At 41.4% G+C, this 72,089-nt stretch overlaps 3 protein-coding genes across 4 annotated transcripts; 2 read left to right on the forward strand and 1 right to left on the reverse strand.

The window, feature by feature from the left end:
- The first annotated feature begins 16,287 nt into the window (after positions 1-16,287).
- Positions 16,288-18,255, forward strand: LOC148863701 (uncharacterized). 2 transcript variants are annotated; one of them, XR_016109125.1, is made up of 6 exons: positions 16,288-16,573; positions 16,659-16,762; positions 16,885-17,010; positions 17,103-17,371; positions 17,611-17,841; positions 17,935-18,255. XR_016109125.1 is itself a non-coding variant. In XM_088974946.1 (5 exons), the coding sequence occupies exons 1-5, from the start codon at positions 16,465-16,467 to the stop codon at positions 17,762-17,764; spliced, it is 762 nt and encodes a 253-aa protein (XP_088831072.1). In that variant the 5' UTR covers positions 16,324-16,464; the 3' UTR covers positions 17,765-18,255. The 2 variants fall into 2 exon arrangements, 1 of the variants encoding a protein (XP_088831072.1); XM_088974946.1 differs by having other exon boundaries at positions 16,324-16,573; positions 17,611-18,255.
- Positions 18,256-38,123: 19,868 nt separating this feature from the next.
- LOC148863702 (nicotinamide adenine dinucleotide transporter 1, chloroplastic-like) lies at positions 38,124-59,829 on the forward strand. Its single transcript, XM_088977221.1, has 9 exons — positions 38,124-39,079; positions 39,423-39,518; positions 48,279-48,385; positions 51,410-51,458; positions 51,602-51,714; positions 58,648-58,742; positions 58,927-59,015; positions 59,100-59,194; positions 59,312-59,829. Exons 1-9 carry the CDS (start codon positions 39,007-39,009, stop codon positions 59,690-59,692), a joined length of 1,098 nt encoding a protein of 365 aa, XP_088833347.1. The 5' UTR covers positions 38,124-39,006; the 3' UTR covers positions 59,693-59,829.
- Positions 59,830-64,997: 5,168 nt separating this feature from the next.
- LOC148863703 (50S ribosomal-like protein) lies at positions 64,998-66,028 on the reverse strand. The gene has a single exon (XM_088974279.1). The coding sequence runs from the start codon at positions 65,701-65,703 to the stop codon at positions 65,227-65,229; it is 477 nt and encodes a 158-aa protein (XP_088830405.1). The 5' UTR covers positions 65,704-66,028; the 3' UTR covers positions 64,998-65,226.
- Positions 66,029-72,089: the final 6,061 nt, after the last annotated feature.

The raw sequence follows: 72,089 nt of genomic DNA on the forward strand, positions 1-72,089 counted from the left end.
GGTTTGGAATGGGAATCGAAATGGGGCTATTCCAATTCTAACAGTTTGGTTGAGTGGAATTGAAATGCTAGAATAGTATTTCCCCATTTGAGGGAATAGCCATTCTCTACCCCTCCCTTAGAAATAAAATCTCATTCCTGTTGATTTTAATTCTTGTTCTCATTCCTGTCTAAACCAAACAAACTATGGGAATGAATCATTTCAATTCCAATTCTAAAGAATTTCAATTGATGTCAATTCCCATTTCCTAGGCTAAAAACTTTACAAACGCTATAATAATTTGATGCTACTCGTTAAACCAAACAAATATGGCTATCAATTTATATAATAAATTTTTTAAATAGAAATAAATATAGAAAAAATACATATCTGTGATATTTTTATTAATACAATTTAAAAAAACAAGTTTAATAAAAAAGAATGATTTTTATTGATGATGAAAATGAAATGCGTAATCCAAATCTAACCAAAAATGAAATTATTTTCCTATTTAGTAGAGAACAATAGTTTATTTGTTGGGTCAAATCTGTTAACCTTTTATATCATAATTAAATAATAAAATTTAATAAAATATAAAAAACACAAAAATAAAAAATACATAAATTTGATAAAAAAACATTTGGGCACATGTATTATATTGTATATTTATCATGTAAAATAAAAGTAAGTGTACATAACAATATTATTTTTACACACATAGAAATAAAAAAATATAGGAAAATTTAAATGCATATATAACTCCATATTTACACTGCTAAAAAATATAAATAAGATTGTGGAACTTTCTTTTGACTAAAATATCAATTTTTTAATTTAATCACTATTTAATTGTGATGTTTAAAATGTAGTTTGAATTACAAATTTCACCCCATTCAATTCCCTCTCTTTAAATCTTACATTTATTTTGATAAAAGAACAAAAATAATATACACTAAGAAGATGAAATATTACAAAAATAAAAGTCCAGCCAAATGGATAGATTTGTCAATGATACCCGAAACTTTGCAGCCCAATTTGAGGTGCTTACGTAATTAGATTCAAATTTTACAATTTATATCCAATTAATAGTGAAAAGTAAAAATACATGATTTTTTTTAGAAATTTTTGGATGCATTAATCCTACCATTATCATCATATAGAATTGCCACGTGAAAAGCACATGCACACTTATTAGTCTAATTAAAAATAAGTAATGAATCATAACTAAATTAGGCAAAGATATTCAACCTGGCTTACTTAATAGAACTATACAAATTTGTCAAATCCTATATATAAAGGCTTTGGCTCTAATTGGCTCCAGGTTTAAGGATGTCTGGAATTTGTGGATTACAACAACCTGAGATTTCCAAAACGTGTGGCTCAGGCTGTCCATGATTCCATCTACGGAAAAATCTGATAAAAGTTCTTCACATTTGACAATTATGTACCCTGGCCCCTTAACGAAGCATAAACCCTAATGTTCTACCAAACGGGCCATTCTTGGCCCTGGTTTGATGGGAGATTACATTAGTGGCCTCACAGCATATCTCAGTCGTGTATAGGAAACATCTTCTAATGACAAGCATGGGAGATCAGAGATGTTCCCAGTGCATGCTTAGATATGCATGTGGAGTGCGCTCTATGAGGTGCGCTCTTGGGGTCAGCCTATCCAACATTTTCTATCTTGTTATTTTGACATTTGGTGTCCACGATTTACAGCCTATGACTACAGTCAAATTTTTTTCACACACATATCATCCTAATTGATGAAGGAAGATTTGGCTCGACCTCTTTATTATGAGACACGTGGCAGAAACGACAGCTCGGCAAAAGGGGTCAAGCCTAGGCGGGAACAAGGGGACACACTTCGCCGAACTAACCCACCTTGTAACAGCTCGGGATAGACTTCGCCAAACTGACCACCTTGTAATAGCTCGGGGTAGACTTCGCCGAATTGCCGCCTTGTAACAGCTCGGGATACATTTCGTCGAACTGACCACCTTGTAACAGCTCGGGGTAGACTTCGCCGAATTGCCGCCTTGTAACAGCTCGGGATACATTTCGCCGAACTGACCCACCTTGTAATAGCTCGGGGTAGACTTCGCCGAATTGCCGCCTTGTAACAGCTCGGGATACATTTCGCCGAACTGACCCACCTTGTAACAGCTCGGGGTAGACTTCGCCGAACTGCCACCTTGTAACAGCTCGGGACACACTTCGCCGAACTGACCCACCTTGTTACAGTTCGGGATACCTCCGAGCTCAAGACCGCCTCGCTCAGCACTTCGCATCATCTTCTAGGCACCAAAGCCAAACAAGTCGTACCATGCCTGGCACCAGGGAAGTCCGTGCCCGAGGGCGCCACGCCTGACTGACTTGGGATCTGATGTTTTGGCAACAGCACTCTAAACGGCCACCTGCCACCGCCACTGACGCCGCCATCTCCAGTTAGACGGTTAGGCAGTGACGGTTCTGTCTCAGCAGAAGGGACGACGACCGAGTTGACAAGCGCAAGGGTAATCATACCCGATCTGACAAGGGCCTCGGGACGAGTACGCGAAGTGACTATAAGAGCCCCCTGCCCCCCGACAACGGATGTATGCAAACTTTGCGCTATCTGGTATTACCTTGCTTTTGAAAGATTCTAACTTGAGCTTCGGAGCCTCTACACCGGGTTCCCCCCGGAGCTTTCCCTTCTCTCCCGTTTTAGGATCCCTGCTACCCCGTTCGAAAGCAAGGCAGCGGACAGCTAAGACCAGCCGGATCGCACTCCATCAATTGGCGCCGTCTGTGGGAAAACGCTTCAAAAAGCCTCCCTCCAAACTTCGATACCCCCTTTCTTCTTCAAAAATCCCAACACTCATGGCCTCCTCCAGCAACACCGGACGCGGCACGGAGACAAACGCCATCGGGGAGCAACTTCATGTCCCCGTAGTGTGCGTTGGACAGTTCACCATCCCCCTTTCGGCGGATGGGATCCCCATCCTGAACACGCCACAAGCAGTGGCACCCGTAAACCATCCTACCACAAACGTCCCCTTTCCTCTCCCCGTTGAGACAACTTTCACTGAACCAACTGCTGTCCCCCTGGCAGCTAGCCAAGACCGGTTGGAGGACCTGGTGCAGTGCATGCGGGCAATGCAAGCCCAAATGCAACAGTTCCAGCAACACCAGCTTCACCAGCACCAAGTGCTGCACAACATCTCCCAGTATCACTACCAACAGTAGTTCCCCCAACTGCCACTGAACCAACCACTACTTCCACCTCGCCACCCCGCTTCGAGGCCGGTCAAGGCCTCCCCGCAGGATGGGTGCCCCCGCCAGGCGAAGGCCTCCCGGCCCCAAAACCACCCCAACAGCCAGGCCTCATCCCCAGGCCAAAGAGAGAGAAATGTCATCCCCGCCTCGCAACCCGCGGGTGGGTCAGGAACCTCGCCCGCGAGGTTGGCACCCCAGCGCTCCAAGCCCGAGCTCCCACTCACCGAAAATCGATTCAGCGCCCTGGCGGCGGACTACCAGCACTCCGGGCCCATCGAGCTCGGTAACACGGAGGCCAGCAGCGCCAGCACAAGGCCCGCTCAACGGCGAAGGCGCCGGCGAAGTCGCCAGACCGCCACCCGCGCCTTGTCGGAAGTCAGAGGCAAAGCCACGAGCTCGGACGAGGTAGGGGCTACCCCGGCTCTCTCCGTTCCTTCCCCCCTCTCATCGGAACTCCTGGCGGTCCCCTTACCCAGAGACTTCAAACTCCCACCTCTGGACAAGTACGACGGGTCCTTCGACCCCAACGACCACGTTGACGCCTTTCAGTCGCAAATGCACCTTGCCAGGGCTAGCGAATCGTGCATGTGCGTGGCCTTTACCACCACCCTCAGGGGGGTAGCCCGCACTTGGTACAGGAACCTGGCCCCCGGGTCGATAAAGTGTTGGGCCCAGTTCGTGCAAGTCTTCACCACACACTTCATCACCAGCCGACGGTGCCCCATAACAGAGGAAAGCATCTTCGGAGTGGTCCAAAGAGAAGGAGAGTCTATTCGGGGCTACATCAAGCGGTTCAACGAGGCATGCTTGCAAATACCACGGTTGGACCCCGTAGTGCAGCTCGCGGCGGCCAAAAGAGGGGTGACGCACAAAGAGTTCAAATGGCACATGGTGGCCAACCAGCCCGCGACCGTGGCCGAATTCCTCTAACTCGCGGATAAGTTCATGAGGACTGAGGAAGAGATCAACCAACGAACCAAAGGCGGGAACGAGAAAAGAAAGAGAGAATGCGAGCTCTCCAACCCGGTGAGTAGAAAAAACCTGACCCGGGAGCCGAAGCCGAACCAGTCCTTCCGGGCCCCTTTAGCAGTTCAGACGGACTACACGCCATTGAACACGAGGCGGACAGAGATCTTAATGACGATCAAAGACGCTCCGTACGTTAAGTGGCCACCTCGCCTGAAGGGAAATCCGAACGATAGAAATAACCTCCGGGACGAGATAGAGGGACTCATCTGTCGCGGATACTTGAGAAATTTTGTACAGCACAACAATAACAATAAAGCAGGTCGGCAAGGGGAGCAAGAAAAGGATGCACCCGAGTCTAGCACCAGACCTGCCGAACCGTTGCAGAAGCAGCCTCCGGAAGAGAGGCCAGTTCGGGGAACCATCCATGTAATAGTGGGAGGATCCGTAGTAGCGGGGTGTACCTCGGCAGCAGCCCGGACTTCAGTTCGCGAAGTGGCCCTCAAAGAAAGGAACCCCCCAAAGAGGCCAAAGACCGAAGAGCCAATCTTTTTCACGGAGGACGACGCGCGAGGAGTCCACTACCCCCATGATGACGTGCTTGTCATTAAGCTAAGGATCAGCGATTTCGAGGTCAGGCGCGTACTCGTAGATTCGGGCAGCTCAGCGGACATCCTCTTCAAATCGGCATTTGACCAGCTGTAGTTAAAGAGGAGCGAGCTGAAGCCCGCGAACACTCCCATGGTAGGTTTCAGCGGAGAGGAAGTTAGGCCCCTCGGGAAAATAACTGTCCCTGTGGAAGTCGGCACATGGCCTTGTGCGGTCAGACTCAACCATGATTTCCTGGTAGTCGCGACCCCCTCCCCATACAATGCCATAATAGGGCGGCCGATCACGCATGTCCTACGGGCGGCGGTCTCCACCTACTATTTGGCCATGAAGTTCCCTACGAACTTCGGAATAGGGGTAGCGCGGGGTGACCAGCTCGAGTCCCGCAAGTGCTACGTTGCCGCCCTAAAGGGAAAAACCAAGGCGGTCGACGACCACGAGCTGGAGCGGCCGGCGGAGCAAGGTGAGGGGTGAACTTCGCCCACGGAGGAAACAGTCGCAATCCAGGCTTCAGCTACGGACCCAGCTCGCACACTAAGCATCGGAGCTTCCATCAAAGATCCCCTACGAGCCGAACTGGTAAGTTTTTTACTCCAAAATTTCGATATTTTTGCCTGGTCCGCGGCCGACATGCCCGACATTAGCCCCGGACTGATAACTCACAAACTTAATACTGACCCTGTAGTCAGACCCGTTAGACAGAAGAAACGCAACTTAGCCCAAGAACGCTGGAGAGCGGTCGACGAGGAGGTTGAGAAGCTCCTCGCAGCAAACCTCATAAGGGAAGTCCACTACCCGAGCTGGGTGGCCAACCCGGTGTTGGTAAAAAAGGCAAGCAGCAAGTGGCGCATGTGCGTCGACTATACCGACCTGAACCGAGCTTGCCCGAAAGATTGCTTCCCCCTCCCCATAATTGACCGCCTAGTGAACGTGACCTCGGGAAACGAGTTGCTAAGCTTCCTGGACGCCTACTCGGGCTACAATCAAGTTAGGATGGACCCATCCGATGAGGAAAAAACCAGCTTCATTACCGAGTTCGGCCTGTATTGCTACAAAGTCATGCCCTTCGGACTAAAAAACGCCGGGGCAACTTTCCAAAGACTTGTAAATAAGCTATTTCGGCCCCTGATTGGTACGAAGATAGAATGCTATGTAGATGACATGGTCGTCAAAACTCAGTTTTCACAAGTTAAAACAAGACTTAGATTCTGTTTTCCAAATCCTGCGACACTTAACATGAAGTTGAATCCCAACAAGTGTGTCTTCGGCGTCACCTCGGGCAAGTTCCTAGGCTACATTGTCAATCAGCGCGATATTGAGGCCAACCCGGACAAAATAAAAGCCATTCTAGATATGAAACCACCTCGGAAAGTAAAAGAGGTCCAGAGGCTAAACGGCCGCATAGCCGCTCTAAGCCGCTTCTTATCTAAGTCAGCAGACCGCTGCCTACCCTTTTTCAAGGCAGTCAAAGGCAAAGGGTTCGAATGGACCCAGGACTTCCAGTTCGCGTTCGACGAACTAAAAGGTTACCTTGCTAGTGTGCCAACCTTAGCCCGGCCCGAGGTGGGTGAGGTCTTACAACTGTACCTCTCAGCCAGCGGCGAGGCAGTCAGTTCGATACTAATAAAGGAAACAGACCGGGTCCAATGACCCATATATTATGTTAGTAAAATTTTGCAGGGAGCAGAGGCAAGGTACCCGGAGATAGAAAAACTAGCATACGCCCTAGTAATAGCAGCTCAGAAACTCCGCCCGTACTTCCAGGCTCATACAGTCATCGTCCTAACTGACAAACCTCTCAGACAAGTTTTACTCAAACCCGAAGTCTCCGGTCGACTGACGAAATGGGCCATCGAACTCAGTGAGTACGATCTCCAGTACAAACCGAGAACCCGCTATCAAGGCCCAAGCTTTGGCAGATTTTATCGCCGAGTGCACTTCCAGCCACGAAGTCCCACAGGTCGAGCCCGAGGTCCCCATTTGCGGCGAACCCGGAGCTCCTGAGCCCATAGAGTTCGAACCCCGTGAAGTAGCATTCAGTGTGGCATCTCTCCTGATCAGGTGAAGAGCGAATTGGGATGAGGAGCCCTGGATCCTTCACGTGGATGGTTCGTCGAACCGGCAGGGCAGCGGAGCTGGAATAGTCTTGTGCGGCCCGAGCGGCACAAAAGTAGAGTACGCGCTACGCTTTGAGTTCGCGGCATCCAACAACGAGGCAGAGTACGAAGCGCTGATCGCCGGGCTGGACCTAGCATGAAAGGTTAAGGCAAAACACTTGGTCATCTGCAGCGATTCTCAGCTCGTGGTAAACCAAGTTACCGGCGAATACAAAGCACGTGATCTCTCCATGATCGCATATTTGGCCAAAGTAAAAGAAGACCTGCTCAACTTCCGGTCACACATCATCAGGCAAATACCGAGGTCCGAAAACACTAAGGCCGACGCCCTGTCCTGGTTAGCCAGCACGAGTCACAACAATATGAGAACTGTGTACATAGAGGACTTACCTCGGCCTGGTATTCTCGGGGGGACAAAGGAGGTCGCTCCCATCTTAGAAGCAGAGCCAAACTGGATCGATCCACTCGCGAGCTTCCTGATAGACGGAACCCTCCCTGTAGAACGCAATGCCGCCAAAAGGGTGCAGCGCCATGCGGCCAAATATGTCATAATAGACAAACGGTTATACCAACGGTCGTACACGCTCCCCTATTTTTGGTGCCTGCGACCTACCGAAGCTGAGTTTGTACTCCGCGACACTCATGAAGGCCTGTGCGGTGGACACCTGGGGGGCAGAGCACTCGCCCAAAAGGCACTTCGACAAGGATACTACTGGCCAACGATGAAGGCAGAAGCTATCGAGCTCGTCAGAAAATGCGACAAGTGTCAGAAGCACGCTAACATCCACCATCAACCTGCCTCCGACCTCAAATACCTCGCCAGCCTGTGGCCCTTTGCACAATGGGGCATCGACCTCCTTGGGCCATTCCCACCAGCAACAGGCGGAAGAAAACTCTTAGTTGTTGCGGTGGATTATTTTACGAAGTGGATAGAAGCCGAACCTCTGGCAACTGTTACGGCCCGAAACATACAGAACTTCTTTTGGAAGAACATAGTATGTCGGTTCGGATTACCTCGGGTTCTAATTTCCAACAACGGAAAACAGATCGAGGATATCAAGTTCCAAGAGTGGTGCCAGGACATGGGGATTCGGCAAAATTTCACGTCAATCGCGCACCCACAGGCAAACGGTCAGACGGAAGTAATGAACAGAGCCATCCTGCGCGGATTGAAAGCACGTCTGGATCGAGCTAAGGGATTGTGGGCCGAAGAGCTACCAAGTGTCTTATGGGCTCACCGAACGACCGAAAAAGCAGCCACGGGAGAAACCCCCTTCAACCTCACCTACGGCACTGAAGCGGTGATCCCGGCGGAAATCGAAATACCAACGTTGCGATTAGAAACATACGACGATCGGACGAACGGAGACGAGTTACACACCAACCTCGACCTACTGGACGAGGTAAGGGACCTCGCGCACATCCGAACAGCGGCATACCAGCTGCAGGTAGCTCGCTACTACAATAGCAGAGTAAAGCGACGAAGCTTCCGAGTCGGCGACCTGGTCCTCCGGAAAATTATGGTGCCCGAACCCGGCGTCGACAAGCTTGGACCTAATTGGGAAGGGCCCTATAAAGTAAAAACAGCGCTCGGGGGCGCATATGAACTCGAAACCTTGGAAGGCAAACGAGTACCACGAACGTGGAACATCGTGAACTTGAGGCGATACTACCTATAAACCACCTAGCGAAGTGGACGAAATCAGGCCATGTGCCACAAGGCAAGCCGAGGAACTTCAGCACATTATCAGCTCGGAAAAAATCAGTTCGCGGCATAAAAGACCACGGAAATTTAAAAACCCGGCAAAGAAACAGCTCAGGGAAGATGAGCAAGGGGAAAAAGACACTCCATTGCAAGAAAAAGTACACTGGCAAAAAAAAAATTACATGCCCGGAGCCACTTCTTCGCCATCGGAAGGCACTTCAACAACACCCGAAGGCCCTGCCTCTCCTTCAGAGTTCGGTTCGCCATCGGCAGCATTGGCCATCTCCTGAGTTATGCGCGAAGTGGTTATGGCACTTACATCGAGGTTAGGGTATGTATTCCGGATCATCCACCGGATCAACTTGAACCCCCTCCTGTAAGAGTCCACCATCAGATCGTCAAAACGCGGGGAGGCAAAGTAGTCTTCAACTGCCTTCTTTTTGGCGTCTTTAATGCCTTGGGAGAAAATCTGTGTTCTCTCCCTAATGTCCTCCTGAAGATACTCGACTTGATGCTGCAAATCCAACTTCAAGTCCGCCATGTGCTTGACAACTACCCCCATGGCCTCGGCGTCACGCTGAGACCTCGCCTGTTTGGCCATCGCGACGCGAGCAGCCTTTTCAGCAGCGTAAGCAGCCGCCTCAGCAGCCCGGGTATTTGCCTCTACAGCACAGAAGGCTTCTTCAGCAGCATGAGCAGCAGCCTCAGCAGCTCGCGCCTGTCGCGAGCTCCTCTCCACTTGGGCCGCCAAGGCATGAATCGAAGAATTCACCTACCAAAAGAAACAAGTGAGCAAAAAGACAACAGAAGCAACGGAATTAAAAAAAAAAAGAATCTCACTTACCACCATGGCATGTGTACGGCGCGACAAGCGACCTGATTCAAGGGAAGATCGGTCCACGCCGCGACCTCCTCGGGGAAAGTAGCGTCCCTACTCTTTTGAAGAGCGTAGTTCGGCATCAACACGCTCCTAAACTCCCCTTGAGCTCCCGAGCCTGAGGGCCCAGCCCGCGTATGAGCAGACCCGGAGTGAGGAGCACTTGAGTACGCAGGAGCGCCCGTATGAATGGTTTCAACGAAAGGCGCCTCGGCAGTCTCGTGCACTGGTGGAGTCACTTCGGGCTCCCTGGGCAGATCCTCTGTCGTATGGTCTGGGGCTTGGGGCTCCTCATCCAGGGGCAGCTCGTTACGAGTTCGCTTGGCGACCCGCTTCCTCCTCTTCATACCTTGGAACAAACGCCCGCCGCGAGTTCTCTCCGCATCCATCACACCTGCAGAACGAGTTCGACATCAGAAAAAATGAAGGAACAGAGCAAGCAAGAAACTGCATAGCCAGAAACCTACCTGAACTCAGGCCGGCACTTTAAGCCTTGCCGTGCCCACTGCTGGAGACCCTTCACCGTCTCTTTATCAAGAGTTATGCCCGAGTCGGGAGCGGCCTCACCCCACCCGGTCTGAAAGGGCCATCCTTGTGCACTTCGCACGCCGAAGTAGTCCCGCTTCCACGCCGGGACCTTGTTAGGGAGATCGTGCAGAAGCTTAAAACCCTGGCGATGAGTAAGGTAATACGCCCGTCTCCCCCCAAGAAGAGGACCCGCCTGTCTCTTGAGCATCAAGATAGAGGAGAATATCTCTAAATCCAAGGGGAAGTTCTGCTCGCAAAAAAGGGATATCGTCCCCACCAGGTTCCGAATAGAGATTGGATGAAGCTGACCAATGGTGACACCGAAGTGGTTTATGACTTCGACGAGAAGGGGATGGAAAGGAAGTCGCAACCCTGTGGCGAGCTGCTCTCGAAAAATCACGATCTCGTCGGGACCGTGTTCCCAAGGAAAGCTACCCGAAGGAATGAAATATGTGTACCCCCCAGAAAGATTGTAGGACATAAGTATGGATTGAAGCCCCTCAGGCGTCATGGTCGAAGGACCAAACCTGTCTAGCATTCGACCTCAGCGAGAGGTAGACGCCAAACTGCCCGAAGTAACTCGGCCCACTAGTTCATAGTCTTCAAGCTCCACCTCAGGATCACTGAGGCAGTCTGGGGACACGGCTCGGTTGGTGGAACCTACGTCGGCCCTACTCGAAGAATCGTCTGAGCTATCAAAGCTAGACATTGGGGAAAAGATAGATTCAAGAAAGCACTCACCGGAAAGCTTGAAGAACAAGCTAAAGAACCGTGAAGACTGTATAACTAGCCTTGACGCGAGCTGGAAGAGACTCAGACGCGAGTTGGAAGGTTGGACGCGAACTCGATAGACAACCGCAGAAGTGGCAAACCAACCGGGGTCCCCCACTATTTATAGCTACAGTAACCAAGAATCGACCATGCAGACTGAAGACGATCCGACGGCCCACGTTCTTACCAACCGCGCAACCCTTAAAGTCGAGACGTGATTGGCGCACGTCTTTCCAAAAAAAGCGAAACGTCAACGCGTCTTTTTGAAACCGACGTCGCTTCGACACGCGTCTTTTTGAATCTGACGCGCTGCACGTCTCCCTGACAGTCGACGGCGTACGTACAGCAGTGGCGTACCTTTTTGAAATGACCCGCTGTCACGTCCCAGCGGCGCGAGTTGGTTTGAAATTTAAAACGCACGGTCACAACCACTAGCGTTCTTGAGTAAGGCACGTTTCCAGCCTTCTCGAAAACCGAAAAAACCCTAGCAAAAGCGTCTCATACAGTGAAGGTTTGAAGGACGGGACAAATCTACAGCCACCTTGTGAAAATTCCCCGCACCATGGCAAGGCCCTCGGCGCAAGGAGTGGGGGGCAATTGATGAAGGAAGATTTGGCCCGACCTCTTTATTATGAGACACGTGGCAGAAACGACAGCTCAGCAAAAGGGGTCATGCCTTGGCGGGTACAAGGGGACACACTTCGCCGAACTAACCCACCTTGTAACAGCTCGGGATAGACTTCGCCGAACTGACCACCTTGTAACAGCTCGGGGTAGACTTCGCCGAATTGCCGCCTTGTAACAGCTCGGGATACATTTCGTCGAACTGACCACCTTGTAACAGCTCGGGGTAGACTTCGCCGAATTGCCACCTTGTAACAGCTCGGGATACATTTCGCCGAACTGACCCACCTTGTAACAGCTCGGGGTAGACTTCGCCGAATTGCCGCCTTGTAACAGCTCGAGATACATTTCGCTGAACTGACCCACCTTGTAACGGCTCGGGGTAGACTTCGCCGAACTGCCACCTTGTAACAGCTCGGGACACACTTCGCCGAACTGACCCACCTTGTTACAGTTCGGGATATCTCCGAGCTCAAGACCACCTCGCTCAGCACTTCGCATCATCTTCTAGGCACCAAAGCCAAACAAGTCGTACCATGCCTGGCACCAGGGAAGTCCGTGCCCGAGGGCGCCACGCCTGACTGACTTGGGATCTGACGTTTTGGCAGCAGCACTCTAAACGGCCACCTGCCACCGCCAATGACGCCGCCATCTCTAGTTAGACGGTTAGGCAGTGACGGTTCTATCTCAGCAGAAGGGACGACGGCCGAGTTGACAAGCGCAAGGGTAATCATACCCGATCTGACAAGGGCCTCGGGACGAGTACGCGAAGTGACTATAAGAGCCCCCTACCCCCCGACAACGGAGGTATGCAAACTTTGCGCTATCTAGTATTACCTTGCTTTTGAAAGATTCTAACTTGAGCTTCGGAGCCTCTACACCGGGTTCCCCCCGGAGCTTTCCCTTCTCTCCCGTTTCAAGATCCCTGCTACCCCGTTCAAAATCAAGGCAGCGGACAGCTAAGACCAGCCGGATCGCGCTCCATCACTAATCTTGCAATTTTCCCCAGAAACCATGCATCCAAGTTTCAAATTGAGATCTCATGCCAACAAAACACATTCCAACCTCCTGCCAACTTGATCTAACACTGTATTTCTTCACTATGAGATTGAGACCCACTATAGAAGTGAGACTCATCATATATGAGATGTGTGGTGTCAGGTCATGTTGTAAGTTGTTGGAATGTATTCTTTTGGTGTTGGCAGGTGATTAGACTCTCATGTTTTACCAACCTCACGGCTGCAATGTGCTGTGAGGTTAGTGTGAGGAATGCTTTTCGAGGAGGAGATCCCGTCTCTACTTTTTTCACCTACATTATTATTATATGTTATATTGTTATCTCACAAAAAAAAAAAAAAAACAGAAAGCAAGAGTAGAAAAGCAAAAGAAGGGAAAATAGTTTTGAAGCAAAGAATAAGAAGAGAAAGAAGAGGGAAATGGTAACCTGTGGCGACCATTGTTGAGTGCAATACTAAAAATTATAAGAGATGTGGAGAAAGGTTCATCTAGTATATGTTTGGCATCGATGCTGCATATACAATATCGTTTTCTGTGCTGCTGATGTGTTGGAAGCATCATTTTCTGAGAAAATGGTGTCTTTTTTTCTATTTGGAAACTTTGCCACCAGATAAGACATTTCCTGGTGCAACAACAATACTTTTTGTATGATACCAGTGCTTCAGATCTGTTTTTAGCATTGATACCCATTATAGAAAGTCCATGTCACTAACACATCATGTCCTCGTTGGCAACAATGAGCTGTAATCTGAGAAAATGTCAAATTCAGCATTGTTCCAAACCATACCTTTTCAATTTCTAAATCATAGCTTGGAACACCACTTTTTATAGAAAAACATTTTCAAACATATTGATGTTTCCTAGAACACAGTTTTCTCCAACATGACGCTGATGTATCACCATTTTCTGAATCCACGGCAACAATGTCAAACAGACGCCCGGTTGTCAGTTGTGTATGACAATAAATCAAACTATGGAGGATTTAATAAGAATGTAAGAATTCCCATGCAAAATTAAAAATAGAAAACAAAGCAAAAAAATCAATGTATGTCAACGAGATAAAAATTAACATCAAATATAAAAGACTGTGATCTAGCTACCTTTAAGCCGATTTTTTTTAGCCTTGACCCCTGATAACCAGGAAAAACATTGGGTAACAGCCCTTTATCCTTCAAAAACTACAATTTTGGAAGCAAACCCGGCGAAAGAATGCCACAATAATTTAATTCATAAGCACCCATCACAATGATGTTTCGCTTTTGGGGTGGTTATGGCCTTATTTATTTATTTTTTTTAATTATTTACTTTTTGGGAGGGGGATTACCGTTAGGCTGTGTTTATTATTATTTTTTATTTTCTTTTATTTTCCCTACTTTTTCCTTCAAACCAAATATAATAATAATAATAATAATAATAATAATAATAATAATAATAATAATAATAATAATAAATCAATTCAGTTTTACGTCTAACATGAAGAACCAATTGAACGTTGGACTGGAATGTTGATCAATCTGTACGTTGAATAATTTTCTTCATACAAACCTCCCTATTGACGTTTACATGCGGGAATTGTCATCCAAATTTTCAATTTGAAAACCATTTACATTTTGGAGAACAACCTTTATTCTAGAAGTGATACACGGCTACACAACCCTAGGGACAAGCAGTCCAGATCTCCTGCACAGAAGTCATTAATCAATTAGAATTCATCAAAATTAATGGCGTTGTTTTGATTGGTCAAACTCCAAAATGCGAAAAAAATCAGTGAGAAAATACAGTTAATTTTTAATCTGTATTTCAGATCATACATTAAGTACTTAATTTTTAGGGAATAATTTAATCTAAAATGCTATGTCATCCCGAGGACCCTCATTTGGAGCTCGAATTTTCTGCAACAATTGGGAGCAAAGTTCAAAGTATCAAAACCTATATTGGGGCACATGGTTTTTAAAACCGATCCGGTGACCGAACCGGTCAGGTGTTCGGTTATTGGGTCAAATGGTCCGATCATTCGAACCGAATATTCAATTCGTTCTGACAAAAAAATAAAAAAAGGCTAAAATCGTTTAAACGGCTAATCGCCCGTTTCAGTGGTTCATCGACCAAAATCAATGGTTTTGGGGGGAAATCTGATTGTTGGGGAAAACGGAACTGGTTCCAGGTTTTTCTTATCCATTCCGGTTTTGAAAACCATGCTAGGGCATATTGATCAATACATATCGTATTGTTGATCTCTTGATGCACCCTTATGGGTCAGTTTGGAAGCAGTACAAATACAAATATGTACAACATAAATACATACAAAATAATACAAAATATAATGTTTTGCACTCTACATATTTACATTTGTACTCCTTCCAAACTCGGCCTATAATGAATATTTAAGGATCTGACCTGGTTTAGGGGATAGGTGGGCTTTAAACTGACCCCTTGAGCCAGTTTGAAGGAAAAAAAAAAAAATAAGGCCCCATTTGATTCACGGGAATAGGGGTCTGGAATTGGAATCAGAATGGATTATTCCGATTCCAGTTGTTTGGTTGGGCAGGATCAGAATCCCATTCCTATTCTTACCAGAATGACATTCCCCATTTGAGGGAATAGCTTCCCTACCCCTTCCTTGAGAATGAAATCTCATTCTTGCTGATTTTAATTCTCATTTTCATTACTGTCTCAACTAAACAGATTATAGGAATAGGCCAATCTGACTTCAATTTCAAAGGATTTCGATTCTGATTCCGACTACAAAGCAAATGGACCCTAAAAAACAAAAATAAAGGCACAATACAGTATAAACCAATACGCCCTAAACCGGCATATTAGCTTGACATCAGTGTCCAAAGGGTTAGGGCTGAACGACCAATTCAGTTGAAATGGGTTGTGTAACGTTTATCACTTGGGGGATTTTGATCAATCAAATCCCCCAAGTGAATTTCGATAAATAGTGATTGATTGGTAAAATTTTTTCTGGTATCATAGTGGAATCCAAAATTTTTCTTATATCATAGTCTAACCCAAAATAAAGATAAAGTAAAAAAGTCAGTGATTTGAGAAGAAGTGTGTGGTGTTTTCAAGTTTCAACCATTGGATCCATATCTCATGGGACAAGGGCTTCATGGATGCAATTTAGACGGTGCGAAAAAGTAATTTACAACAGAAATACTGTTCATCCCTCTTACAAATCACATGTTAAATCATGATTCATGAAATACCCTCTTCGTGATAATTGGAGATGAAGTAGTCACAAATGCAATAGAAAACTACAATCTTATTTAGAGCGTCAAAACCATATAAGTGTTAAAAATGTTTAGTTTTAATCAAATAGAAGTGCAAACCGTAATCACAAATAAATGAATATAAAACTGAACCAGAGTGGAATTGGGATCTGGATTCTCCTCACGTACTGTGCCTCACACCGATCGACCTCACGGTCACAACCTAGCTTACATGGTAAGCATCTCTCCCTAAATAATAAGTATAAAGACGAGAGATGTTCTCGATGTATGGCAACGATATTTATAAAGTCGGTGTGAGATGCACTCTAAGGAATAGATTCGAACTGAGATTGAGATTTACACCACAAACAAACAGAGCCAATGGATATTAGTTCAACCGGACCCGTAAATGGGAAAATGAATGGTTAGATGTCGAGATAGCCATATATCGTAAATAAATTAATTAGAAAGCTCACATGATAATTAAGGCCATGTGGGCCCCGAACTTAAGAAACCAGGAAGAAAGCAAGGGAAAAATATCACAATTGTTATCAACTTATCCGCACCCCTTTCCACGTGTTTGTTGGTGCTTTCAACACGGCTTATGACGGAAACTCAGGCGTTCAGACTTACACCACAAAGCTGCTTAATTGACTTGAGCTTTCTGTCTTCACAAAACCACGCATCTCTGACTCTTAACCATATATATGCATCTGCATCGCACAGAGTGAGAGACATGAACGCAGCCCAGCAAGCTAAACTTTGCTTTTAAGTTGCATTTTCTTTTTCTTATTTATCATGTACCATTTACTTCCCCAACCCAAAATTCATGATTTTCCTCTGTCACATGCCACAACGGCACCTAGTATCCCGACAGAATATCTCCAGGAAGCAGTTTTCGCCGGAGGTGCAACCCCCTCCCCTCTCTCAGTATGCAGATAGCAGTTTATCGGCTCTTCTCTTGGAACTAATTAAATTTGTGGTCACTGCAGGTAGCTTTTGGGGACTGGAAGCTGCGTTTGGGCGTTTAGATGGAGTCGTGAAAACGGCTACAGGCTACTGTGGAGGAACCCTTACGAAGCCTACATATAGAGAGGTGATTATCAAGGGAAAGGAAAAACTGAAAATCTTGAAGACCCATTTTAAATACTTTTTAGCCCCATTTCTGTTTTATTTCTAAATTTTGACAGAAATAAGTTTTTTGTTCTTGATTTTCAGGTCTGTGAGGGGCGCACAGGCCATACTGAAGCTGCAAAAGTCATATATGATAATCGAAGGATGTCATACAGAAGCCTCTGTGATTTCTTCTGGGAATTCCACGACCCCACCAACAAAGAATATCTAGTAATTTCACCTTTCTTCTAATGTTATTTATTTGATATTTACTTTCATAATCGCCTTTTCTATTGCTTTTGCCTGACCAAAGGTTGTTGCAGAATTTTGGGATTATTGCACATTATCGATCAGCGATATTTTACGCGAACGAGGAACAGAGGAAGCAAGCGCAGGAGTCGAAAATCAGAAGACAGATGAAGCTGAACAAAAGAATTGTCACAAAGATCATTCCTTGTGGCTCTGATTTCTTTATCGCAGAAAACCAACATCAGAAGTATTATTTGCAGAAGAATTATAGGCTTTGCGAGAGCTTGACTTTGCGAAGCACGGAGCAGTTTGTGGATTCAGTTGTCGCTTGCAAACTCAACGGGTATATTTTAGAGTCAGTTCTTTCAAATGATGGTGTAGTTGGTTATTCCGTCAGTCTAACACACTGAAGGTCTCCGGTTCGAGTCCGGGCGACGCCATTTGGATTGTAGATTTCAATTTTCTGTTTTGAGATACGGTCGCCACTCGCCGGCCAACGTTTCGACGTTCGGTCGAATTAACTAGCCAAGTCATTTACACATATGACTCAGTTGGTAATCCTGTTTGTATTTTCTATTGTAGGATATTAGCGATGGATGGGAAAACAGTTGTTGAAAACATGAAGAGATTCCTGAGGAGTAATGAGGAGATACCGAAGCAAACCAAGTCAATCTGTGAAGGAATTATTCAAGAATTCAGCAGAAACGAGGGAGAAGAGACTGTAAACGCATCATGATCAGTCTAATAGTATCTTCTATGCAGGCCAAAATCCATTTGAATGCGTACAAAGTGGGGCAATGAAAAGCAAATCAGGTATGCAAAAACGAGATGTCGCAGCTCTCTATTAACCTCAACTCATTTCTTCTGGAAAGATGTTTCATGTCTTATGAAATTTTCTTATTCCAGATTATAGTGGTGTGGTTCAAAGTCATCAATCGAAGTGGCCGATTTTCAAGACCTGAAACAGTAATAAATATATTTAACTGCGTAAGGAACAGCAGTTTGTACCTGTTAAGAGAATTTTTGTTATATATACTGAACTAAAAAAAAAAATCGTCAAAGTCTAGAGACATGGCGGATTCATGGAAAGATACAGCTGGAAAAAAGTTGGGAATGTCCTTTCATGGGTTGTAAACTTGTAATCGGGTTATATTTGGATTTGGAATTGGCCCAACCACATTTAAGTACGATTTGATTAAATCTGACTTCAATCTGAAATTTGCAGGAGATGTCAGACTGATTTCCGATCTGTTTCGATTTTTAATATTTTATTTAATTCAAATTCATTTCACGATTTCACCAAGGAAAAAATTTATGGCAAATTTACATGTTGTCTTAAATCATTCCTATTGTTTTTAACAATTCACATTGTCAGTAAATATTAACAGAAAAACAAAATATCAAATTTATCCTCTATTATTTCTTAAATTTTCAAAATAAAATTCAACGAAAAAAATGGATAAATTTTTTAAACTATACTTATCGTTTAGTTAATTAATTAAATGTACCGTTACAGAAAAAAAGGAAAAGAAACGTTGATTCATCAAAACCCCAACCTTTTTAAACCCCACGAAACCTCAAAACAAACATACATCAAAAGTGATTGAAATAGAAAAAGGGAACGAGAGAGAATGAAGGTGGAGAGAGAGAGACCTCATGGGTTTCGTTGTTGCAAAAACCTCTCACAGAGAGACTGACGTTCTCCCCTGCACCCAAGATGCCACCATTGCTGCTCTTCCCCTCCCGTTCCTACCATTCTTCATAAACAACATCCTTCAGAAACGGCTCTGCAGACAAATCCAAAGGAAAGAAAGACCACTGTTGCTGCTCTTCCATTTCTCTTCTCCCTCTATATCTCTTTCCATGTTATCCCCATCCAGACACCATTTCTGCCACTGCAACTTTGCAGCGGTAGACCCAGAAAAAACCGACAGAGATTGAACCCTTGGTGTCACTTCCCCTCCATTTCCGTCCTCATCCTCTCCCCTCACTGCATCTCTTGGGTTTCCTGATGAAATCTCCATATAAAAAGGAAAGCCCAAAACCGTTTAAAGAGCGACAGAGTGGCTGAAACAATGAGAGCAAAATCATAACATGCCAGGCTCGATTTAAAGTTGCTGCATCTTGGGTTTGGGCTCCATCCAAACCCAGCCCCAGCATCAAAGACGAAGATGTCAGCGACGGAAACTGTGCCGGACTTCCAAATCAGCTTCTCTTATTAGCGACTATGGCAGAATTAATCAGAACTGTGGCAACACTCTTCATATAATGCTCGGCAACAAATCTCTTCCATAAATTGCTCCTTTTCTTGCATCTCTTAAAAATGAAATGAACTGAAAACTGTGGACACCCTACGCTCGGAAAAGAAACCTCCTCCATAAAAACCAGTGCCAGACTGTCAGCTCTAGGCTTTATTCGCTCTCATCTCTTTTGTCATCTCTGCTTTTTTCTAGTTATTTTCATCTAAAGCCCTTATAATAAATGTTTGTCTCGTGATTTCTTCCATTTTTTCCTGATTACAGAAGACATCTCACTGTAGAAAACCGCTCTATCGTTGGAAACCCATCCAAAATGTTACCGGATTCCTACTCTCTCAGTCGCCGGATACTAACGGGTATGATTCTCTTCGTTGCAGTGGCATTAACGTGTCTTGTTCTCAGTGCAGTGATCAATCTCGACGGAGTTTCTACGTCTTTTCTTGTTTGATTAAGCGATTGGTCTGACATCAATTCCACGAATTTTGCCCAATTTGTTCTCTCCTATTATTTCTAATTTCAAATCCAATGCCGTCCACATGGGCACTCTGCAATCAGAGCTGATGATCAAACTGTAAACCGTACAAATTTTTGTAGTGTAAAATGTTTCCTTACAACATCCAATGGTAGTGATTACAGGGGGTTGAGCTTTAAGTGGTCGTTCGGCCTGCCTTGACGACTTAGTTTATTTTGAGGTTTGAGAGGAACTTCAGATAGCTTACGAAGAGCACGGTGAAACCCCTCATGAGCTTGAGAGAGAAAGAGGGGAAGGAGGTGGAGGGTAAAATTGGGTTTTAAAAAATATATATTACATATGAATGAATTTTGATAGAATATTAAAGATCTTAATGATAAAGGTAGAATTAATCAAATAGGGGTAGTGTTTGTTAATTTTCAAACAATAAAGATATACTTGATCAATTAACTAAACATTAAGGGTAGTTTAGGAAACATACCCAAGAAAAATTTACTATCCCCTCTTTTGTTCCATCTTCCTTTCCGTTGTAAGGCCTATGTTCATCAACGGACTTGCGCCATTCTTTGATGGTGTAGAGGTCACAAAGAACCGTGCTGGAGGAAGATGTGACGTTGTCGATGACGATAGAGGGGGTGCCAATCTATACAGCGTCATTGCTGGCAAAGTTAAAGTTTTTTTGAAGCGGTATTTTCGTTTCATGGCATATTTATCATGGACGACAATGACACAACACTAGATTAGTGACACTGATTTTGTCGAAAATGAACGTTCCGTAGAATAGTGACACTGTTGTAACTAATCTTGTCCATGTGGAAGGCAAGTTGGCAAGTGGCTTCCACTAAATTTGTCTTTGTCATGGTATCAGAGTGATAACAATCGACTCTACCTCAGCTGCCCCTATCTGTATTCCAGCTTCCACCATTGTTCCTAGCGTACCCCTATTTGTGTTCTAGCTCCCACCATTGTTTCTAGCTTTACATTCTGACGAATTCTATAGCTTCAGTCAATCTTGTTGAAAATATGAATGATCATCTGGATCCAAATTCACCGTACTACTTACACCCCTAGAACAACCCAGGGCCGATTCTAGTCTCTTGTCATCTAACAGTAGATAACTATGCAACATGCAGCAAGTCATAACGAATTTGATGGTGTGCAATCTAGTCGGTCTTAATTGTCAACGACCATGCTTCCGATTGGAGTAACGGGGAGCCTGAAACGGAGAAGATGAGAGAACTCCGGGGGGAACCCGATGAGATTACTCCAAATCTCAAGTTCGTATTCTCTCAAAGGCAAGATAAAACCAGATGGCGCAAAGTTCACATACCTTGTTGTTGGGGGTAGGGGGCCTTTTATAATCACTTTGCGCACTCACTCCAAGGCTTCTGTCAGATCGGGTATGATTACTTCTGTGCTTCTGCCAGTTCGGGTGTCATCCCTTCTATTGGGACAGAACCGCCACTGCTCCTTATCGGAGCCGTCTCTGTAATTGGAGATGGCGGTGGCAGGTGGCCGTTTGAAGTGCGGCTATCAAGCGTCAAATCCCAAGTCAGTCAGGTGTGCCGCCCCTGGATACGAACTTCCTCGGTGTCAGGCATGGTACGACTGTTCAGTTCGGCGTCGTGAGGCGAAGTGCTGGAGTGGTGAGCGAGGTGGTCTTGAGTTCGGATAGAGGTGTGTCCCGAACTGCCATGGGGTAGGCCAGTTTGGGTTATTGCCCTTTGTGTTTGGCTCGGGGCCTAAGGGAGAGTTTGGGCTCCTAGTAGGGAGTCCGGGCTTCTAGTAGGGAGTTCAGGCTCCTAGTAGGGAGTTTGGACTGCTGGTAGGGAGTTTAGACCGCTGGTAGGGAGTTTAGACCGCTGGTAGGGAGCTCGGACCGCTGGTTCCTCCCTTTGGTGCTCGCGCCTTGGGCGCGCTGTTGTGCCGAGTTGTTGCCTTTGCCACATGTTGCTTAATTTCGGGGTCGGGCCAAATCTTCCTTCATCAATTGCCCCCCACTCCTCGTACTAAGAGTCTTGCCCTGGCGTGGGGAGTTTGCGAGGTGGCAGGTGGATTTGTCCTGTACTTCGAATTTTGATAGCGCGAGGTGCGTTGTCAGGGTTCTTTGGGTTTTTCGAGCGCCCAAAAGGCGGGAGACGTGCTGACCTACCTGCCTACAAACGCTAACAGACGTGGTGCGCGAGCGCTTATTTCAAATTTCAAATAAGCACGCCACTGGGAGACGTAACAGCGAGTCTTTTCGAATTTGAAAAAATGCACCGCTGCCATTTGTAAGGCGAGGAGATATGCGTTGGCGTTCTATCAGTTTCAGAAAGACGTGCGATGTCGTTCTGTCAGTTTCAGAAAGATGTGCGTCAGCATTTTGTCAGTTTCAGAAAGAAGTGTGCCAATCACGTCTCGGCCTCAGGGGACGTGCAGTCAGCGCGAATGCGGGTCGTCGGATTGGCTTTGATCTGCACTGTTGGTTCTCGGTTACTGTGGGTATAAATAGTGGGGGACCCCAGTTGCTCTGTCACTTCTGCGTTTTTCTTCTTAAGCTCGCGTTTAGGCTTTTAGTTCACCTTCAAGGTTTTTTTGCTCGTTCCAATTTTCATAGTCTATTCAAACCTTTTTTCAGGTGAGTACTTTCCTGGAATCCACCTTTTATTCTTGATGTCTAGCTTGGATAGCTCAGATGGTTCTTCAAGCGGGTCTGATGCAGGTTCTACAAACCGAGTTGAATCCCCTGATGGCCTTAGCGAACCTGAGGTAGAACTTGAAGAAGAGTTTGAGCCCGTAGGCTGAGCCTTCTCGGGCAATTCGGCGTCTACCTCTCGTGGAGGTCGGATGCTAGACAGGTTTGGTCCCTCGACCATGACGCCTGAGGGGCTCCAATCCCTTATTACCTATTACAACTTGCCTGGGGAGTACGCCTACTTCATACCTTCGGGTAGCTTTCCTTGAGAACACGGTCTCGAGGAGATCGTGATATTCTGGAAGCAACTCAATGCGGGGCTGCGACTGCCTTTCCACCCCCTTCTTGTCGAGGTCATGAATCACTTCGGCGTTACTGTCGGCCAGCTTCACCCGAACTCCATTCGTAACTTGGTGGGGACAATCTCCCTATTTTGCGAACAGGGCTTTCCTTTAGACTTGGAGATATTTTCTTCTATCTTAATGCTTAAGAAACAAGCGAGTCCCCTTCCCGGGCGTAGGCGGGCGTATTACCTGTCTCCTCGCCCAGTTTTTAAGCTCTTGCACGAACTTCCCAACAAGGTCCCGATGTGGAAGCGGGACTACTTTGGGGTGCGAAGTGTACTAGGGTGGCCTTTACAGACCGGGTGGGGGATGGCTACCCCTGACTCCGGTGTTACGCTTGATAAAGAGACGGTGAAGGACCTCCGGCAATGGGCACGGCTAGGGCTAAAATGCCATCAGTATCTGACGGAGGCCAAGCTCATTGCGGCCGACCTGAGTTCGGGTAGGTTCCTTGCTCAGAGGTTTCTTGTTTTGCTTTCTGATGCCGAACTCTTTTTTGCAAGTGTGATGGACTTAGAAAGAACTCGCAGTGGGCACCTGTTTCAAGGCATGAAGAGGAGGAAGTGAGTCGCCAAGCGAACTTGTGCCGAGCTGCCCCAGGATGCGGAGCCTCAGGTACCAGACTACCCGTTAGAGGATCCGCCCAGGGAGCCCGAGGTGGCTCCTCCAATGCAAGAAGCGACAGGGGCCCCTTATGCCGAGACTACTCACACGGGGCTCCCGCCTACTCTAGTGCTCCCGCTTACTCTGGGTTTGCTTATACGCGAGCTGGGCCCTCAGGCTCGGGAGCCCAAGGGGAATTCAGGAGCGTGCTGTCGTCGAACTACGATCTTCAGAAGAGTAGGGAGGCCACCTTCCCCGAGGAGATCGCGGTGTGGACCGATCTTCCTTTGAACCAGGTCGCCTGTCGTGCTGCTACTCATGCTATGGTGGTGAGTCAGATTTCTTGTTGGCCTTCTTTGCTTTTATCCCTCTTGTTGTCGTTCTCTTAATCACTTGTTCTTTCCTTTTGGTAGGTGAACTCTTCTATCCATGCCTTGGCGGCCCAGGTGGAGAGGAGCTCGAGGCAGGTGCGAGCTGCCGAAGAGGCTTTCCATGCTGCCGAGGTGACTTCCCGAGCTGTTGAGGCAACTGCTCATGCTGCAGAGGAGGCTGCTCGCGCTGCTATGGCTAGGCAGGTGAGGTCTCAGAGAGATGTCGAGGCCATGGGGGTTGTTGTGAAGCACATGGCGACCTGAGGCTGGATCTGCAGCATCAGGTTGAATATCTTTAGGAGGACATTAGGGAGAGGACACAGATCTTTTCTCAAGGCATCGAAGATGCCAAGAAGAAGGTCGTCGATGAGTACATCGCCTCGCCACACTTTGATGACCTGATGGTGGACTCGTATAGAAGGGGTTTTAAACTGAGCCAATGGATGATCTAGAACACATACCTCGAGCTCGATATCAGTGCCATATCCACTTCGCGCATAACTCAAGAGATGGCCAATGCTGTTGATGGTGAGCCAGATTCCGAGGGCGAGGCAGGACCTTTGGGTATCGTTGAAGTGCCTTCTGATAATGAAGAAGTAGCTCCGGGCCTGTAAAAAAAATTTTGAAATGTACGCTCCCTTATATTGAAATGGAATGACTTCTCTTTTGGTCAAGTGTTGGCTGTTCTCTCCCAAGTTGATCGTATTTGCCGAACTGATCATATGCCCGATCTGTTTCTTGCCCGGGTTACTGTACTCGCACGACCTGTTTTGATGTTTAATAAGTCTCCGCTTCGCCTGAGCCTTTGGCTGACTTTTCTTTGCTTGATTATGCCAAGGTTCCTTCATTAGCTCGGTATCCTGGCCCTTGGGCTCTAGTAGCGATTTCGTCCACTTTGCTTAGCGGCTATAGGTAGTATCGCCTTAAGTTGACAATGTTCCATGCTCGGGGTACTTGTTTGCCCTCTAAGGTTTCGAGCTCGTATGCCCCCTCAAGCGCTCTCTTTGCTCTATAGGGCCCTTCCCAATTTGGTCCATGTTTGCCCACACCGGGTTCGGGCACCATGATCTTACGGAGAACTAGGTCACCGACTCGGAAGCTCCGCTTCTTTACTCTGGCAGTATAGTACCGAGCTACTTTTTGCTGGTAGGCCGCTGTCCGGATGTGCGCGAGGTCTCTTAACTCATCCAGTAGGTCGAGGTTGGTACATAACTCGTCTCCGTTTGTCTGATCGTCATATGCTTCTAGTCGTAGTGTAGGTATTTCGATTTCTGCTGGGATTACCGCTTCAGTGCCGTAGGTGAGGTTAAAGGGGGTATCTCCCGTGGCGGTTTTTTCTGTAGTTCGGTGAGCCCATAAAACACTTGGTAGCTTGTCCGCCCACAACCCTTTAGCTCGGTCTAGTCATGCTTTTAGTCTGCGGTGGATGGCCCTGTTCATTACTTTTGTCTGACTGTTTGCCTGCGAGTGTGCGACAGATGTGAAGTTCTGACGAATTCCCATATTTTGGCACCATTCTTAGAACTTGGTATTCTCGAACTGTTTGCCGTTGTTGGAGATCAGTATTCGAGGTAGCCCGAAGTGACATACTATGCTCTTCCAAAAGAAGTTATGTATGCTTCAAGCTATAACTGTTGCCAGAGGTTCAACTTCTATCCATTTTGTGAAGTAATCTACTGCCACCACTAAGAACTTTCTCCCACCTGTTACTGGCGGGAATGGCCCCAGGAGGTCGATGCCCCATTGCGCAAAGGGCCATGGGCTGGTGAAGTATTTGAGGTTGGAAGCAGGCTAGTGGTGGATATTGGCATGCTTCTGACACTTGTCGCATTTTCTGACAAGCTCGATGGCTTCTGCCTTCATCGTTGGCCAATAGTATCCTTGTCGAAGTGCCTTTTGGGCGAGGGCTCTGCCCCCCAGGTGTCCGTCGCACAGTCCTTCATGAGTGTCATGGAGTACGAGCTCGGCTTCGGCAGGTCGCAAGCAACGCAGGTGGGGGAGCATGTAGGACCGCCGGTACAACCGTTCGTCTATTATGACGTATTTGGCTGCCTGGCGCTGCACCCTCTTGGCTACATTGCGGTCTAGAGGGAGGGTTCCATCTAGCAAGAAGCTCGCGAGTGGGTCGATCTAGCTCGGCTCTGCTTCAAGGACGGGAGCGACATCCTCTGCCCCACCGAGAATGCTAGGCCGAGGTAAATCCTCTATGTACACGGTTCTCATGGTGTTGTGACTCGTGCTGGCTAACCGGGACAGGGCGTCAGCCTCAGTGTTCTCTGACCGCGGGATTTGCCTAATGAAGTGTGACTGGAAGTTGAGCAGAGCCTCCTTTACTTTTGCCAAGTATGCGATCATAGAGAGCTCGCGTGCTTCGTATTCGCCCGTAACCTGGTTGACCACGAGCTGGGAATCACTGTAGATAACTATGTGCTTTGCTCTTACCTTTTGCGCTAGGTTCAGTCCGGCTATTAGTGCATCGTACTCTGCCTTGTTGTTGGATGCCACAAACTCAAAGCATAGTGCGTATTCCAATTTCGTGCCACCTGGGCTGCATAGGACTATTCCAACCCCGCTGCCCTGTTGGTTCGAGGAGCCATCTATGTGAAGGATCCAGGGCTGCTCATCCTAGTTCGCACTTAGCCTAACCAGGAGAGATGCTACACTGGCTGCTACTTCACGGGGTTCAGACTCTATTGGCTTGAGAGCTCCGGGTTCACCCGAACTAGGGATCTCGGGCTCAATCGGCCCAGGGGCTTCGAGGCTGAATGTGCACTCGGCGATAAAGTCTGCTAAGGCTTGGGCCTTAATGTCAGTTCATGGCTTGTACTAGAGGTCGTACTCGCTGAGCTGGATGGCCCACTTCGTCAGCCAACCGAAAACCTCAGGCTTGAGTAAGACTTGTCTCAGAGGTTTGTTAGTCAAGACGATGACGGTGTGAGATGGAAATATGGGCGGAGTTTCTGAGCTATAATTACCAGTGCGTATGCTAGCTTTTCTATCTATGGGTATCTCTTCTCTGCTCCCTACAGAATTTACTAACATAATAGACGGGCCGCTGGACCCGATCTACTTCTTTTATTAGTACCGAACTGACCACCTCGTCGCTCGCCAAGAGGTACAGTTCTAAGACATCGCCCTCCTCGGGCCTGGCTAAGGTTGGCACAGTGGCGAGGTAGTTCTTTAGCTTGTCGAACGCGAGCTGGCAGTCTTGGGTCCATTTGAACCCTTTGCCTTTGATTGCCTTAAAGAAAGGCAGACAGCGGTCTGCCGATTTGGACATGAAGCGGCTCAGAGCGGTTATGTGGACGTTTAGCCTCTGAACCTCTTTTACCTTTCGGGGTGGTCTCATATCTAGGATAGCCTTTATCTTGTCTGGGTTAGCCTCAATACCGCGCCGGTTGACAATGTACCGTAGGAACTTACCCGAGGTGACACCAACGACACATTTATTGGGGTTTAGTTTCATGCTAAATTGACACAGAATTTGGAAGATAGAATCTAAGTCTTGTATTAATTCCTATGAGAACTGCGTCTTGGCGACCATGTCGTCTACATAACATTCTATTTTTGTGCCAATTAAGGGCCGAAACAGCTTATTTACAAGTCTTTGGAAGGTCGCCCCAACATTCTTCAGTTCGATGGGCATGACCTTGTAGTAGTACAGGCCGAACTCTGTTATGAAGCTGGTTTTTTCCTCATCGGACTGGTCCATCCTGATTTGGTTGTAGCTTAAGTAGGCATCCAAGAAGCTTAGCAACTCATGTCCCGAGGTCGCGTCCACTAGGCGGTCAATTCTGGGGAGAGGGAAGCAACCTTTTGGGCAAGCTCGGTTCAGGTCGGTGTAGTCAATGCACATGCGCCACTTGTCGTTTGCCTTTTTCACCAGTATTGGGTTGGCTACCCAGCTCAGGTAATGAGCTTTCCTTATGAAGTCCGCTGCGAGGAGCTTTTCAACCTCCTCGTCGACCGCCCTCTAGCACTCTGGGGCTAAGTTGCGTTTCTTCTATCTAATAGGTCTGACTACAGGGTCAGTGTTAAGTTTGTGAGTTATAAGGCCTGGGTCAATACCGGGCATATCGGCCGCGGGCCATGCAAAAATATCTAAATTTTGAAGTAAGAAACTCACTAGTTCGGTTCGTAGATGCTCCTTGACGAAAGCACTAATCTGTAGTGTTCAAGTCGGATCTATGGCCGAGGTCGGGATTGTGAACGTTTCCTCTGTGGGCGAAGCTCGTTCCTCGCCCTGCTCCGTAGGCCGCTCCAGTTCGAGGTTGTCAGCTGCCTTGGTTTTTCCCTTCAGGGCGGCAACATAACACTTATGGGACTCAAGCTAGTCGCCCCGCGCTACCCCCACACCGAAGTCTGTGGGGAACTTCATTGCCAGATAGTAGGTGGAGATCACTGCCCGCAGAATATGCGTAATTGGCCGCCTTATTATGGCATTGTATGGGGAGGGGGTCATGACCACCAGGAAATCGTGGTTGAGTCTGACCGCGCAAGGCCATGTGCCAATTTCCACAGGTACTGTTATTTCCCAAGGGGCTTGACTTCCTATCCACTAAATCCCACCAGAGGAGTGTTTGTGGGCTTCAGCTCGCTTCTCTGCAACTGTATCTAGTCAAATGCTGACTTGAAGAGGATGTCTACCAAACTACCTGACTCCACAAGTACGCGCCTGACTTCGAAGTCGCTGATCCTTAGTTTTATGACAAGCGCGTCATCGTGGGGGTAGTGGACACCTCGTGCGTCGTCTTCCATGAAAAAGATCGGTTCTTCTATCTTCGGCCTCTTTGGAGGGTTCTGTTCTTCTCGAGCTGCCTCGCGAACTGACGTCTAGGCTGCTGCCGAAGTACACCCTGCTACCACCGAACCTCCCACTATCACATGGATGGTTCCCCGAACTGGCCTTTCTTTTGGAGGTTGTCGCTGCAATGCTTCGGCCAGTCTGCTGCTGGACTCAGGGGCATCCTTTCCGTGCTTCCCTTGCCGACCTGCCTTATTGTTATTATCATTATGCTGTACAAAATTTCTCAAGTATCCGCGATGGATGAGTCCCTCTATCTCATCTTAGAGATTATTGCACTGTTCGGTACTATGACCGTGATCTCTATGAAAACTACAATACAAATTTTTATTTCTCTCATTTGGATTACTCTTTAGGCATGTAGTCCGCCCTTGATCGTCATCAAGATCAAGATCTCAGTCTGCCTTATGTTTAACGACTTGTAGTCCGTCTGAACTGCTAAGGGAGCTCAAGACGGCTGGCTTGGCTTCGCCTCCCAGGCCTGGTTTCTTCTGTCGCCTGGGTTGGAGGGCTCACCTTCTCTTTTTCTTTTCTCGACCCCGCCTTTGGTTGTTTGGTTGATTTCTTCCTCTGTTCTCAGGATCTTGTCCGCGAGCTTGAGGAAATCGACCATGGTCACGGGCTGGCTAGCTACCATGTGCCATTTGAACTCCTTGTGCGTTACTCCTCTCTTGGCCGCCGCGAGCTGTACTACGGGGTCTAATCGCAGTATTTGCAAGCATGCTTCATTGAACCGCTTGATGTAGCTCCGGATGGATTCTCCTTCCCTCTGGACTACTCCGAAGATGCTTTCCTCAGTTTTTGGGCACCGCTTGCTGGTAACGAAGTGTGCGGTGAAGACCTGCACGAACTGGGTCCAGCTTCGTATTGACCCGGGGGATAGGTTCCTGTACCAGGTGCGGGCCACCCCCTGAAGGTGGTGGTGAAGGCCATGCACATGCATGATTCACTGGCCCTAGCGATGTGCATTTGAGACTAATCGACGTGGTTGTTGGGGTCAAAGGACCCATCATACTTGTCCAAAGGGGGGAGCTTGAAGTCTCTGGGCATGGGGACTACCAGGAGTTCTGATGCGAGGGGGGAAGGAACTGAGATAATTGGGGTAGCTCATCTCTTCCTTACCTCTGAGCTCGGGCAGGTCACGGGTGGCAGTTCGGTGACTTCGTCGGCGCCTTCGTTGTTGAGCGAGCTTGGTACTGGCGATGCTGGCCTCTGTGTTGCCGAGCTCGATGGGCCCAAAATGTTGGTAGTTTGCTACTAGGGTGCTGAATCGGTTCTCCGTGAGCGGGAACTCTGGCTTGGAGCGCCGAGGTGCTGACTTTGTGGGCGAGGTTCCCGGCCCGCTTGTGCGTTGCGAGGCGAGGGTGATTTTCCTTTCCTTTTGGCCTAGGGATGAGGCCTAGCTATTAGGGGGGTTCTGGAGTTGGGAGGCTTCTCCTCGGTGAGGGCATCCACCCTGAGGGGAGGTCTTAACCGGCTTCGAAACAGGGTGCCGAGGTGGAAGCAGTGACTAGTTCAGGGGTAGCTGAGGGAACTGCTGCTGATAATGGTGCTGAGAGAGGTGGTGTAGTATTTGGTGTTGCTGGAGTTGATGCTGCTGGAATTGTTGCATTTGGGCTTGCATTGCCCACATGCATTGCATTAAGTCGTCCAACTGGTTCTGGCGGGTCGCCAGTGTGACAGTGGTTGGTTCAGCAAAAGTTGTTTCGATAGGGAGTGGAAGAGGAATGTTTAGGGCGGGAAGGTTTAGGGGCGCCATTGGTTGTGGCGCATTCAAGCTGAGGATCCCATCCACTGGAAGGGGGATGGTGAACTGTCCAATGCACACCATGGGGACTTGGAGTTGTTCCCTGGTGGTGTTAATTTCTGTGCCACGCCTGACATTGCTGGAAGGAGCCATAGGTGTTGGAGCTTTTTGGAAGAAGAGGAGGTTATGAGAGTTTTAGAGGGAGGCTTTTAGAAGAGTTCCCATAGACGGCGCCAATTGATGGTGCGCAATTCGGCCGATCTTAGCTGTCAACGACCTTGCCTTCGACTGGAGCAATGGGGAGCCTGAAACAGAGAAGATGAGGGAAATCCGGGGGGAACTTGGTGAGATTGCTCCAAAGCTCAAGTTCGTATTCTCTCAAAGGCAAGATAAAACCAGATGGCGCAAAGTTCATATACCTTGTTGTTGGGGGTAGGGGGCCTTTTATAACCACTTCGCGCACTCACTCCAAGGCTTCTGCCAGGTCGGGTATGATTACTTCTGTGCTTCTACCAGTTCGGGTGTCATCTCTTCTGCTGGGACAGAACTGCCATTGCTCCTTGTTGGAGCCGTCTCTGTAACTGGAGATGGCGGTGGCAGGTGGCCATTTGAAATGTGGCTGTCAAGCGTCAGATCCCAAGTCAGTCAGTTGCGCTGCCCCTGGATACGAACTTCCTAGGTGTCAGGCATGGTACGACTACTCAGTTCGACGTCCTGAGGCGAAGTGCTGGAGTGGTGAGTGAGGTGGTCTTGAGTTCGGATAGAGGTGTGTCCCAAACTGCCATGGGGCAGGCCAGTTCAGGTTATTGCCCTTTGTGTTTGGCTTGGGGCCTAAGGGAGAGTTCGGGTTCCTAGTAGGGAGTTTGGGCTCCTAGTAGGGAGTTCGGACTGCTGGTAGGGAGTTCGGACCACTGGTAGGGAGCTCGGACCACTGGTTCCTCCCTTTGGTGCTCGTGCCTTGGACGTACTGTTGTGCCGAGCTGTTGCCTTTATCACGTGTTGCTTAATTACGAGGTCGGGCCAAATATTCCTTCATCAAAACTCTTTGAAGGCAAAAAATAAGTATGGTTTCGTCAACTGCCGTCTTTAGAGACCTAAATCTAGTTCGACAGAGGAAAGGTCATGGTTCAAGTGCAACTCCATGGTCATTTCTTGGATCTTTAACTCTCTTTCATATAAATTGCATCAGAGTGTTGCATACACTGAGTTCACAAGGGAAATTTGGTCCGATCTTCAAGAACAATTCAAATAGAGCAATGCTTTGCGAATCTACGAACTCATAAGAAATCTCTCATTCTTGCACCAAGGAGAAGATATTGTAGCTACATATTTACAAAGCTGAAAGGAATCTGGGATGAACTTGCAACTCTCACACCAATACCTGCTTGCACCTACGACACCTCTAAGGAGATGATTGTAGATCGTGAAAGAGAGGCTCAACCGGTTCTTAATGGGCCTCAATGACACCTTCAACAACGTCCGATCGGGTATTCTTGCTTCTGATCCTTTGCCTAGTGTCAATCATTCCTATGCCTTGTTGGTACAAGAAGAGAAACACCAAGCCGTGCTTTCTCGAAAAGGAAACATGACCCCTGATGTTGCTGCCCTTTAAACTTCTGTACAACGACCAAGTAATGTAATCATTGCAAAAGCAAGATCACACAAAGGAATGTTGCTATGAATTGAATGGCTATCCTAAGGGATGGGAAAAAGGCAAAACATCTAACAAATCCAAGAATAGTCGTTTCCACACCATAACAAATTGTGTACAGTTTGATCCTCTCACAGACTCATCAATCGCAGATCTCCTCCATGAGCAATACACTCAACTATTGCAGATTCTTACCAACAATTCTACTAATACATCTATTGTTGCAAATATGGCTGGTAAGACTCCTTGTTACAAGTACTTGGGTCTTAGATAGTGGAGCATCCCATCATATGACCTCCAATAAGGATCTACTGCTGCATCCTAAAACTTTAACTATGCAACCTTTAATTTGCTTATCCGATGGTTCCACCTTGAAAGCCACTTACTTGCGGCCCAACCTAACCATCACAGATGTCCTTTATGTTTTCCAATTTAAACACAATTTACTGTTAATTAACAAATTAATATCTCAATTGCATTGTACTATATTGTTTTCTTCCAAACATTGAACAATATAGGGCCCAGTCTCTCACAGTTTGATTAGCCAAGGAGAATTGTGGAACGACATCAACCTACATTAATAAAGAGTACCAGACATGGCACAACCGCCTTGGACATCCCTTTGTTCAACAACTTTCTCTCTGTTTTGATGGATGCCTTCTTTCACAAGTAGAGGGTGCCAATAAGCTCCACACAAGCATCAACACCATTTGATTTCATACACTACGACATATGGAGAGCATATCGCACACCTTTCTTATCTAGTTCAAGTTTTTTCTCACATTTGTTGATGACTACAACTGTTGTATTTGGTTATTTCTTATGAAATAGAAGTTTGAAACCTATCAACTACTTGTATCATTTTACAACATGGTTTTTACACACTATGATCAAAAAATCAAGATGGTTAGATCTAATAATGGGAAAGAAATTTTCTTTGGACCTATTCTAAATTTTTTTTTTCTACACATGGGTAATCAATCACCACTCTTGTATTGATTCCCCTCAACAAAATGGTATTATTGAAAGAAAGCACCACCACCTTTTGGAGGTAGCACAAGCCCTTCAATTCCATGCTTCTTTACCCAACTCATTTTGGGGTGAATGCGTGATAACAATTGCCTACATCATTAATCATCTACCATCTACACCCCTACATGGCAAAAACCCATTTGAATTACTTTTTAGTAAGCCACCAACCTATGATCATTTTTGAACATTTGGTTGCTTATGCTATGCACAAGAACGACCCCTTTCTGGTGGCAAGTTTGCCTCTAGAGCTATCCAATTCTTGTTCGTTGGCTACCCATGTGGTCAAAAAGGATATCGAGTTTATAACTTAGCCACACGACATATTTTCACCTCCCGAGATGTAATTTCTACGAGACCACTTTTCCTTATGCTGACATTGCCAAAACATCTCAAAGTCATGGTCTTCCAAATGTTGTAATACCTCTTCCACAACTTGAAGATGACATCATTGCACCCATTGAACACATAATAGGCTTGATTTCATTTTTCACTCTATCATTGAGCCAACATCATATGAGACTGAACTCACTCCTAGTGAGTCTTCTAATGGGCCAAACACCGGCAACTTACTACCCCCACCATCCAAGCACACTTAAAATCGAAGGCCACCAAACTACCTTCGTGATTATGTTTGCTATGGTCCTACACATCAGCCCCACATTGATGGCTCACAAATTTTTGCCATCATAGAGCTTACATCATATACTCAAGCTTCTTGAGATTCCAATTGGCATCAGGCCATGCAAGAAGAAATTAAAGCACTAGAGCAAAACAAGACTTGGTCCATTGTTGACTTTCCTTATGGAAAGCATCCCATTGGTTCCAAATGGGTCTATAAGCTCAAGTATAAGGCTGATGGTGTAGGTGCATAATGTTCGCTCAGTCCCTTAAAGCACAGTAAACACTAAATTGATACCACATGAATGCTTGTGATCAGCCTGTAACCCATCTTTCCTCTGTAATGAACCTATAGTGCGTCGCAGGTTTGTGATGAACCCATGGTTCATCACACACTTGCGACGAACCTATTTTTAGCACAAGCCCAAAGCAAACTCAGCCTGAACCTGCGATGAAGTTCGTATGCACCCGATGCCGCGGTAAATCCTCAATTGCTATGGGATCCCAATTCATTAAGAATCGAGCCCAGATATTACCTACACGTGTAACTTTGAAGTGAGGAACGTGACAAGGCACCACATAGGTCTAACAAGACGTTGTTCGCCAAAGAGTGATGTCACTAGTGCCATGTTAGTTAAGTAAGGTGCAAAAGGGTAGTAGCACACATGGGTTATGAGGATTTTCGAGTAAAAAGAAAGTCAATCATCAGAAAGATTCCCATAGGGATACGTGGCGAAACCCCAACTATGCTCCTTAATGATTAATAGCGAATCTAATATTCCTTTTCCTAGTAGAAAACAAACGCCTTTAGCTCATTTCTTTCAGGATCTTAGGATCTTCCCCATAAATAAAGATCCTTCTCATAACAAAGGTCATTCATTCAATCACTGATTACCCTTGTCACCGATCTCTTGACTAAACTGTCTCATCACTCCCCTTTGCCCTAGCCTTCCGGTTAATTCCCAGTTCTCGGTCTTCCTTTGTCCTTCAAGGAGATCACCTCTCTAGCCTAGCCACCACCTTACCTACAAATGGTACCATTGATGGCTACAAGGCACACCTCGTTGCAAAGGGATATACCCAAGTTGAAGGGTATGATTACCATGACACCTATGCACCTGTGGCAAAACTGGTAACACTTCGATGCATATTATCTGTGGCAGCTGTCAAAGGTTGGGAATTACACCAACTCAACGTCAACAATGTTTTTCTTGCATGGTGATTTATCAGAAGAGGTTTACATGAGAATTTCCCCAAGATTTCTGAAGTATGAAAAAAATAAAGTTTGCAAACTTCAAAAGTCTTTATATGGTTTAAAACAAGTTTCCTGTTGTTGGTTTGAAAAGTTCGTTTTTGCTTTCAAAGGCATTGGTTTCATTCAATCCATTGCTGACTACTCTTTGTTTACATTTACTCAAGGGGACTCATTCATGGCTATCCTTGTTTATGTTGATGATTTAGTCATTACTGGTAATGATCCCTTTCACATCCAAGCCTTGAAATCCTATCCGGATGAATGTTTTCGAATCAAGGACCTTGGATCTCTACACTATTTTTCTGGGATTGGAAATCACTAGGTTCTCCATAGGCACTTTTGTGTCTCAACACAAGTATGCTATGGACATCATATCTAACATGGGCATGCTTGAATGCATATCTATTTCTCGCCCCATGGAACAACAATGATGGTTCAATTCTAGTCCTCCACTTGAAGACCCCATGCCATATAGAAGGTTGGTAGGCCAACTTGTTTATCTCACTATCACTCAGCCTGAATTGAGCTATCCAGTTCACGATCTTACTAAGCATCTTAGTGCTCCCAATGAGGAACACATGTAGGTTGCCAAGCGTGTTATTCAATACACCAAGGGAGCACCTTGTCAAGGAATCTTCTTCTTTGTCTCCAATGATTTGTTTGTCCAGGCATACTGTGACTCTAATTGGGCCTCCTGTCCAGTTACCAAATGGCCCACAACTGGTTATGTCACCATGTTAGACAAAGAATTCATCTCTTCGGAGACAAAGAAGCAAATAACAGTTGCAAGGTCTTTTGCAGAGGCTGAATATCGTGCTATGGCTCTTGCTACCAATGAAGTTCTATGGTTACTTCGTCTACTTTGTGATCTTGGACTTACTTGTACACAACTAGTCCAACTCCTTGTGCAGTCAGACAACAATACATATTGCCAATAATCCAGTATTTCAGGAACGAACTAAGCACATTGACATTGACCGTCACTTTGTTTGTGAACATGTCCAACATAAGACAATTCATCTCAACCACATTACCACCACCTCACAACCTGCTGACATGTTAACAAAGGCCTTAGGATCTTATCAATTTCAGCTACTCATAGGCAAGTTGGGCATTACCCATGCTCCAACTTAAGGCCGGGGGGGGTGTTAGAAAGGAAGAATCTGTTGTAACTAATCTTGTAGTTTGTTGTAACTAATCTTGTCCACGTGGAAGGCAAGTTGCCAAGTGGCTTTCCACCAATCATGTAATATCTACACTCTCCTCTTGTAACTAATCTTGTAGTAATACATTCTTCTCATGCTATGAAAATATCAGAAAAGACATTTTTCATTGCTGAACCATTGCATTTTGTATTTCAAACATTCACAAATCTGAACTGGGGTGCATCAATACCTTGGTTCTACATTTGTACCGCAATCAAATACAACTTAAGGTTGAGTTTGGAAGGAGTGCTAATACAACTATATACAGTACAAATGCATACAAAATAATATAAAATACAAAATTTTGCACTACATATTTGTATTTGTACACCTTCCAAACCAAGCCTAAATAACAACGAACAAGAAAACTTACCAATTCTTCCACTGGTTTGTTAAAAAAAGGATACTGGTCGGAGTTGCACTTTTTAACCACAATTTTTACTTTTTGCCCACAATTTTTATTTAGGCTCAGTTTAGAAGGAGTACAATATGTAGAGGGCAAAATATTGTATTTTGTATTATTTTGTATATATTTGCACTGTACATATTTGTATTTTTACTCTTTCCAAATTGAGCCAAATGCAAATATGTAGAGTGCAAAATATTGTATTTTGTATTATTTTGTATATATTTGCACTGTATATATTTGTATTTGTACTCTTTCCAAATTGAGCCAAAAGAACAATTAGGCTCAGTTTGAAAAGAGTACAAATACAAATATGTACAATGCAAATGCATACAAAATAATACAAAATATAAGGTTTTGCACTCTACATATTTGCATCTATACTCCTTCCAGACTGAGCCTTAATGAAATAAAAAAAAAGGCCATTACAACTTCAGAGGGGTGGGTTTGGATTATAAGCAACACAGTTTTGTTGAAATCTAAACTTATATTACAATTTCATCTAAGTTGTATTTGTTTGGACGTTTAAGGAGACCAGATCTGCTAGACTGCTACCATAAGATACTACCAACATATCTTCTAACACGATCTATAGCCACACATCAATCATGTTTCGAACCTGTATGTTGTCATGATGGGGCTGTAGTTAAGATTTGTGAATATAGACTCCATATAAGGGGGTGTTTGTCAACATGTATGACGTTGTAACAAAAACAACTGCCGTATTAGGAAAAATATATTGATTTTGTTTGTAGGGCAGTTGCGAGGGTGAAAACAAAACTTTAGCTATTAAAGGGGCAAAAGTATAGCTGAAATATTGTAGAAAAGAAAATGCTCAGCATCTTTGTGTCGAAACAAACCAAGGTTATTTCACATTAGAATTCTACTCAATCCTAAGGGTGTTAAATGGATGGGATTTGGCCCAATCTGATCCTATCTAATATGAGTCCATCACAAATGGATTAGTTCAGTCCAATTTGATGAATATTTTAGATCATTTTGGATCAGTCCCAAAATTCAATGTCTGGACTGTCAATGTGTTCCAAATTGGTTTTAATTTAGATTTACTCCAATCCAAACCTAGTCCATTGACACCTATATTCTTATCTTCTCTTCTATTTACAGACTGGATATTGGTTCAATCTAATTTAATCCAATATAAATCCATTACATGGATGGATCAGGTCCAATCTAAGCCAGTGCAATAAATATTTTGGATCATTAAATTTGAATTAGTTAATTCAATATATTTTATTAGTCCATCCAATCTGTACAAATTGATTCTGGTCCATTGACACTCCTACTCAATCTGTTAACTTTCACATTCACCACTTGCAGTTACTACTTACCGATAGGGATGTAGAAAGAGTGTGGGCACGGGGCAGGAGATTATGGCCGGGCTTATTCAAAATTTAACAAAATACCAACCCGAACTTTGGCCCAAATTGCACTCCTATGGGCCTATTGGGTGCATAAACATAATAGGTACCCATTGGATCTATCTCTCTTGACATCCACATGCACTTTCCAATCTTGGTTCAGTTGCAACTTGCAAACCAAATATATATGCCTCACAAATAGGTATTATTAATATTTCTACAAAAAAAAAAAGGTATTATTAATAATAGGTATGGAAGGTAAGTGAGAGGGACAGCCTTCAACCCACATGAACTTAACCTACACCTAATGGTAGGTACACTGCGTTCTATTACTTTATATTGCCAAACCAATCATGCTTATAAAAATCATCGTTTCCATTCATAGGAAGTCATTCAGATTCCAATAGAGAAATGCATCGAACGTCAGGAACTCAGAATTATCTATTTCGGAAAAATGGTCTGAAGCCATTTTAAACTGGAAGAAAACTATTGGTTCCCTCTCTCTGTAGTCTTTCACTGGATTGGAACTTGCAGTGGCCCGCTTTGAGGAAACGGTGACTTGGCAAATCATTGCCATCGCTTTTATGCCAGTCAGGTGACTGAAAGAAATCGAGAGGGCCGTTCATCGAGGGGACCAGTTTCACTCTTTAATTTTTGTATTTTTTTTTCGGTAAAGCTTTTAGTTACTACCATTAGAATTAGAATATATAATAATGGAATAATAGATCATCAGATCAGCAACTCAGCAATCATCATCGGGGGAATTCGCCGTTCAAAGCTTTCTCTCTCTCCACTACAAAGATTCTAAGCACGAATCAGTCAGACGGTCAGCTCGCCGTCTATAACCCGGCAAGATTCTAAAACCGAAAACAAAGGAATGTACCAGCGAAACTACGTTTTCTGAAGAGAAAAAAAAGCATGGAAAAGAATATGAGAAAGCATTCTCTTCTTATCATTTACCATCTTTGATTCAAAGAACGAACCAACACGTTCATTGCCGCTGCGTGCAAGTTGATGTGACCACTCGACGAAGGATATATGGTCTGACCATGTCCATGCGAAACCGTCTTGCTTTCGCCATCGAATCTCCGGATCACAACTCGCGAGTTCTTAACCTTACTGAAGTTTCGAATTCTCCGCTTTGTTTACTTCCACGATGACCCGAGAGTCGTTGGAAGGTCCAACCACCACAGATCTTCTTTGCAACGCCTGTGCAGGTGCAGCCGCAGGTTTGTTTCTCATCGTCATCCTTGGTTTCTGTTAAAAGTTATGAATTTTTAGAAGTCTGTTCGATCCGAGTTAGGGTTTAAGTTTTTCTCTTTTGGGTTTTCCTCCGTTCTTCTATCTATCGCATATTGTGATCCTAACCACTAAAGGGTAATGGTTTTGAATTATGGAATTCTGTGCTATAAAAGAAAATTGAAGCTTTAGTTCATACTGGTTTCATATTGGAATTTGCATAATTTGTTCAAAACTTGTGCTTTTATCTTTTCTGATACGTAGTTGTGCTTTACTTCATGCTGGGTTTCGTATTGGAATTTGCGTAATTTGTCTAACAGTTCTACATTATAGGAGCTATTGCTGCCACATTTGTATGCCCTTTGGACGTGATCAAGACAAGGCTTCAGGTACATGGGCTGCCCAATGTGCCTCATTCTGGTAACAGAGGTAAAGCAAGTTCACTTTTATAATTACATAATTTAGTGGTTATTTGAAGAGTATGCTTCTTTCATTTTATACATTGTGGAATGGATAAAATCTGAAATGCCTACATAAACAAAATGGTGAACTTCGTGGTATAATTTTGAACTAAATATGCATTTCTTTTGTGATGGTTACATGTAAAATAAAAAGGGTAAAGTAAGAATTTTGTGAGCAGAACTGTGAGTTATTTTTTTATTTTTTTTTTTGTCTTGTAGAAAGAAGTAGAACGAACCTTGTTCGGATTCTATCCTAATTGAGTCCATGGAATGATTTCTGCTACCTTGGCTACTTTTTGTTGGTATTTCTTTTCCCAGAAATAGATTTGAAAGAAAAGAGAGAGAGAGAGAGAGAGAGAAATATTACAATCTTACAGAAAGGAAGAAACGCTACTGAAGCTCTAAACAATGAGATAGCCTTGGCTTATTGGTTTCTTAGTATCTTGCCATAACTTACTCTGCAATTAGGAACTTATTTTCATTGGTTGTTGTGAACTTATCAAAGGTGAGTGGTGAATCTTCTTGAACTCAAGAACTTTTTTTTTTGGATAAATAACAGAAACTTTTATTAATAAAGAGATTAAAAAGGATGATACAACAGGAGGGAGGGGTAAGATCTCTTAACCCTCCCTGAAAGTTTACTTCATATTACAAAGTTGCCCAGAAAAGAATAGCTCTTCCCACCCCTTGCTTGGCCAAAGAATCTGCCAAGGAATTGGCACACCTTTTAGTCCACTAAAACTGAACTCAAGAAGAATTATTTAGGGCTTGAAATGTGTTTATTTGTCCAATTTGCAATTTTCAAATAAACAACGGGACAAATCATTACAGTTTCACACATCACAGCTTCATAATGTGCATATATCTGAGACTGTATTCCTCAAGTTAATGCAAATACAACAAAATAGAAGTAAAAAACAGCTTTACAGCTACATATATTACTAGATTCAAACCCTTGTTGAGATAGCAAACATCTTTGTTTGTGGTGACAGTACAATTATCTTGATTAATGACTTTATGGTAAGCTATCACCACTGGAAATAAATCCTAGGCCCCAAATGGAATAATTTGCAGCATAATAGGTCATATGAGTTTTACGTTGCTTCACAGATATGGGAATTTTTGACTGAAGAATGTAAATTCCCAATTGCTTGGAAGATAGAGGGAGTTATTCTTCCTGGTTACTTCTGATATAGGAGGTTTTTGAGGTTTGATCTGTACCCTTACATAACACCAATTTTAAGAAGGCATGGTTCGGGCAGTAACCAAAAATCTAAAATAGTGTATGAACTATTTAAGATGAGAAGCACCTGGAATTACAAAATCCATAAGGCAGTTGTCATTATTAAAATATTCTTGCAACTATTCTTAAAAGAATAACTGGTCGTGGTTTTTTCTCTATTACTATTAGAGAACACACATTGCATGTGGAAGATTCTACATCCAATACATCCGATATGACTTGGCTCCTTTAATGAATCTTGGGTACATCCAGAGATGTTATATCCGCCTTTCTAGCTTGTGAGATTTGTAATGGAAATGTCCCCCTAGTTATATGGTTGCAACAATGACAGAAATATACAGTTAGAGGTTCAAGAATTTCACAGAAAAGAAGAATGAAATCAAAGATGCTGATCAAACAAGAAAATAATTGAAGTTATCATATGCTCAGATGAGAAGATTATTAATGAAAAATGCCAAAATCATCTATATGAAAAAGATAAAAGGATCCAAATTCTGGATTCCACAGTTCTGGTTTAAGGCCCCAGTAGCAGTGCAACTAAGACACCCAATTCAAATATTTTCCAAGCATGTACCCTGCCAAAATTTAACAAATGTTCAACCAAGTTCACCCAAGTTGCACTCCTAAGCTCCAAAATTACAATTCCCGTTCTCTTCCATTGTAAAGCTATTTTCTCAGATTTTTGGAAAGCAAAAAGTTTAAATCAATCCCAAGGTGAAAATCAGGAACAAAGGTTGACCCCAAACTGTGAACCAGGGGATAAAGGGAGAAATAGAGGGTTTTCACTTGAAAGGCACCAGGTTTTAACAAAACAAAAATTGCCTACTATATTACGATGTAATCATTCCAAAATACCTGAGTGCCACTCCAAAAACTTCTCAATAAGGCTCTCAAAATTTTCTTTTAGCTTTGTCTGGCTTGTCTTGATTTTTAGGAAAATCTCCAAGATCCCTTCTTTGGTAACAATTAACCTTCAACCAAAGTCTCCAAAAATCATCTTAAACCAGGCAACTAATGCAGATCTATCAGCTCATTCAAACCTCCATTCAAACCAGGCAAAAATCATCTTGTACATTCAGAGTGTAGATGTATTATTTTAGAAGAAAGAATTAGAAGGATGAAGGAAGAAAGAGAAAACAGGTTTTGGAGAGGAAAGAGTATGAGGCATGTAGTCTCTTTCTATTATTTACATCACGTCATAGCATAAATAAAAAGGCCAGTAATCCCTGGTTTTGTAAAGCAAAGAAAATGATTTATATAACCTCCCACAAAAGGGTGAAAAACAGAAAATAAAATATGCCCAAAACTACCTTATAAAGAAAATATAAAATAGACTCCTATGCAAACTCAAGACATTCTCAATACTGAAAAATAAAGTATATTTCAACAAACAAAAATGATTAAAAAGAATTTCATTGTTAAATTAAATTACTTTATCATTATGATAATTAACCTGTAATGCATTTATACATATTTCAATTCTGTAGTTTGGCAGTAATAAAAGAGAGGAAAGGAGAAGGAAGAGAGAAGAAGGAAAAGTTCTATTCAGTGTTAGGTTGGTGGCGCCTAAGTTAATATTTATACTTAGGGCGACAACTTATAACAAATAACATAGGAAAAACCAAAAATGCTCCTACTAGACCGCCACATGTTACAGCACTCCCCCTCAAGTTGGAGCATATATGTCAATCGTGCCCAACTTGTCACACAATTCATTATGTCACAAATAGTAAAGACCCTTTGTAAGACATCAGCTAATTGTTCCTTGGAACTGATGTAAGGAGTACAAACTTCCCCCTTTTCAAGTTTTTCCCTTATGAAATGCTTGCCAACTTCAATATGCTTGGTCCTGCCATCAAGAATTGGATTGGCTGCCTTGTTGTCACAATAGAGAGACATTGGACCATCAATAGAGAATCCCAGCTCTCCAATCAAATTTTTTACTCATAGCACTTCAGCAACTCCATGCGCTATGGCCCTATACTTGGCCTAAGCACTAGATCTGGCCACTACACTTTGTCTTTTGCTTCTCTAAGTGACCAAGTTTCCACCAATAAAGGTACAATATCTACTAGTTGATTTCCTATCATCAACTGCTCCAGCCCAATCTACATTTGTGTAGACTTCCACTTTCATATGACCATGTTTATTGAAAAGTAACCCAGTTCCTGGATATTTCTTTAGATATCTTAGTACTTTCTCAGCTGCCTCTAAATGGGAGGATGTTGGTGCATGCATAAACTGACTAAGGACACCAACAACATAAGCTATATTTGGCCAAGTCATTGATAGGTAGAGAAGTCTTCCTACCAACCTTTGAAACTTCTTGACATCCGCCACTGGTTCTCCAGTACAATCACCAAGCCAATGGTTTTCCTCAATAGGGGAATCTACAGGCTTTGCTCCTAACTTTCCTGTGTCCTACAAGAGATCTAGGACATACTTCCTTTGGGAAATGAAGATGCCTCTTTTTGAGCGAGTAACCTCAATACCAAGGAAATAACGAGCTGCCCCAGATCTTTCACCTCAAAATTCATAGTAAGGGATTCTTTAACTTTTTGAATCTCAGAGCCCTGATTCCTAGTAATCACAATGTCATCAACGTAGACAATCAATACCACAACATTCTTCTGGTTTCTTTTGACAAACAAGGCATGGTCAGATTGGCACTGCTTGAACCCAATTTGTTGAAGTAGAACAATAGAGGAAATGATTGATAGTATCAAGGTGAAAGTAGCCCATTGGGTAAAACCCTTGGACTGCTTTCAAGTCTTTTCAGTTGCAGATATTCTAAGAACATGGTCTGAAGTAGCACAATCTTCGAGAGTAAGAGATGAAGTAAGGCTAGAGTGGAAACCACTTGAAGGCAATAAAGTAGAGCTGAATTTTGATGGGTGCTCATATGGAAATCCATGCATCTCAGGAATAGGAGTATTAAGAAACTTTGACAGGAGGATATTGGGTATGTTCTTAGGACCGATTGGCAACGGAAACTCATTGAAGGCTGAATTATTGGCATTACTACAAGGGTTAAAGCTAGCCAAACAACTAGGATGCAGAAGTGAAAGGGGACTCAAAAGTAGTAATTTCATGGGCAACAAATAGAAGCCACACCCCATGGACGTTTAAACATGTGATTAAGGAAGTGGAGAAGATTGCAAAGGAGGTTGAGGCAGAGTTTAAATAGGTCCGAAGAAGTCAAATGGGCTAGCTGATGGATTAGCAAAATAAGGGGCATTGAGACAACAATTATTTTGGGCTACACTGTAATGAGGGGTGAATAGAGTGATTAAAGGGGATCAACAGTCCCATCATCAAGTTGTATAAACTAATTACAATCTGAATTTTAATAAAAGACATATTTACTGATTAAAAAAAAGGCAAGTGAAATCTGCTGAACCAGGCCCTTGGGGATCAACAGTCCCATCATCAAGTTGCAAACTTTCCCTTCACACCCTTATGCTACAAACCTAGGAGGTTGAATCATGTAAACTTCTTCTTCCAGATCCCCATTGAAGAACGCATTTTTGATGTCCAATTGGTGGAGTTCCCAATCAAAGTTAGTAGCCAAGGATAGTATAATCCGAATAGTGCTCATTTTAGCAACTGGGGCAAATGTTTCTGCATAATCGACCCCACACCTGTGTATACCCTTTTGCAACTAACCTGTCCTTATACCTCTCAACCAACCCATATGCTCTGTGCTTTACTGTGAATACCCACTTGCACCCCATCGGCTCATTGCCTTCAGGAAGATTCACCAACTCTCAGGTGTTGTTTTTGTGTAGAGAACCAATTTCTTCTTTCATTGCATCTGTCCATTCAGGTATAGATAAGGCTTCTGCAACACTTATGGGAATGGAGACACAATCAATGACAATAAAAAAGGCACAAAATGAGGGTGCAATGTTTTCATAGGACAAGAACTAAGCAATAGGATGCTTAGTAGTACATGATCTAACTCCTTTCCTATGAGCAATTGGGACATCAAGATCATTAGTAGAATCATCAATAGCAATAGGTTCAGTAATGTCAATGGGAACAAGGGTACCTGGATTTTTCTTCAAGGAGTCAGATGGTGTTGGATGTATAGTCTTAAGTTGCTCCACAGCCTTTGAATTCAGCTGTCCCTTACAATGCCTCAAGAAGACACGAATGGAGAGGAGTTAGGAATAAAGGGAAGAGGAACTTGAGGAGCTTGCCTCTCCTCCTTCACATTGTTCTCCCCTTGAGGAGAGGCTTGGAAGAAGGTTCAGATTCAAAAAAGGACACATCCATTGATACAAAGTTCTTATGTGTGACAGGATTGAAGCATTTGTATCCCTTCTGGGAAAATGGATAACCCAAGAAAACACATGGAACAGATTTGGGATCCAATTTACCCCGGTTTGGAGATAGATCATGAACAAAACACTTACAACCAAACACACGTAAGGGAATAGAAAATAAAGGGGATTGAGGGAAAAGAAGTGATGTGGGGCCTTATATTGCAAGAGGCGTGATTGCATATGATTGATAACATAAGTTGTGGCCATCACAGCTTCAACCCAAAAACATTTTGGAACATTCATGTGAAGCATCATACTGTGGGCAACTTAAAGAAGATGTCAGTTCTTCCTTTCGACAACACCATTCTGTTGTGGTGTTCTGGCACACGAGCTTCTATGAAGAGATCCATGAGAGCAGAAAAACTCAGTTAAGTCATGATGGAAATATTCCTTCACATTATCCGATTGGAAAATTTGGACTTCAATCTGAAATTGAATTAAAACCATGAGGTGGAAATCTTGCACAATCTTGGGTACTTCTTCTTTGGAATGCATAGGATATATCCTAAGTGTATCTCTAATTATCATCAATAAAGCTGATAAAATACTTGTACCCACCCTCAATAGGTATGTTTACAAGGCCCCAAACATCAAAAAAGACAACATGAAAAGCAAAGTAGATCTTTTATTATTTGATGGAAAAGTTGTTCTACAATGCTTACTCAATTAACATGTTTGACAATGTAAACTAGTGATAGACATAAACTTGAACGACTCAGGGAACATAACTTATTCAATTGACATGTTTGACAATAAACCCCTGACTCGAGCATTCTAACATGCCACAACCACAGTTGACTTTTTGTAGACTGACTCATAAGATTCACAGAAGCTGATGCCACAAGACCAACTTTATTCTCCAAGATGTAGGGGCCATCAACCATATCTCCTTTACCAATCGTCCTCCCCGAGGCTAAGTCCTAGGAAGCACAAGAATGAGGAAAAAAGATTACACAATAGTTTAAGGATTGAGTAATACTGCTTATGGATAACAAATTAATAGGAAGTTTGGGAACATGAAAGGCATGGGGTAAAACAAGGCCATCAGGAAGGGATACAGATCCTTGACCAGCAATAGTGAAATAAATTTGACTTACCAGTCATATGGTTTGATGCTCTTGAGTCAATGGTCAAAGGTGACTCGGGAGTAGAGGTACACACATGAAATGTAGAAGCACCTTTACTTGATATATAAGCAAATGAAGTAGAAGGGTGGGAACCGACCTATCCATCTTCCCAAGAGTTCTACCATACAATTCCAAGTGATCTTTGAAGGAGTTGATGATGTCTTCCTTGGGATCAGGACCACTAGGCTGCTCTTAGGAAAATCCAGTAGTCAGATTATTTGGTTGGTAATCTTGTGCAGCCAAATTTGCAGAAGTAAATTTCTTCTGAGGAGGTTTCTTTGAAGTGTCTTGATTCTTGGTTGTCCACTTGGGCTTCCCCACTAACTCCCAACAGGTTTCTCGAGTGTGTGTAGGCTTTTGGCAGCGAGTGGACCATAGTTTGTCCTTGTCTTCATTTTTCCTTGATTCTTCTTTCTTCATTCCAGTGTTACCCCCTCTTGCAGCCAAGGCAACAGGTTGCTCCCCCTCAGAAACATTCATTATATATCTTATGCTCTCTTCAGATTGAACTAGGGCATATATTTCTTGAGCTGAAGGAAGTTCCCTGCTTCCTAAAATTTTCACCCGAAGAGGCTCATAAGCAGGATTCAGCCCATGCAAGAAAGCAAATACTCGCTATTGGGAGTCAATTTTTTTTTTTTTATGCTTGTGCATCGTCGTCATTCTTCCACTCAATAGTCTGACAATAGTCCAATTTCTTCCAACAGATGTAAGGGCTGAATAATATGTAGATAGGCTACGGTCCCCTTGCTTACAAGTAGATGTTTCTGCTTGAAGCTGATAAATCTTGGCAAAGTGCTTCTGTTCAGAATAGGTTGCCTTGGCTTGTTCCCAAATTTCACAAGCTGTGTCAGCCCATATGAAATTTTTCTTTACATGAGGCAGCATGGAACCTAACAGCCATGACATAACCGTGCTGTTTTCTTGATCCCATCGATCATATTCAGCAGTACCGGACTTTGGTTCTTTTATTTTTCCACTTATGTAACCAGCCTTCTCCCTAGCTGTGATATACAATTTGATGCCTTTGGACCATTCCAGATAACTTAGGCTATCAAAGGGGGTAATAGACATAGAGAAATTCAGGCTGTCCATTCCCCCATTTAGGTTTCCTTGATAGGAAGTAATACCAGAGGTTGCTAAATCCTCAGTAGCCATTTTTCTCAAAAAACTTTACTGCTGATTTTTCAAAAAAAAAAAAAAAACACAAATTGAGATAGAAAGTTTGTACTTCTGTAGTTTAAGAAGACTCCAAATATAGGTTCAGCCGGACTGTAGGTAGCCGAAACACTTCAGCTTATAAGAGGAGACAACCAGCCCCTACAACCTCGAAACTGTGACATTCACAGTGGTCATACACTTAGATATGAATGTAACAGTATGTACCTGGCTTCCACGACCTACATTCCATAGAAAAAACCTTAGGAAGAACTCCTTACTGCATTTGGCTGCCACCACAACCCTAGGAAAACTCCTTACTACATTCGGCTGCCACCACAAACCTGGAAAAAACCCTTACTGCATTTGGCTGCCACCACAAACTTCTTCTTGGTACAGCGACCAAGAGAGAAGAGAGAAAAAACGAAGACTGAAGGGCTAGATCAGTCCAATGGAGTCTTCATCTCCTCTTCCAATCGGAAAAAAAAAAATTCAGATGAAGAACACGATCTGAGAAGGTTGCGCCCAGATCAGAGCTCTGATACCATGTAGTTCGGCAGTAATAAAAGAGAGAAAAGGAGAAGGAAGAGAGAAAAAAGAGAGAAGAAAGGGAGAAGAAAGAAAAGTTCTATTCAGTGTTAGGCTGGCGGCGCCTAAGTTAATATTTATACTTAGGGCGACAGCTTATAACAAATAACATAGAAAAAACCAATGTATGTATATATGTATGCATATTTCAATTTTGAAATAAGTACCATTAGAATTCTTAATTCTTGTTTTGCATTCACTCCCTGTTTTCTTTGTCTATGATCATCTTTTCCCTCCATAATATTTGAAATATCTGATGCTCTGTACTCTATGGCTAAAATCAGGTAGCCTCATTGTCTCTAGCCTGCAAAACATAATAAAGAATGAGGGCGTGAGGGGAATGTATCGTGGTCTTTCTCCAACAATATTGGCACTACTTCCAAATTGGGCAGTGAGTACCATATTTTTTTATGAGTATCTAAACATTTTATTACATTTGGAAAAGAATATGGTATATACAATGCCTTAGACCAAGAACATAGGCCAGCCCCTGCTGCCTCAATCCATTCCCTCATCACTTCACTATTACATTACATCTGATTATCCCTCAGCTCCCCCTAAGATAGTTGAGATATGTTGATACCTTTTCTTAATAATGTATCATCTGTACAGTTAGCTGATTTATGGACTCTATTGCATTGAATGATTCTTCTATTCCCTGAACTCTTGTATTTCTTTTCGTTTTTTTTTTTTTTGGTAGAGTAACTATTGTATTTATTTCATAGCAGTGAGTACCATATTTCTGAAGTTGTTTATATAAAACTTGTGTCTTGAATTCTTCCTTCTTGGATGATGTATTTTGTATCTTTATTTTCTCTTATTTCCTATAAAGATATTTTTTCCTAGTATTAGTTTTCATTTTTCAGTTAGTATTTCTATTTCTTCTTAGTTATTCACTAAACCTAAACTCATAAAATTAAGTTTTTTTATACACTAATGCAATCACAACTTTTGAGTAACTGCCTAGAAAACGATGGTAGTTCTTATCCCAACTCTTGATGGTTGTAGATTTGAATCAGTACATTTTATTGGTCATCCACATAAATTTTTATTTATGTTTATTGATCAGCTATGATACCTGGCTACTTGTACATACTTAGTGTAGCGGTGTCAGACATGGCACATGATATACCACTGGATACTGTATAGACACTTTAGTGTACACTTTGTGGCATTCACACTTTTAAATATTTAAAATGGTATATTTTAAAATTTTAACAAATAATAGTATAAATAATCTGTATCTATTACTAGTTTAATTAAATCTGGCAAGATATAAGTAACGAAAAATCAAAAACTACATACAAAGGCATCGTATCAGCATATTAAATGGGATATCCATAGGTATATCCATGTTAGGACTCTTAGGAAATAGAGTTACATCCCTATTTCCTGTATCTATGTCTATGTCAGATCCATATCTGGGGATTAGAGATCTCCACATTGGGATAAAATTGATTATATAATATAGCATTAAAATTATTAGTAACACATCCTTCTGTGTTTTTGGAAGGAAAGATTTGGTAGGAGCTTATTTTTTCAGAAAATAAAAAAGATACATTAGATGATGAAAAGTGGATATTGTAAGTAGAGTTAGAGTTGAGATATTTATGTTCTTTTATTTCTGTTTATTTATTTATTATTGTCTAGTTATGGCTGGTCAGAGGTATAATTGTCTTTTCATGTAACTTTAAGAATTATATATAAGAGAAAGGAGGCTGCACACCTACCTATGTATTTCTTTTATGTAAACACCTCTATCCATGGATTCTCTCATTTTCTCTCTTCTCTTGTTTGTTCTCTGTTTCTTCTTTTTACCTGAGCAAAAAATCGATAGCATAGATAACATAATCCAAGCATTTCATTCTTTTCTATTCTTCTATTCTTTATTTCCATTTGAACTTTTGTATGTAAATGTTTTCATTATTTCATCTACGGATCTAGTTAAGGAGGCCAGGTAATGTCTAGGCACTTTGGCTTGGCAAAGCAAGTCAATGCCTAGATAACAACTAAGCATCACCTAGATACATAAATAGGCTTTATGTATTTACATGTCACATTGTCAATTATGAACTATTAAACTACAAACTGAAGCAATAAAAGATCAAATGACAAGTTAAATCTGATTTTCAGTAAAAAATCTTACAAGATTTTGAATAATCTTTCTTGTTCAAATTTCAAAGTAACAGAGGCACGTGTACAAGGATTAAGAACCCAATTTTTAGATTTATATGCATTCTTATTGACCCATAATGGGTTTTACACAACCATGTTAATCTATAAAAGGGAGCTTAGTTACTTGTTATCCCCCACTAAGATGCTCATGTTTTATCTGCCTCATTTGTTGACAAGATGATAGGTCTCCAAAATACCTAGGTAGTAACCTAGTTGATGCTTTAACTACACTAGTTTACTAATTGTATGGAGAGCCAAAAAACCAATGCATGTTACAACAAATAAAATCAAATTAAATTTTGATGGTGGCAGCTTTGGCAATCCAGGCCCTCAGGCTTTGGAGGAGTTTTTAGGGATGAATATGGTATAATTCTAGCAATGTATTCTGGCACTATAGGCATGGAAACTTCCATTTAGTATGCACTACTGAAGCTTTGCAAGGTGTTAGATTGGCAAAATCTTTAAATTACAGCAATCTGCAAGTGGAAGGAGACTCTGGAGTGGTGGTGGTGTGCTGGCTAACAGGACAAAGACAAGAATGTTGGTAATACATGTGGGTTTTAAGGGAAATCAAGTGTTTAACAAGGGAGAGAAATATCACATATAATAGGTGCAAATTCAGTCAATAGGTTGGCTGACACCTTAACAAAATAAGGTGTACATAGCCAACAATTATTTTGGGTGTACTAAATTTAGAATGAAAGTACTTACCAAGATTCGTGGTTTGGGGCTGGGGTCAGCCATATTTTACATACTAATTATTTTTTTTCATTGTTAATAAAATATTAAAGTTATCCATCAAAAGAAATTTCACAACAATAAAATATTAATTTCTGGGTCTTGTTGTTTGGTTGTGTTTTAGTTGGTAGTTATTTGAGGGTTTTTTTTCTTCTATCAGGTGATGTATTATCTCCTTCCTCTTCTGTTCTCTTCTTTTTTTTTTCATAATGAAATATTTTTTTTATTATAAAAAATAAAGGAACTAAAGAAAAGGAAATGGGCATGTTAAAGGCATTTATACCTAGGTGATTGATAGAAAGCAATTTTGTTTGTAATACATCTTTCTAAGCAGATTATAATCCACTATAACACATGTATTAAACTAATATCTGCCTTATTATACACTGTCTTTCCACTTCTAACAAATATTCACAAAATTATTTCTTGAATTATTTGATGAGATGCTTAAAATAAGTCCTTTATTTATCCAAGTGACGATACTACTTATTTCATTATGTAGGTGTACTTCACAGTTTATGGGAAGCTCAAAGCCCTGCTTCATTCCTATGGTTGGTTTTTTGAGTACTCCTTAGAAAATTTCCATTTTTTATCTTCAATTTACGGAGGTGGATTAATCCTATTCAGTAGTTTTGATAATTTTCAGGTAATTGAAACCTGTCCTGATTTTCTTTTCATTCTGTAACAATTGTAGTGGATGAGGATAACCAACTCACAATTGGTGCAAATATGATAGCTGCCTCAGGTGCTGGCACAGCCACAGCTATTTCAACTAATCCATTATGGGTTGTTAAGACCCGACTCCAAGTATGCTTTGATTTTTTACTGGGATAAGCTGTAATGGTATCTTGTAATATGCCTGACTGTAGTTATATACTTGTATGTGGAATTTTCTTAAGCAGGATAAACATTATATGCATATTGTATGGTGCAAATCATTGATTCTCTTAGCAATCCTGAAATTTATCTTCTTTTTGGTTTCATGATAGTTGCATTTTCTTTTGAAGATACCTTTCTTTCTCTTCATGCTTACTTTTGGTTTATTTTTTCTTTTCTGTAAAATGCCAAAGGTTAGGTCCTTATCCAGTCTGCCCCTATAGTTGGGACCAACATTGGGTAATGGCCCTTCTTTTATTGTGTTTTTATCTGTAGCACCATGATAATTCAGATAAAAATTTGTATCTATATATGTGAGATTTTTTTTTCTTTTTGAGCAAGGAATTGAACCACTTTTTATGGGGTTAAGCTTGTGAGCCACATTTTGATACCAGAAACATCAAGGATAGATAGGAGAATTCCATTTAAGGTAGTTCTACATTAGGGGTTAGTGTTCAGACCATATTTATCTGCAGTAGTCATGGGTGAGCTAAATAGGAATCCACTAACTGGGGGTGGTCTTTTGATGCATTATGACCTTGTATTGATTTATGATGTTAGAGTGGTTAAATACAAAACTAAAATTATTCAATGATGCTTTAGAATAAAAAACCTTCAAGTAGGTTAAACCTGGAATATATGCAGCATAAATTGGCAATAGAAGGAATAGGAATTAATGTACAACTAATTTTGGTGGTCAAGAGATACTTCAGAGGACCCATTTTTGTTACCTTTGTTCAAGAATCCATGGAGAGATAAAAAAATGTTTTCTGCTGAATAAGAATAGGGTAGGGGTGCAAGTTGCAAGGGCTGGGCCGGTTTTAAGGTCAACCAAGGCCCAACCCTAAATATTGGACCAAAAGCCTGAGTCCAGACTGGGCCTGAGGTCAAGCCCAACCCTTACAACCCAGGCCCAGCCTGAACTGAAAATTGACATACTCGGGTTGGGCCTAGGCTCAGGCCAGGCTAGGGTTGGCAAATACCCTTACTGCTAGACTAAGCTATAGTATTGTGAAATATTTTATTTCTAATTTTCATATATTGTGAGCCGAAGTATGGTGCATTTACTAATATTTACTGTACGTTAAATCAAGATTTCATGGTTTCACGTTTCACAAAGTGTACAAGATTTTATCACTTTAACAATGTGAGGTGTGATATGTTGTTATATCTTGTATTACTAGTTCATGCCTTTTGCTGCATAGTGCAGTTGGTGCACCGTATATTTTACCTATATTTGTATATCAAGTATTTCTTGTATTTTTATTATTATTTTTAAAGTGGCACCCCATTTTGTTCAGTCATGTGCCTTGTTCCTCAGGGTCTAGGAACCTCTTGCACTTAATTTGTGCTTCTTGTGTTTAAAATATTGTACTTCATGCAAGTTCTGTGCAATATGATATTTTACCCTCACATCATTCTAGGGTAAATTTGGCTATTGAGCTAGAAGGTGAAATGATGGAAATAATGGGTGGGATGCAGGAGTTGATCCTAAAGCAACCCTGGTGTCAGGATCACCTTGGAAACCCATCTCTTTTGTGCTGCAAAAATTCCTACACTATCCATTATGATGCCATATCAGTTAACAGAATCAATTTTGGGAAGACCTTAAGTGGGGAGACCAGCCCCTAAAGGAGAAATTCCAAGCCTCATATTCCATCTCACTTAACGTACATTCCTCTATCTCCCATTGTGCCTTCCCCTCTTCTAATGGATTTACTTGGAATCTTGGTTTGAAGGGAGGGCTTGTGGACCTAAAAACCCCCTTAATTTCTGCCTTGACCCCCAAGGTAGTGATGGCAGGGTTTGGACAGCATTAAAGGAGAAATTCGAAGCCTCATATTCCATCTCACTTGACATACATTCCTCTATCTCCCATTGTGCCTTCCCTTCCTCTAATGGCTTAACTTGGAATCTCAGTTTGGAGGAAGGGCTTATAGACCTAAAAATCTCTTCAATTTCTGCCTTGTTGGATCTTTTGGAGGGAGTTTTTCTTGACCCTCAATATAGTGATGGTAGGGTTTGGACCATGAATGCTAATGCAGATTTTCCTGTGCTTCTTTATTTAAAGCACTCACTAGAAGTCCCTCCTCTCTTCCCCAATTCATTTGGAAAGGACCATCTTCATCGAAGATAAGAATTTTCTGTTGGGAGGTCTACCATGATGAAATCAATTACTTTTGAAAATCTTCAAAAGAGAAAACCCTATTGGAGCTTCTCTCCCCATGTTTGTTCTGTGTCTCACAAGTGGTGAGAGTACATTCTGGGGCGGTAACTTAGGCGGGCTTGGGTTGAGCAATTTGCCAAATTTTGAATAGGCTCAGCCTGAGGGCTTGAGCCCGATGCTCTGTGAACTCTTCAAGTTGGGTACACAACTTCACCCCCACTACATTCCATTTACTAATCTCCTGCAACTATGCTGCCTTCATTTGGAATTCTTCAAGCCATTTGTATTGTGAAAGATTTCTGCCTTTGTCCCTGTAATCTGTACATCCTCTCATTACTTCCTGTTTTTCTTCCTTAATACGATCAGTTATCCTTTATAAAAAAAAAAAAAATGTGGACATGTACAAGAGTAGTTGTATGTGCATTTGGGAAGAGATGAACTCAAGACTCTTCAAAGACAAGGGAAAAAGCCTAGAAACAAGACTGGAAAACACAATGATTAAGGATTTCCCACTGCCACTAGGGTTTGGAGGGTGTTTAAGGGGAAGAGGATGGTTACCCCTTGTTGTGTAGCCTCATGAATCAAAAAAAAAAAAGAGTAATGTTTTCCATTGGATAAGAACATTGGTGGTTTTCAACCAATTTACAATGGATGACATGCTTAGGAATTGGGCAATGGTAGCTTCTTCTTCCAATGTCAAATCTTCATGGTGCCAGCCACTAAATGGAAATAGAACTTTGATTGGTCATTGGTGCAGCATTGGTAATTTAAAGCCATGGAGTTGAGGTGTGTTCAGAATTGGGAAAACGAACATTTTGGCAATGTTGCATGGATTGAGGATGGCTAAGGCGCTATTCAATTCAAAAAAGAATTGGATATTTGATTCAATTCAATTAGTGAAAACAAGAGGGAAATGAAAATGGGGAAAGTTGTGGATTAGGGTCATTTGGAAAAAAGGTGAAAAGAGCCAAAAGAGAGTCTGACTCTTATTTTTGGTAATTGATGAGTCTTGAGAATCTTGACTCTTTTTTTCCAAAGGTTAAAATTTTTGTATTTTTGAAATTGAAAAAGGCAATAAATAATACACATTATATAATTAGCAGATCAAATCGGATTTTTTTGGATTGAATCAAGAGGTAGAGAAGTCTGATTTATTTTCGGTAATTGACAAGTCTCGAGAGTCTTGTGACTCTTTTTTTTACGTTCAAATTTTTGTATTTTTGAAACTTGAAATGGTAATAAATAATACACATTATATAATTAGCAGATCAAATCAGATTTTTTTTTTCAGATCAAATCAGTAAGCAATTCAATCCAACAAGCAAATGGATCATATTTCCTGATCTGTGTCAATTTGATAATCTGCCAAGGGAAATTGAATCTGGCATAATTGGATTGGATTCAAATTGGATTAGAATCTGGTTCATTTACACCCTTACATACAGGTAGGAGGTTATTCCAAGGTAATATTGTCTTAGAACAGCAATGACAAAAGTGGGATCATGGAGATAAAGACACTTGATGAGGGGGAAAAAGCTGCTATCACTTGAAATTGGAAGATAATGGCAGTGGGCTCCAAGTTTGGCTAACTCTGTAGCAGATGGATTTGCAAAAAACATGGGTTAATAGAAATTACATTTACTGGGGCGCTTTATTTGATGGGGAATCTGTTATGGGCCCGGGAATAGGATCTCGTCACGGGTCGGTCCACGGGGAAAACCTCCTGTTTTCCCTTGTCCTTTCTTGATGAACCTATCTTGGTGCCTTTGGTGATTTGTTCAAGAGATCACCAACTCTCCTAACTCACTTCTTTAACTGAATATTCGATATCTTTATTGACTGATAGCAGCTCCTTAAATAGGAGTTTACAAGAGTCCTAATCTTAGGGAAACTCCTTGCTGATCAGGGAGACTCCCAGTTCTATCTTGCTAAGGATCAGATAAGCTAGTCCTAATCTGATAATCTACTAACAAGATAAGATAAGCTAATCCTAATCTGATAATCTACTAACAAGATAAGATAAGAGCAATAGAATAAGATAAGAACAAGCAAGATGACTAATCTAATCTAGATGAGACTGCTGTTGCCGAACTGGGTAGGATGAGAATCATTGGATCACTGCTGCTGCTGGCGGTGGGTCAGGTTCCTGTTGCTGCCAGCGGCGATGGTACGTCTTCCCGAGGAATGCGTCCATAATCTATGTAAGGGGGCTTAGCTGAGGCTAACAACTCATAAAGGGTGCTTGACACCTAGCTGCTTTGCTCATATTTTCAGCGGTAATAAAACCATTTTACGAATTAGAAAATGGGAACAATGAAATGGTCTACTAGCTAAAGACTCTAATAGCAAGTGAGGTCAAATGAAGCTGAGAGGTTGGTGCAACCAAACTTGGGTTTACCATCATCTTTATCGAAGAGGCTCGAGGAAAATGCAGGAAATTTCACTAAAGCACAAGGACACCTTTGTTTGGTACCAAACAAGATACATTTACTAAGACAAAGAAACATTTTTAGATAAAATTTATGCAGGAGAAGTCTGTCTGAACAAAAAGAATTTGACAGATTGTCCAAGAGCAGAGGCGTGTTTCTCAGGAAAAGAGAGGGGTTTGAGGGGAATACAAGAGATCAAATAGCAGTTGAGTTGAGCTATATTGGGTCCACTTTGAGCTTGGAAGGCAGAAAGAATCATGAGCCGGAAGGTGAAACTCAAAAAGGAGAAATCGGGGCTGTCAGAAGTGAAAAGAAAGAGGGTAGAAGGAGAAGAGCAGAAAGACATGCGGGGTGGGACAGAAGGAGAGGCAGGTTAATAGAGAAGAGAAGGAAAGCTTTGAGAAAGAAAGTTTAGGACTGGAGGAGAATAGAGGCAGGAAAAGGGAAAAAGAGGAGGTGGTCCATGAAGGAGAAAAGGAAATGGGGGAATCCAGATTGGAGAGGAGAAGATTGAGTATGCCAAGGAAACAGAGCAATTTGAGCTTGGGGAAGTGGGAGTGGGTGATGTTGGCAATTTCCGTAAGTGAATGCTTGAGGTTGAAAGGGTTGAAAGTAGTGGGGGTGGGGAAGAAGAAAGAATTAACAGGTCCTTCCCCAAAGGTGCTTAAAGGAAAGAGAAAGTATAGAATGAGGCCTCTACAGGAAAAAAATGAGAATTTTTTTTTAAAGAAAGAGAAGGGAGGAGGAAGTAGAGGGCAGGAAGAAGAGGACAGAAGTTTAGAAGAATAAGAGATTACAATGGATCAAACCCATGTAAAAGAGAAAACAATTGATTTGGAGAAGGTTAGGAGAAGATTGAATATGCCAAGGAAACAGGGCTTTGAGCTTGGGGGAGTGGGAGTGGGTGATGTTGGCAATTTCCATAAGTGAATGCTTGAGGTTGAAAGGGTTAAAGTAGTGGGGGTGGGGAAGAAGAAAAAGAATTAACAGGTCCTTCTCCAAAGGTGTTTAAAGGAAAGAGAAAGTATAGAACGAGACCTCTACAGGAGAAAAATGAGATATTTTTTAAAGAGAAGGGAGGAGGAAGTAGAGGGGAGGAAGAAGAGGACGGAAGTTCAGAAGAAGAAGAGATTACAATGGATGAAACCCATGTAAAAGAGAAAACAATTGATTTGGAGAAGGTTGTGAACATCGAAGTAGAAGTGAGTAAATACTCGGGTATTTATTTCTTGGGGGGAGAGGAATTTGCTAGAAAAATTCAAAGAATTAGAAGAGAAATTTCCAATGCCTTTGAGGGAGAGAATGATGGAGTATGAAAGAAAAATCTTCATTGTTTGAAGATAGGCACAACAAGCAGATTTCAGACAGATTCACAGGAGCTACTAATGAAAAAGATGTAGACTGGGTGAAGATCAAATTTTTGAGAAAAACAGAATCTTGGAGTTGGAAAGGATTATTGAGGAGTCTAAGACTTGGATGAAGTTCAGGAAGGATATTTTAGTAGTTAGAAGATTCAGAAAACAGAAAAAGCATCAAGACGTCTTGGTGTCAAGTGTCATTGCTAGATTAGAGGGGGTCTGTTTGGAATTGGACCAAACAAGGCGATAAATCTCAGGAAAGCTTCAAAGAAGTAATTTCTTTGGTGTTCAGTTCTGTCCTTTTGAGGGTGTATTTGTCTCTGTTGTCTTTTCTTGTTGGGCCTGGTTTTAATTCTGAGTTTGTTTCGTTTAGATATGTGATTGCTTGAGGGTGTCATTGAGGTTTCTTGACTTGGGTCAGGTTATTGGGTTAAGGTCGTTATTGGTTGGTCCTGTTTGGAGAGCTAGGTTCCTGGAATTCATTTTCTTTTTTTTTTTTTTTTTTGTTGATTTGGTCTTGTTTTTGTCTTTGAGCTGGAGGTGTGGGTGGAAGCTGAAGTTTATTTGTTCTTCTCTCTCTCGGGTGATTTCTGGTCACTCTCCTTGTAATTTCTCTTTTTTCTTTTATCTTTTAATAAAAGTTGTTATTTTACTACCCAAAAAAAAAGACAAAAACCATCACCTCGAAGGGATGAGAGGCTGGCAGAAGAAATCTATTTTTTGATCATGACCACATGCTTTACATGTTTTACTTGCATGGTATTAATGATGCTTTCTTACTTAAGTCCTTTCTAACCTGCCATCTGCATTATAGGCTTATAGCTGATAATATGGTACCTCAAGGCATGTAGGATTCTAAATATGTTAATCTGATTTCTATGTTCATTTATTTTTATATTTTTTCTTTCAGACGCAGGGAACGAGGTCAGGTGTGGTTCCTTATAAAAGTATACTTTCTGCTTTGAGAAGGATCTCACATGAAGAGGGGATTCGAGGATTATACAGGTCACCTATTTCTTACTGAATATAGGTTAACATAGAATCGGATGTTAGGATTCAACTTTCTGATAACCTTCTAATTTGCCTGGTTCATAAGTGGGAACTAGTTGAAATCCAAGTTAGTTTTCTTCATTAGCCAAGTCACTCATTAATTTGGTATGATAACATTGTCTTCATATGATGAAAACAGTGGCCTTTTGCCTGCATTGGTTGGGGTAAGCCATGTTGCTATCCAGTTTCCAGCATACGAGAATATGAAGGCTTACTTGGCAAGAAGAGGTAATTATGATATTTAGTTTATACTGAATCTTCAACTATTTGGTGTTGTTTTTAATACTAATAGTAATTTAAAAAATGTTTCAGAAAATACAACAGTTGATAAGCTGACTCCAGGACATTTCGCCATAGCCTCCTCAGTATCTAAAATACTTGCTTCCACAATGACTTACCCCCACGAGGTACAATCTTGAAGTTGCTTCCATAATTCTTTTACTAAGAGATTTGTGATCAATAACATAAATACCTATAATTCTTTGTGCATTCGTTTTTATTTAATTGGTTTTTATTATCATTAGGTTGTGCGTTCAAGACTGCAAGAGCAGGGACAAGCTCGCAATCCTGAGGTCCACTATGCAGGTGTAATTGACTGCATTAAAAAGGTGTTCCACAAGGAGGGTTTGCCTGGCTTTTACCGTGGCTGTGCCACTAACCTGTTTAGAACGACTCCAGCAGCCATTATTACCTTCACTAGTTTTGAAATGATTCAACGGTTTTTGCACGGTATTTTATCTCATGACCAACACTCACAAGCCCATCCAAAGTCTGATAGTCGTGTGAAGCCCCAGAAAGAAAGTGGAGGGGCCCGAGAAGAGGAAGACAATGAACATTTCCAGTCCTCGCATACTCAATTGAATAAGAGGAGCTCTTCAATTCCTCTAGAGGCAATGAATAGCTAACACCTACACACTTGTTAAACTTATTCTTTTTTACACCATGTTCGAGGGATGAACCTTTACATGTTAAGGAGGTGAATAAAAATGATGCGTGTTCTATTTTTTTTAATAATATATCGATTTTTTAGTTTCTGTTGCTAGTTGAGGGCAATGACATATTTTCTGTAACTTTTGTGATCCAAGAACATACATGTGAGTGCCATGAGGCATTCGTGGTCGTGGCACCGACACAAATGTTGCTTGCCTTCAGGGATAGATGAAATATGCTCAAGTTGCTGGAGTCGAATTGTTTTGTTCTTGGAATTGGTAATAAAAATTAATAGTAGAGGCATCGAATTCGAGAAAGAGTTTTATATTTTCTTTCTCCCTGGACTAGGCAAACTTGAGGACGGGCGGTGAGGGTGTAACCGAGATTCAATTCAGCAACTTTTGAGTTTGTCAAGGGGCCCCGCATTCTTGTTTCATTTATTTTTAGGGATCCTTAGCATTGATTTGGGCTGTTAAATTGTTAATATATTGATTATATTATAACAATCTCTAAGATAAAATATTCCAGATTGGAGTTAAGGTGTCAGACGCATGGTTGGACTTGGACGGTTGGACCATCCTATAATATATCATTTCTCGTGAATTGGGAACATTTACCCCTACATAATACTATGTAGAGGATGAAATGTTCTCCATGTGTGACTGCGATAAACATGAAGAGAATTTGTGTGGGCAGGAGATCTGAACACAGTTAAATGGATGGGGTTTTTCTGAGTTCTGTTTTGTCTGAATTGCTCACACTTGCTGATTCAGAAGTCAGAACACAAACCCAGAATCACGGGGAACACCAGTCAGGAGACTATAACGATCTGGATCTGATTTACTCTTTTTTTTTTTTTTCTATTGTTTATATCTTTATATTAGGAAGAAAAGGTGATCGTGGACGTGGTAACTAGTGTAACAGTTATAAAACAAACATTAATATAGTATTTACCATCCAGGAGAGAATTTGTAATTGATAAAGAGATGGCCAGCGGCCTCACCATAACCAACATTAATATATCTTACATGAACGGATCCAGCTACTGGCCAATGTTAAAAATTACGAGCTTTTAAGCAATGTTAACCAATTATATATGGGGTCACCTTTTTTTTTTTTTTCGTGTGTGGGTCTGGTCTGTTCGTAATCGGTCAACCGGTCATGTTTATTGTGTTTAATTATCTTTCTTCTCGGTTCTCGCATTATGTTCCGGAAAACCTGGCTAATTTTCCTTATCCATGTATTTTCCTCATTGTTTTGCCTAGTCCAACATTGGAAAGGAAAAGGGATTTGTTTGCTTCACGATCGGGAGATCCTTGCTCTTAGTTTTCCACGGAGGGCCCAAGCAGACAAACTAATTTGTATAATTGTATTTCTGTTTGTCGCTCCTGTTTATGCATCTCGCCACATGGACATGGACATGGACCGATGGACGTACGTGTATCATCGTCATCAAACACATGCATGCTTTCAATTTGTTCCGAATTCAACGATAGATCACCCTTTTCAGGATTTTGTCTAGGTGAATGCCACCTTGGCACCAGCCCCACATCGTTTTGAACATTGATCAGTTGACATGACGACATTGTAATTTATTACTTGTACAAGTATTGGGCATGTTGGACAAGTACAAGAGGAGGAGGGTACTTGTCTCACCAATTATGGATGTCGATCAAGCTTTCCAAGAACTGAACTTGGTGTTCAGAGAGAGGGAGAGAGATAGACAGACAGATACGTGAGTGTCCGATCGACCTAATATCAAATTATAATGGCTGCCAACGTAACGAAGGTCTAAGGAAACAACCTTTGTCGATTTTGTCGTAAACCAGACCTCCACATATCAATGGTGTTTTATGGTAGCGTGTAATAAGCAACCATGAACCACCTCATTAGGGTCTGATTCAGTGCATTTTGATTTTACTTTTTAAGGGTGAAAGCAGTGCATATTCTTCTCTTGCATGGGTGGTGCTAGCTATCTCCTATTGCAAGCTCCAAGTTGTGGAATACTTGTGGGGACTTTGGGTGGAGGTTTTTGTTTTGGTTCTGTTGTTGGTCGCGACGTCGGTAGTAGTGGTTAGTTAAGTGGGTCTAGAATCTTGTGGCTTTCTGATTACTGAATTTACTCATACATTCATGCTATAGAACTTGGCTAGCGTTTCTGTGGGCAGAGCCAGCACGAACATGGGTCCAGTGTTAATTAATCTCTCTTTGAACTGAAATTTGTATGAAAGTGATCTAAACATGTCCATATACAGATTTGTGATTCCAGGTTAGGCTGTGTTCATGGTGTGGTATATCCCCCTACTTGGGAATAAGATGTCATTTAACACGAAAAATGAGATAAAAAGAAAATGCAGAAACAGGTAATACTGGGGTAGAGCTGCAAAATAGAATAGAATTGTTCGAATTTGAATTCAAATTCGATCTGAACAAGGGTTGAAGTAAAGGCTGTTCGTGTAGGGACCAGCTCAGAAGGCCAGACGCCACTGCATTCAGCCCTTCCAAACGGGCATTAAGATTGTGTTTTGATGCCATTAATGTTTCTATTTAATTTGAAATGTTTTAGGTCGATCAATAAAAATTAGCGTGCATCCGTATTGGAGGCTGTTTACAATTGAAACAGACATGTCTTAAAAATTCACGTATGGGAGTGTGACTGATCATTGCATTTATAGTTGAAACGTCAAATTGATGTTTTTTGCTCCAGGGGTGAAAGTCTAATTATTCTACCTGACTACAATATATATCCCTCTCGCCAAATATAATCTTTCCTTTCACTAGTTTACCATGAATTATAAAAGTGGAACCCACCATGTATGAATTGTGCGGTGACAGATTATATTGTCAGTGTGTTGGAATGTATTTTGTTGTCAGGTGATCTACCAGCATTATTATTATTTCATAGGTTGCGCTTTGCCATTAATTCTAAATCACTAACCAATTCATATTTATTTAATAACCCAAAGCAATTTATTTAAAAACAACAATGCTATCAATCACAGCTTAAATTGTCATAGGTTCAACTTCCATACAAATTAATACAATTTTAATTCATTTTTCTTTCTTCTTGTATCTTTCCTCTTTATCAAAAACAAAGAAAATTAATTCATTTCGTTTATTGAAACACAATGTAAAAGCCATTTTTAGTTCATTTTATTAAATTAATATATAATATTTTAATTTAATTTATTTATACTTTGCAACGTCCTAATTCGGTTAAATCTGGTTCAAATTTGAAAGCAACCAAATGAAATTTGGATGTACCACCACACCACACCAATAGTTTGCATTTACATGCCCTGATTGTCGGGCTTCACAATCACATACACTACTTTTTTAGGTGAATGAAATCGCATGTCTGCACACCATCTATGCAGGGTAAGGGTTGGGAGTTGCTAGCTCTCAAAAAAGACACTGTTTTCCCCCCCTTTGATAAGTTTTCTGCACATGATTTGTCATTTTTTCTGACCCCAGCTACGTATAATTTGGCCTGCGCAAACTGGGGCTAAGCCATATAATATCCTGTACCCAAACAGTAGCTAGGTTCTTTCTTCATTTTTGAGGCCCGAACTCAAAAATCAAAATTGCTTCCTTGCAACTTCCAACCAACAAGACAACCACCCTGCCAAAGTACCCTACACACAGCAGTGAGCCAGTGATTACTTTTGGGTTACCTACGGGTGAATCACCTATGATCTGATGTGACCAAAAACAAAACTGCTCGTATTAAATTAATTTTGTTACTTGAACAAGCCATTTGTAAAAAAGTTTTGGTCTAATCGGAGAGAGATGAATTCTCGTAGAAATTGGAGCTCGATGTTTCAGGCCAACGGTAGTGATGTGCCACGTGGGTATATTCCTTTGGCCACATCACACCAATTGGGTGATTCATAATTGAGTAATTGACCCATTGACCCATCCACGAGTTACAGATCTCATTTCACGCCAACTAGTCATGAATCGGGGGATTCAGGAGCAGTCCAATCAGTATTCAGTAATCAGTACCATTCCCCCCCACCCCTACGGACCAAAACAGACAGTTATCCCGTGTGGGGCCCAGGAAACTTGGGTTAGCATTGGCAAGAATCATGTCATCCATCCGGACCATCCCCATTTGAAGTGATGAAAGAAACCCTTGTTTGTGCACCTCCAAAGGTCCCATGGATTTGAGAGCTTGGACAAAAAGAAACAGTGAAAGTGGAAAAGAACCATCACTCTGCTGCGAAACATGAACCACCCACAAGCAGTAATTATGGTAGCTTCTTATTCCTGAATCTTTGTATTCTTCATACCCAGACCCAGAGTCCCTTTGACCTTGAGTCGAAACAGTGATACAGAAGCCACTGTTTTAAGACCCAGTCTTCTTTGCATTAAAAAAATAACAATAACAAACATCTCCGTTTCCAGTTTCCTTCTGGGTCTTTGGGGGAGCCTGAGAGTCTGAGACTAGTCTACTGAGACCCTGGTCCGAGGTCTCTCCCCTCTTTCCTTATTGCCTGCCTAGCCAAAGCCTACACTAGTCCTAGAGTAGAGACCAGTTAATTAAAGAGAGACTTATTAGCTCCAGCCTCCATGTCCATGTCGCTCTTTCAGTTTCAGGCCGAGGCTTTCAGTTTCCTCCCCTCTTTTAAGTTTCACCTTCCTCTTTCGCTTTCAAATATCCCCTTCACCAACGCACATTGCAAAGTTCAAAATTCCAAATTCCAACTACACATCAAATCATTGTACACATCATATTCCTGCTATTCTCAGCCCATCCAGTCACACCCCTCAACAGTTCCCATGCTAACATGCGCCCTTTTATCCATGCCCACAAGCAAATTGATCAGCCATGGCATCTCTCTTCCATTCAATTCATTAAATAAAATAAATCCAATTATTTTATCATCCTCAACCACAAGGTAGCACAGATATTGTTTTCAATCAAAATCATCCAGTTAAAAAATAACCCACCTCCCCAGTTAGAAGTTGTATCAGACTAATTAGATATGTCTTAACGACCTACTCGATTAAGTCTGGTTTGCGAATTAGGTCAACAACACAAAGGGTGGTCAAAAGATTCAAGAACAAAAGGTAATCTAATCCGACGGTTGCAATCATCCCACCAAGATAAAGTAGCAATTCAGATTGAAAAGCAGCATTCTATTATCTGGGACAATTTCGCTTCTCACATACTCAAAACCAAAATTGATGTCAGATGCTCAGACTTTGGTTCTTTCTTGAGCTTTCAGTTTTAACTTTCCTGCACCATAACTATGAATCAATCTCACACCCGGTTCATGTTAACAAAATTCGCTAATTGAATTATTTTCTCATTCATAACTTGTACATGTATTTCTCAAAAGCTCAGGAAAATAACACCCAGAGGCCAAAGAAGAGAGAAGACTGAGACCTACTACTCTTCAGGAGAGAATTATTTTTCAAAATTAAAAGAGAAAGAGATGAAGAAATTACAGAGAGAAAAAGGAAACTGAGATCACGTTAAATCCGTACTTTTTTCTGGCTCAGTCTACTCGGGAATGGCGACGAGTACAGGTCGCCAGGGTCTCCTCAGTAGCCGATACCGAAACGCGGCTGACAACGGCCTAGGCGAGCCGATTCCACCGCGCCGAGCTGACGAAGAGACGGGAACTCGGTTAATCGCCGAAGGGAAAGCGTCGCCGATGTCTCTAATACTGTTCTCCTTGGGTGGTGGCTTGGCATTTATGTCTTCGAAAGGCGGCGAGGAGACGAACAAATCCTTGAGAGTGTGGCTGAGCAAAGCCTTCTTCTCATTCTCGGGCGGATCGGGAGAGATTGCTTTCTCTCGATCCGGGAACTCCTCCCTGCGAGGCAATCTGCGCCCGCTGCCAGAACGTCCAAGCAGCATCCGTAAGGTTTTGCGGCGACGGAGGTGGACGACGGGACTTGTGGTGGGACTCCGGGTTGGGCTGCCGGCCACGGCACACTGAGTGGCGAGGAGTTTGAATTTCTGCAATGTGGCCATTATTTTATTTCTCCTACTTGGATCTACGTTTTGGGGTGTAAAAATAAATCACTCTCGTTTCAGTGAATGCTTTCTGTGGGTTGGAGGTGGGTTTAAGAGCTTGGAAGAATCGCTGGTTTTGCGATGAGAGATCGGTGGTGGTGGTGGTGATGAGGGAGATTGCTTGAGAGAGAGGAAACAAGTAGGAGGAGGAGGAGATCTGTTGTTTTCTCGTACCCCATGGAGGATGGGATTCTTTGTTTTCTTCTTTACTCTTCTTCCAAGTGAAAGAGAACTCCTCCGAAAGTCCGAATGTGGCTGGACTGGACTCACTGAAAGAAACGGTTTTTCTTTTTATATATTGTTTAGTTTTGAGCTGTGAATTTAATACGGACGCCTTTTGTTTTGTTTTGTTTTTTTATTTATGAGTAGTATTTTTTTTTCTTTTTTCTTGTGAGATATCTGAACGTCTCTCGTGTCATTGTGGAATGTGGACTCATCGGCTATCGATGTTTTTTATTGTACACGTGGCTATTTCAGCAGTAATATCACCAAAGTCATCTTAACGCCTAAGCTTGGGGATCAGGACCACAGGACCCATTAATGGGCCTGCGGCCCTGGGCCCTCCCATTGATTGTCGTGTGTTCCGGTTCCGTATTCATTTTCAGGCATTCGGGACCATGCTTAGTATTGGCATGGAATCCTAACTACTCCCAACTCCTGCTAACTAGATACAAAAAAAAATAGTGGCTGAAACGTGATCAAATCCAAGCTCTGGGGTAGATCCGACGATAGAGAATAGTTGTTATATTTGACCATGCTCATGTCTGTTGTGTTATCGTGTATTCGACTGTTACCTGTTGGATGTGATCTGCCTTTCGGTAGACGGCGAATGAGGTCGATTCGCAGAAAGTGAATGAGAGAACTCAGAATTGTTTATCTGGCGAAGTCGTTACTATGTTATGCGTACCCTGGGGGGTGGAGTCTTTATATAATGTAGTCTTCATGGGTTTTGCAGAGTGGTTATGGGATCTTTGTCACGATGAGATTTGTTTCCGCGTTAATTAGGGGATAACGCTACCAATTGATAAGGTTCATCGCTTCCGCCCGAATCGAACGGGGAGATAATGCTAGTTATTATGCGGTATGATCCCATGGAGTTCGAGAATCACCGAAGGGATTTTCGGTATCATCACGTAGTGGCAAATCGGTATACCCGAGCTGATGTCTTTAAGTCTCGAACTGGATTGAGTACCGGGGTGACTTGGCATCGAGGTGTGCTTGTTGCGATCTGATGCTGAGGCGATCTCATTTCGAGGTGACCTTGTCTTGAGGTAACTTTAGCTCGGAGTAATTGGGTACCCGAAATCGTTCTATTACGGATTGGTCATGCTAAACTGTCATTTGTTAGTCAGGTCGTGTCCACGTATCCCCCTGTTATGAAGTCGGGCCAAATCACCTTTCATCATCATCATGTACGATCATCAACCAACAAGGAATGGTGTGTCTAGAATCTATATGTGCTGATACACGTTGCAAAATTGATTAACTCAGAGCACAAATCAAGCAATATTTAGATTCGAGTTCGGTGGATTAATTATTTTAGATAATTAATAATTAAAATGTATAAATAGATAAACTATACTACACATTAAGATTATACATGGAACAAATTGAATCAGGTTAAACACAAAATCGATTCAATAAATTAAACGGTGTGGATGTAATATCTAAATTGGACGAAGACGAATTATAATATCGAAATTAACCGCTTACAATGGGATTATGTAAATCTCAGGTTTGAATTGGGATTTTCAGATACCATTATATATATATATATATATATATCCTATCTATTCCTTCCTTTCCCTACATTTTCCTTCAAACCAAATATAGCCTTAAGGGATATTTTAAAATGTTAACAATTTGTATCACGAACACTTGTATATATCCTTGTACAAAGAATTGGTGCTGAGTCTACTCGTGAGGTTTTGAAGGTTGATTTCATCAGTGAAGTTATTCAAGTAAGGGAAAGAATGCATTGATGTTTTGAAGGATGATTTCATCAATGAAGTTATTCAAGGGAAAGAATGTATTGGGGCTAAGTGATGTAATTTACTGCAGTACTGCCCGCCATTGTATTCTCATATTATGTTGTTGTTAGTCGGGGTTAAGAATATTATTGGTGTACCTATAATCATGTACTTTTCATTGATGCTGGATAATATTTTAATGATTACTATGTGATGTACTAAGAGTTTTCCTCCTAATCATCTTTAATATGCAATTAATACTTCATAATCGAGAACCCAAGTAGAGATATTTAAAGGAGACTTGTTATATTGTTTGTTTTGACCAGTTTTATTTAATGAAAGACAGTTGTTCTGTTCTCATGGATTGAAAATTTTGGGGTTTTACCAATTTTATAATTATATTTTCTTTGGTGTTTGTGGTTTTGTCGTATTTCTTAGTAGTGGTAAGTTCTTTTTGTTGTCTTCCTTATCTCTTCACTAGGATGACCTATGCAGGTCAAATTGCCATTTCTAAATGACATATTTTCTTTTCAATTTAATCCTTTCTATCATCATATTGAGTTTTCAAGTGTTCCTGTGCATTGTAGGGGTCCTTGCTAGTGTATATATATAGCAATTAGTCCATGTCACTATGCCTCTCATTGCTCCAAAACCCCTTCCTAAATTCCTGTTTTCTTGAATTTTTTATTTTTTTTATTCTACATAATTACCCATTAAACCAATAAGGAAACATCATAAGCTTCACTATTTCTAACAACCATAAAGAAAGATGAATTTGATTTTCTAATGTTTAGCCGAGTGGCACCACTTTCCCCCATTTTATCTCACAATTTATCTCTAACTCTTATTTATATTTTAAGTTATCTCTAATTTAATAGAGAGATTCCCTCCTAAAATATCTCTAATTCTTATTTATCCTCTTCCCATTTTTTATCTGCATCTATATAAAAAAAAGTGTCAATTACAAACTTTTAGAATTATTTAAATATTATAATGAAATTATATACTAACTTTCAAACATTTATTCAAAACACAAAAATTAATCATAATATATTTAATAATATTCATACTGTTAATAATTCTATATTTTTACAAAATTCATCATGAAATTATGTAGTAACAATACAAATTAAAATTTCACAAACTATTCAATTTAAATGTTATTCAAATGATAAAATTTTAAAATTAAAATATTAAGCATTATTTAAAATTTTCAATAAATAAATATCTTAAATAACAAACCATTAAAATTAGCTAAATAATTATATAACAAAATATTCAATATTACATAATAACATTAAAATAAATAAAATTCAAATAATGAAAATTATTAAATATTTTACATATTATTTAAATATTTAAATAACAAAATATTTAACATGACTAAATTTTAAATAGCTAAAATAACAAAACTATGTAATAATAGTACTAATTAAAATTTTATGGATTATTAAATTTAATAAATAATAAATATTTTAATAATTTAAATACTAATATTATTTAAATAACTAAATAATATTGTAAATAGCTAATATCACTTATATTAATTAATAATTATAGAATATAACTTAAAAAAATAATATTTATTCATAATAATTTTACAATAATAGTGTATATTCATTATATATTTATATGTATACTAAAATTAATATTTATTTTATTTTCAGTAATTATTTATTGTATTTTTTTTTGATAAATATGTTTTGTTATTTAACAGTAAATTGTCAATAATTATTGGAGATTAAACAACTATTATTTAACTTTAAAATTTAATTTATCATATTTATTTATTTTTTATAGATTTATTTATAGTAATTATGCATTTTTTATAATTTATTGATTAATATTTATTAAAGATTAAACTATTATTTGAGATTACACTATTTATTGACTAATTTAATATATTTTTAGTATTTATTGTATTTTGTAATTATTGTATTTTTATTAGATATATATTGTATTTTCATTATAAATTTGTTTTCAATAATTGTGTATTTTTTGCTATAAATTTTCAATAATTATTAGAGATTAAATTATTATTATTTATTACAATGTTTTCAAAATTGGATTGGACTAGATCACTAGACCAGAAAAACTGGGAACCGGTCAAGACTCAGGTTCCGATTATACTATGAACCGTTTTTTTTTTTCAAAAAAAAATGTTGAAAAAGTCGAAAAACTTTCGACTCAAGCAGTTGAACCGCTAAACCCTTCAACCCAGGCAACGGTTCACGGTTTACTGAATTGTTCACACTTAACAAGAGTAGATAAAGAGATGGGGTGGGATTGAAATGAGATCAGTTTTCAGATCTTAGATCTAAGACTAGTAAGACAAGAGAAAGAGAGAGAAAGAGAGAGAGAGAGAGAGAGAGAGAGAGAGAGAGAGAGAGATGCAAGATCTTAGATGTGAGAGAACTGAGATGAAATCTGAAGTCGAATTTGTTGTCGCCAACTCACTACTGCTACCTGTTACTGTTGTCGCCATTGCAACTGCTGCTACCATTGCAGGTGAACCACCACATCCTCCTCCTCTTCCTCCTCCTCCTTTCTTTCTTTCTTTCTTTTTTTCTTTCTTCACTTTCCTTTCTCTCTTTTCTTTCCTTTCCCAGTTGATAGCTTACAACTACCTCTTCTCTCTATTTGTATTTCTTCCCAACCTATGACCTAAATGCTAATTTAATGGTCAAGATATACCTTGACCATTTTGACCCGCTCAACCTAGATGGTTGAACCACTAACGCAGAAACTGGTGGCCAAAGCAATTTGGATTCCAGGTCGATTTTTAAAACCTTGGTTTATTAGAGATTAGACTATTAATTTAGTTGAAATTAGGAGTGTTCAAGGATTGGTTCAGTTTGGTTGCAGGTTGTTTCTCCAACCAAACCAATTGACCATTAGTTAGGTTGGGAGTTTGTCACCCGAAATCGATTCACCATTAGTGAAAACCCACCAACTTGGGTTATATCAGTTTGGGTCTATTTTCGGTTTGGTTTGTTTGTCAAAAATATTTAAACTTAAAAATTAAATTTAAATTTAATAAATTATAGTGGTATTATCAAAAATAAATTAAAAATTAAATTTATGATATAAAATATTATAGATTAAGAAATATGGGAAAATTTCCACTTTTCCATATTAAAAATTATATAAAATATTTACATATTATTTAAATAATTAAATAACAAAATATTTAACATGACTAAATCTATATTAAGAATATAAAATGTAAAAAAATAAAAAAAAAATAAATATTATTGAACTAATGGAAGTATATTAACTAAATCTTGTTATTAGTTATTTATTGTATTTTCATTATAAATATATTTTTTAGCAATTTTGTATTTTTTATAAATTTTTAATAATTATTAGAAATTAAACTATTGTTATTTGTTAGAAATTAGACTATTAATTTAGCTGAAATTAGGATTGTTCAATAGGCAATTCAGTTTGGTTGGAGATTGATTGTTTGGAGCCAAACTGATCTAGTTGGGTTAAGGAGTTGGTCACTTGAAATTGATTAACTATTAGTGAAAACTAAAATTTGGTTAATTAATAAATGTTCAAATTTTTTATGTTTAGCGTAACTTACATTAATCATTGTAATTTAATAAAATTTCATTAAACTTCTATAATAATATTTATTCATAAAAATATTACTAATTGGTATAATTTACTAATTTCTAAAATCAATAATTATAGTTAACAATTATCAAATAATTTAGGGAAAATATTTAACTAATTATCCATATTTTTTTAAATAAATAATAATTAAAAAATTAGAAAATGAATCTATGAAAAATTTCTTTAAGATTATTTAAATAATAGTTCATTATTATTATTATTATTATTATTATTCAACTAAATAATTATTAAAGATTTTAGGAAAATTAAATTAGAAAATTAATCTATCAAAAATTGTTTCATATTTATTTAAATAATAATCTATTATTATTATTTTAATAAATAATTATGAAATAATTTAGGAAAATTATTAAATCTACCCACACCACTCTAGGCCACCTAGTTGACTTTAACCATACTTGGTTTTACATTAATTAACAACAAATGATTTACTTTTAATTTAAATTAATGTAATTTACCATAATTACATTATTTTACTATAATCGCATCACATAATTAGTAGTAAATAATTTAGTCTTAAAAATAAATAATTTACATTAGTTCACATTAATTTATTGTTATTGTAAATAACTAATTTACTATACATTTTTGCTAATCAACAACAATTTCAATAATTATTGGAAATTATCATAAAATATTGTAATTTATTATTATTTAATTTACTATTATTTAATTAGTTATAGAAATTTATTAGAATTGTAGGGATGGCAAATTTCCTTGTAAAACTAGGGC

The sequence above is a fragment of the Nelumbo lutea genome, chromosome 3 (genome assembly GCF_056320005.1).
Source record: "Nelumbo lutea isolate HS-2025 chromosome 3, American lotus-T2T, whole genome shotgun sequence".
NCBI classification, from domain to species: Eukaryota; Viridiplantae; Streptophyta; class Magnoliopsida; order Proteales; family Nelumbonaceae; genus Nelumbo; species Nelumbo lutea.

What these genes read in the sequence shown, in the direction of transcription:
- LOC148863701 (XM_088974946.1), top strand. Translation starts at nt 16,465, where the DNA reads ATGTACCATTTACTTCCCCAACCCAAAATTCATGATTTTCCTCTGTCA. An exon ending in GGAAGCAGTTTTCGCCGGAG is followed by an intron (nt 16,574 to 16,658) that starts GTGCAACCCCCT and finishes TGGTCACTGCAG; the next exon opens with GTAGCTTTTGGGGACTGGAA. An exon ending in GTCGCTTGCAAACTCAACGG is followed by an intron (nt 17,372 to 17,610) that starts GTATATTTTAGA and finishes TTTCTATTGTAG; the next exon opens with GATATTAGCGATGGATGGGA.
- LOC148863702 (XM_088977221.1), top strand. Translation starts at nt 39,007, where the DNA reads ATGACCCGAGAGTCGTTGGAAGGTCCAACCACCACAGATCTTCTTTGC. An exon ending in GCCTCATTCTGGTAACAGAG is followed by an intron (nt 39,519 to 48,278) that starts GTAAAGCAAGTT and finishes GGCTAAAATCAG; the next exon opens with GTAGCCTCATTGTCTCTAGC. An exon ending in GGCTTACTTGGCAAGAAGAG is followed by an intron (nt 59,016 to 59,099) that starts GTAATTATGATA and finishes AAAATGTTTCAG; the next exon opens with AAAATACAACAGTTGATAAG.
- LOC148863703 (XM_088974279.1), bottom strand. Translation starts at nt 65,703, where the DNA reads ATGGCCACATTGCAGAAATTCAAACTCCTCGCCACTCAGTGTGCCGTG.